At 39.0% G+C, this 72,089-nt stretch overlaps 1 protein-coding gene, 2 non-coding genes and 1 pseudogene across 4 annotated transcripts; 3 read left to right on the forward strand and 1 right to left on the reverse strand.

Annotated features, from left to right (window-relative positions):
* The first annotated feature begins 7,854 nt into the window (after positions 1 to 7,854).
* Positions 7,855 to 7,961, forward strand: LOC148877035 (small nucleolar RNA R71). The gene has a single exon (XR_016106042.1). It is a non-coding gene; the product is annotated as a small nucleolar RNA R71 (small nucleolar RNA).
* A 14,666-nt stretch (positions 7,962 to 22,627) lies between these two features.
* LOC148877036 (small nucleolar RNA R71) lies at positions 22,628 to 22,734 on the forward strand. Its single transcript, XR_016106187.1, has one exon. It is a non-coding gene; the product is annotated as a small nucleolar RNA R71 (small nucleolar RNA).
* Positions 22,735 to 28,048: 5,314 nt separating this feature from the next.
* LOC148877037 (uncharacterized) lies at positions 28,049 to 28,591 on the reverse strand. The gene has a single exon (XM_088968549.1). The coding sequence runs from the start codon at positions 28,589 to 28,591 to the stop codon at positions 28,049 to 28,051; it is 543 nt and encodes a 180-aa protein (XP_088824675.1).
* An 8,897-nt stretch (positions 28,592 to 37,488) lies between these two features.
* LOC148877038 (SCARECROW-LIKE protein 7 pseudogene) lies at positions 37,489 to 40,176 on the forward strand (annotated as a pseudogene). Its single transcript, XR_016110610.1, has one exon. The product of XR_016110610.1 is annotated as an SCARECROW-LIKE protein 7 pseudogene (transcript).
* The last annotated feature ends 31,913 nt before the right edge of the window (positions 40,177 to 72,089 follow it).

The following is a 72,089-nucleotide window of genomic DNA, read 5'->3' on the forward strand; positions in this document are numbered from 1 at the left end:
ATAACTTTTAAACCCTAGGGCATCACCTATTCTTTTAATCTTAACCATTCAACCCTAGATGTTCTAATCTACACCATCCATTTCTAGGTGCCCAAATCTCAGCCCTACATAATATTGGGCACCCTCTCCTTTTATTTTCAGCCATAGGATCACTTCAAAACAATCATATCCATCCATTAGAAACCCTAAGGCGTTCCTAACTTTGCTAAATCCTATCTGCCCCCCCCCCCCCCCATCTTTCTCCCTATTCCCAGCTGTGTCCACCCTTCTCTATAAAAAGGGTCCGAGGGACCCTGGAGAAGGGGTTGGTCAGTTCACTCAAGAAAGAAGGAAGGTTGATCTTGAGAAGTTCAAGGGTAGAGGAAGAGAAGGACGCCCAGGCAAGAGGAGGGGTTCCTACTTGTAGTTCGGCAACACCACTACTGCCACATATGGATTTGAATCTCAACCATTTTTTCTTCAATTTTGGAATTACTTTCAGTTCTTTAATTTCCAGTTTATTTTTCCTTCCTGCAAATTTTATTTTATATTAGATTTAATTTATACTTTATTTCTTTTTTGCAAATTTGAAATTCGGCTAGGTAAGACAGAAGGCCTAGCTCAAGAAGTTCGAGGGTCAAAGGAGAGATCCAAAGACTGCTATCTCTGATCGGATTACAGATTCTTTATTTCATTTCTTTCATTTATTTATTTCTGTATTTATTTATTTTTTTGCACTTTTAATTTTCAGCAATGTTCGAATTCTATTTTATTCTAGTTTAATTAATTAATTTTTGTATTTTTGCATCTCCTAATTGTGTTTTCTTTCCCGGATCTAAGTAAATAATGATTTTTCCCTCGCTTCCCTGTGGGTACGACCCTTTCTCACCCATTTACTACGTTAGTATTTGTTTGAGAGTCAGACAATTTTATAAATGTTTAAACTGATGTTACAAAGTGTTTAACGACATGCTTCCGGACACACCATAATTTCTAAAAGTTACCTCACTTGTGGCTTTTCTCTAAGACTGTTGGGAATGTTATGTGAAGGTTTTAATGGATGGACCAAAATAGGACTTCTTCTCTTCCTTCTTACCCGAATATAATGGACTGAGATAGGTTCACCTTAGAAGCATAGAGGAAGAAGATATTGAGAAAGATGGAGGTAGCTTGAGGGAGAGGTGTGGAGGAAGAAGAAGATTCAAATGAGGAGATGGGTGGAGAAGATGGCTCGTTGGTGGGAAGAGTGAATGTAGAGAAGAGTCTTTGGTTGAGAATGGATGGTGTCTCAGGCTGAGAGAGAGAGAGAGAGAGAGAGAGAGAGAGAGAGAGAGAGAGGGAGAGAGAGAGTTGGAGAGGGACCATAGCCCCTTTTTAATGAGGAAGACTTCTAATTTTGGTTAAAAAGCTACTCGTTGGAAGGTAGCTATGGTGGATTCAAAGGAGGAGGAGTGGCACCTAGAGAACCTTTGGGTTATTTAGGAAACCCCCCCCCCCCCCCCCTATTGATCTCATACGAATAGATCTTCCTTCTTTTCTTTTCTAAGAAATCTTTCTATGTCTTAATAAACAAGAAATATTCCTTCTTGGTACATGGCTTTACTTGGAAAACAAAGCTGCATGGCTTTTTTAGGAATGGAAAAGTGCTTTTCCAAAAATAGTAATGACGCCTAGATCTTGCCAAAAAGCTAGCAAGCAATCTATGGTTGGGATTGCACAAGGTTGGAAACAAGGAGATCTAATGGTTGGGGTTTCAACACATGGCAAGGGCCTCCTTGCAAATACTTTGAAACAAAATTACAAGCAGGGACTAGGCTGTAGTTGTCAAAAACCATGGACGTCCTTCATTGAATTTGAGAGTTTTTAGAGAGATCCAATGGCTAGGTGGGTGACAAGTGTCAAGGGGAGGTTCTTGTAAAAAGGAAAACAAAAGGGATTTAGTGGGGAAGGGCTAGAAAAGTAGTTTTGGAAACTTGAGAGGGGTGTAAATGAATGGACGTTTCAGATTTACCTGATAAATGAGATTGCGGAAACATCCTCGATGGAAGGGTGAAACAGTTATTTTATGGCCTATGTTTTCTAAACCACCGATTAAAAGGATGACAATGGGTTTGGTTGGGTTTAGTAGTGATGGTTGGTGGCGTTTTTCTTAGATGGAGGGTAAAATCGTCATTTTAAGGTCCAAAATTGGAAGGATCGTCGATCGGCGGGTTGAAACAAGTATAGGTGAGGTTTGATGGTGGGGAATGGTGTTTCATAGTGTAAATCTTGATTTTGGTCGGTAGCAGTCAATGTGAGTGGTTCATTCAGAATCCTTTTTGGATGAAGGGTGAAGTTGTCATTTTGGGGTTCAAAATTGGACGGATCGTCGATCGGGGGGTTGATAAGCATTTGGATGAGGTTTGGTGGTGGGGAATGGTGTTTCATAGTGTAAATCTTGATTTTGGCGGACATCGTGTGGTTAATTCGGAGTCTTTCTAGATGAAGGGTAGAATTGTCATTTTAAGGTCCAAAATCGGATGGATCGTCAATCAAGAGGTTGGAAAAGGTTTATATGAGGTTTGATGGTGGAGCATGGTGTTTCATAGTGTAGATCTTGGGTTTGGTAGATATCGGGCGATGTGAGGGGTTCAATCAGAATCTTTTTGAATGAAAGGTAAAATTGTCATTTTGGGGTTCAAAATTGGACGGATTGTCGATCGGGGGGTTGTTAAGCATTTGGGTGAGATTTGGTGGTGGGGAATGGTGTTTCATATTGTAAATCTTGATTTTAGCGGACGTCGTGTGGTTGATTCGGAGTCTTTCTAGATGAAGGGTAAAATTATCATTTTAAGGTCCAAAATTGGACGAATCATCGATCAAGGGGTTGACGAAGGTTTAGATGAGGTTTGATGGTGGGGCATGGTGTTTCATAGTGTAGATCTTGGGTTTGGTAGATATCGGGTGATATGAGTGGTTCAATTGCAATATTTTTGGATGAAGGGTAATTTTGTCATTTTGGGGTTCAAAATTGACGGATCGTCGATCGGGGGGTTGATAAAGGTTTGGATGAGGTTTGGTGGTGGGGAATGGTGTTTAATAGTGTAAATCTTGATTTAAGAGGATATCGTCTAATGTGTGGTTCATTTGGAACCTTTTTGGATGAAGGGTAAAATTGTCATTTTGAGGCCCAAAATTGGATGGATCATCAATCAGGGGGTTAATAAAGGTTTAGATGAGGTTTGATGGTGGGGAATGGTGTTTCATAGTGTAGATCTTGGTTTTGGCAGATATTGAACGATGTGAGTGGTTTAATCGAAATCTTTTTGGATGTAGGGTAAAATTATCATTTTGGGGTTCGAAATTGGATGGATCATCGATCGGAGGGTTGATAAGGGTTTGGATGAGGTTTGGTGGTGGGGAATGATGTTTTATAGTGTAAATCTTGTTTTGAGAGGATATGGTGTAATGTGAGTGCTTCATTCAAAATCTTTTTGGATGGACAACGGAATCAAAGGATTTAAGGCTGAAATTTGGCATGATTGGTTGTTTGAAGGTTTGGTTTCATGTGATGTGATCTGATCAGGTATTTGGAGTGTGAAAAGTGGGTTAGAGAGGGGTTCAAGTAAAAATTTGGTGTTGACAGTGATGACGACCTCGGCGAGGGAGCCATGGGCAAGGATGGCTAGGATGTTGCTGCCATGGAAGTCATGGACACCGACAAAGCCAAGGTGAATTCTGCTACCACTGAGGAGGATGGGGCGAGGAGCCTCGTGATGAATTATTACTCTTACCTCTTTTCTTGGATCCCTACTGTATGAATATCAATCATCGAGCCTCCGAGCTCGGCCTAGTAGACCATTTTTTTTATGTACAAATTGAGATTTTGAAGTAATGAAATACAATTGCACTTTTGACTACCTCGCATATAACAATTTTCAAAATATTCAACTCCATAAAAAATCTTCTTAAGTATAGGTTTTCCTAAGGTGCCTAACTTGTAGAATGGCTAGGCACAGTATGGGGTAACCCAGGGTAACTGTGAGCAGAGGCGAATAGGCACAATAAGGTATATAACCTTAACTGCCTATTTACCGATAAGAAAAAAAATAAGATGTACCCGAACTGCCCATATGCTTAAAAGCGATTGGGTCTTATTTCATTGTGATGTCGAGGTCCTACCAGCTCGGCACTAGGGCCCTTAGGCTTAGTATGACTCGTCGTCCACTCTTCAATATATCATTTAGCCGACGTGCGGCTTGACTAGGTCCCTAAAGAGAGTGCTCACTCATACTAAGAAAAATTTTGATGTAGCGAATGCTTGACTCGCGAGCTCATAGGTAATACTTTCTTAAGTTGTTGACATTCCAAGCATGAGGCACTTGCCTCCCTTCCAATGTCTTGAGCTCGTATATCCTTTCACTAAACACCAACCGTACTCTGTAGGAACCCTCCCAATTCGGTCCAAGCTTTCTTACACCAGGCTTAGGTACCATAACTTTCCGAAGTACTAGGTCACTAAATCGGAAGTGATGTTCCTTGACTTGGACATTGTAGTATCGAGCTACTCATTGTTGATAGGCTATAGTCTGCATAAAGACCAAGTCGAGGTTGGTTCGCAACTCGTCATCATTGGCCTCCTCGTCATACACCTCTAACCACAAGGTCAGTACTTTGATCTCAACTGGAATGACGGCCTCCGTACCATATGTCAAATTAAATGGGGTTTCTTTCATTGCAGTCTTGATGGTAGTTTTGTAGGCCCATAGGACACTGGGCAGCTTGTCGACAGACAAACCCTTAGCTCGAGAAAGCTAAGCTTAGAGTCCATGGAGGATTGACTTGTTTGTCACCATGGCCTGACCGTTCGCTTGTGGATGCACTACCGAAATGAAGTTTTGCTGGATCTAGGCCTGTAAACGGTATCCAGAAATTTGAATTCGAATTTGAGATTCAACTTAAATGAATCGAATTCGGATTATTCAAATTAAATAACTAGGTGAATTCGAATATGATTTTTGTACCAATTATTTAATCGGATCGAATTCGAATATATCGATTCAATCCGATAAAAATTCAAATTCGATAATATATTATAATATATATATATATATATATATATTATTTGAAAATTTTAGTTCGAGTTACACTCTTTTACACGATACTCAAAGTGTCCAAATTGTTCATTTATCATTATTATAAAGACAAATAAAAGTTATTTGACTGACAGATAAGACTAAATGATGGCAGTTACTTTTCAGATTTCAGCTTTTTGCAATTACTTTTTCAGATTTCAGCTTTTTGCAATTACTTTTTCAGATTTCAGCCTTTTAATTTACCAAGAGAGGCCTTTCTTCTTCCTTGTTTCTCCTCCCTCCTCTTCTCTCCTCCTGTATTCTAAAGTTTCTAACCTTTGCAAGTGCGGCACTTCATTTTAACGCTCAAGAGAATCCGTTGCTGCCTACTATTGAAGACAACTTCCGTCGATGGTGTTTTGAAGCTTCAACTTCTGTCGATGGCGTTTTAAAGTTTAAGCTTCAACTTCTATGGATGGCATATTGAAGTTTAAGATTCAACTTTTGTCGATTGGGGCCATCTTCGAATATTTCTTGTTCTCCTTTGCTCTCTCTCTCTCTCTCTCATTTCTTTGAAAGGATGAGCTGTTTTTCTTCAATTTTCTTTCTTGTTTTAGATTTTTTTTGGGTTTTTTGTATTGTTAACAAGTGAGTTTGTATTTTCGGAGGCTTTTTGTTGTTCATTGGCCATTGTTGTCTCTACGTCTTTTTTTTGGATTTTAGATCGAATTAAATCGATTAAATTGAATATTCAAAATTTTAATCAAAATCGAATTCGGTTGAGACTTTTGCATATCCGACGGATCTTAAATCGAATTTGAATCACTTGTTTTATAATTGGAATCGAATTCGAATATGGCTTGATTCGATTCGAATTCTCTTCGTTTACTGGCCTAACTGGATCCCCATCTTGGCACACCAATTTTAGAACTTAATGTCTTTGAACTACTTCTATTTGTTGGATAACAACACCTTTGGGAGTCCGAATCTACACACTATATTCTTCTAGAAAAAGTTATATACATTTTAGGCCGTGATGATCACTGTTGTCCGATTTATGCATAGTAGATGAATTCCCCAAATAAATATATTTTAAATGCGAAGAAACAGGTTTAAGTTTAAGAGTAGGAGGCTTCTCGATTGATGGCTTGGCTTTTGAAGAAGATGAAGAAATATCCAAAGGCAAATTTTTTTCTCTTTTTGTCATGAATCCTCTTTGCTTTTCTCCCAAATAGCCTATGACCTCCTTATGCTTCTCATCTAAAATTTTTTCATTCACATCAAAAGATTTAGCAATGCAATTTTCTATAGGATCATCTAACCTAAATGCATGAAATTTTCTTTCTGCCAAATCATCAATGCAATCTACCATTAAGACTTGTTTTTCATCATTGGAATGTTTTATAGCCGCAAACACATCAAAAATAACATCCTCATCATTAATTCTAAGGCTAAGTTTTCCTCGTTGGACATCAATTAAAGCTCTTCCTGTGGCAAGAAAAGGTCTCCCTAAAATTAGGGGCATATCATAATCTTCTTCCACGTCCAAAACAATAGTCAAAAGGAAAAATAAATTTATCTACTTTTACCAAAACATCTTCCACTACTCCCCTTGGATATTTGATACTTCTGTTAGCCAATTGTACAGAAACTGTGGTAGGTGTTGGCTCTCTGAATCCAAGCTTCCTGAAGACAAAAAAAGGCATTAAATTAATGCTTGCACCAAGATCACATAAAGTCTTATCGAAATTAATTTCGCCAATGGTGCACGGAATAGAGAAGCTCCCTGGATCCTTGAGTTTTGAAGGTAATTTTTTTTTTTGTAGGATTGCTGAGCATTCCTCATTAAGTTTTACTATCTCAAACTCCTCCAACTTTCTTTTGTTTGAAATTATTTCTTCAAGAATTTGGCATAACTTGGCATCTGAGAAATAGCATCAAGAAGAGGAATGTTAATATGCAACTTTTGAAACACCTCTAGAAATTTAACAAATTTCTTATCCAAGTTAGCCTTAAGAAATCTTTTAGGAAAAGGAAGAGGGAGTTTGTAGGATTTTAATTTAATAGTAGAAGAACTTCTCTTTTTCTCTATTGATGCTCGTAGTCTCCTTCTTTGGCTTTAAGGTTTCGACTTTCTTCTTCTTTTACATTCTCATCATCTTTTTCTTCCAAATTTGAAGAAATTGCTTGAGCAAGTTGTCTAATTTAAGTTTCCAACCCTTGAATTATTGCCTCCGTACTATTGATAAAATTTTCCACCATATCCTCCAAATTTGGCTTATTCTCTTATGGATTTTGTTGTTGTTGCTGCTAAAAGCTGGGAGGTGCTATTTGTTGGTTATTACTCCAAGAAAAATTTGGATGGTTTCTCCATCCTAGATTGTAAGTGTTGGAGTAGGGATTGAAATTGGACCTGTTGCCACCATAAGAAACAAAATTAGTTTGTTCAGAAGAAGAAGAAAATGGATTTCCTATTTGACAGTCTACACTAGTGTGTCCCCCTTGCCCACAAAGCTCACAAGAAGGGAAGGGAACAGAAGAAACACTCATAGATGAAACCCCTAAATTTTCTAATTTCTTATTTAACGCAGCAAGTTGAGCCGATAAAGTAGTGATAGAATCAACATTATAAATTCCAACTCCCTTTTTATTTGCTCTCCCATTGCCCAATTGGTAACTATTGGCTGCCATCTCCTCCAAAAGTTCATATGTTTCTTTGGGAGTTTATGTCATAAGAATAGCACCTGCAGCTGCATCTAACATTGAACGATTAGATTGATTAATGCCACTATAAAAAGTTTGTACTTGCATCCAAACAGGTAGACCATGGTGAGGACACTTCCTAATAAGTTCCTTAAATCTCTCCTATGACTCATATAAGGTTTCATTATCAAATTAAGAAAAAGTTGTTATGTCATTCCTTAATTTAGTCGTTTTAGTAGGTGAAAAATACTTAGATAAAAACTTTTGTGCCAAGTCATCCCATGTAGTAATCAAACCTGCAGGAAGAGAGTTAAGCCAATATTTTGCTTTATCCCTTAAGGAGAAAGGAAATAACCTAAGTTTAATGGCATCATCACTAACTTCATTATGCTTAAAAATATCACATATTTCAAGAAAATTAGCAATATGAGAGTTAGGGTCATCATTAGGGCCAGAAAATCGCAAACTCATCTAAATCATCTGAATAATTGCAGGCTTAATCTTGAAATTGTTTGCTTGCACATTCGGCCCCCTAATGCTTGATGTAGTACCATCCAGAGTAGGTATAACGTAGGAAATCAATGTCCTTGGATTATTTTGGTCTTGAGCCATCTTGTTCTTTCTCTCCCTCGTTCGCTTTTTCAAAGTCCTTTCGATTTCTTGATCAAAGGGTATTAATTCTCCACCCCTAGTGTGTGTCACGCACTAGGAACCTTCAAAGAAAAGAAAAAGAAAGAAAAAAATTAAAAATTTCCTAAAAAATTTTGTAAAGCCAAACCCAACATAAATTAAAATGGAAAATTTTAAATCCGAAAATAAAAACAAATAGATGTTCAATCTAAGGTTAATTCAGGTAGTTTTGATATGCAATAAACTAGTCCCCGGCAATGGCGCCAAAAACTTGTTATGTGATTTATGCACAGTTAATTCAGGCAAGTGAATCTTAGTCAAATGCGCATATAATGATGAGAAAAGTATCGATCCCACAGAGACTAGATCACAGTACCAAATCAATTTTAAACTAATCTAAGTTGAACTCGTGAATCAATTGAATGAATAAAAACTAAAAGAATTAATGCAAATCCAAGATCTTAACAAAAACTGAATCGATGGATGGATGCATCTAGGGTTTAGATTTCATTAGATCAAGGTTTATAATTACCTATTTAATCAAAATGAAGACCGAAATTACCCTAAGGTATATTAAAGTTATTTCCATGTGATGGTGGATTTCCCTAAATTAATTAATAAGCTTTCTCAAGTCATATTAATCATTTATTAATCAAATCCTACCATCAGATTGCTAAGTGGTTGTCAAAAGGAAAAATAAGCATTAAGCTCTTTGGAACCTTTAATCGTAGAAGGGGATTTGACTCACTAAGCTTCCATGATTCTCACAAATGAGCTAATCATCTTTCAAAATCATAGTCTAACATGCGATTTTTATTGCCTAGGGATTTAATTTATAACAATCCTTTGGTCAGTTATGCATGAATCATCAAATCATTAAATGATTGGCCAATTCTTTTAAAGATTTAAGCACAACAATAAAAATTCCTCATGCAAATAACATAGATCTCCAATTGAATTAAGCAAATAACTATATAATCTTAAGATCAAAATCCATCTAAACCCAAGTTAAGAGATATTAGCTAGACATCATTAAATTCAACATACTCAAGAAAATTAAAGGGGAAACACAGCAAGAACACATCAAAAAATGAAGAAAATAACAAGAAAATTTTAGCCTTTGGAGGTCAAAGACAAGTGCAACAACTAAGCTTTCCTCCCTCTTAGATTCGGATTCTTCCTATCCTTCTCTGGCGTGCTAAATCTGTGATGAACTTACAATTTATCTATAATTTTTGAGGACTTTAGCATGGATTTTTATGCCGGTTTTATTAATTTTTGCCTTAATTTAGCTTAATGCTAAGAATAGGTTCAGGGATAATCAATCCAAGAGAATGAAGGAAAAAGGCAAGAAAAGAAGGTTCAAAAAGACCAATTTCAGTCCAGCCCGGTCGTGGAAGCAAGAGAGAGCACTTCGGCCCAAAAAGAGCAAGTGAATTCCTTGAGAAAACCCCAGAAAATAAAGCCTAGCTATGAGGAGAATTCGGCCCAGCAAGGAAGGCCCATTTTTAGCCCAAATAACAGCCTAGAGTGTAGCCCACATGAGCTCAAAAGCAAGCTAAGTTGTAGCCCAAATAGCAGCCCAAAGGGAGCTAGGGGCGGCAACTTCTAGGAGTTTCTTGAAGAGAAGGAGGGAGCACTCTAGAAGGTTCATGAGGGGTGTAATACACCCCATTCTAGAGGCTTCAAGAAGGGGCAAGAGCCCCTTGAAAAACTATATAAGGAGGCCTCTAGGAGGGGAGAAAGTTGTTCAATTGCTTGAGAGAAAGGCTCTCCCACTCTTAGAGGTTCAGCCACCTTGAGAGAAGAGAAGAGAAGAAGGCTAGGCGCAAGGAAGAAGAAGAAGAAGGGCTGAAGGAAGTTCAAGACAAGCAAGCTAGAAGAAGAAGGTGAGTTCGAATTGAGGGATTGTGATTCAAAGATTTTTTGTAATAAATCATTTGTAGTTTCATTCTCTTTTGATTTGAATTCAGTTTCTTAGTTATATGTTCTTTCTTCTTTCTCCTTGTTTCCATTCTTCCTTGATGTATTTCAGCTTGTAAAATTTCAGTTCAGCAATCTAATTCTTTTTGATTCATTCAAATGATCATGCATTGTACTTGAAGTTTCTTGAATAAGGGTGTGATTGCAGATCAATTCGGCCAACTAACCTTCAAAACTCAGATCTGAATTCTCAGATCTGAGATTGCAAGATCTGAATTGCTTGAAAGAGAATTCAGATCTGCAAATTTCAGATTGGGCGAATTAATCTACAGCTTGGAATTCCTAGAGTGCTTGAGAGAGACTCTAGGAATTCAGATCTACTATTCAAGAACTGAATTGAGTGCAAGGTTAGAGATAACTTGCACAATTCAGTTGGTGATCAATTCAGATTTGAATTGATGCCTTAGAAGTGTTTGAAGAAATGCATGCATGGGGATTAGATTCTTGCTAGAGATAGAAGAACCGTCACTCATGCATAGGATGAACATGCGCTTGAGAGAGGCTGTTCATGACCTTGGGGTTTCACCAAACCAAGGCTCAATCATGATTCATTCGAATGATCCAAATTGATAGATTGCTGAATTCTGAGATTGACATTTACTGCTTACTCTTCTAACCTGAATTGAAGGCAATTGGACCAATGATTTAGATAGATTTTAATTTAGGATTTCTTAGCTTTCATTAGAGTTTTGATTTATTTGTTGATCAGATAAGAAATGTTCAATTTAGTATTGGTAATTGTTTCCTAAATCCTCGTGGGAACGATACTTCACTCACTACTTTATTACTTGAACGGCTAGTGCACTTGCTAGTGTCACAATGAGCCACACATCAATCTGCTTCCTCTCTTCTTCTGATGTGCTAAGACTGCTTCCTCTTTTTTTGTCTTCCAAATTCTCTCTAAAGATGTCTCCCCTTACTTTGAGTTTATGGTCCTTTTTATAGTGCAGCATCCCTCAATTTCTTCTTAATGCAGACTCCTAATTCAACACAAATTAGGTCTCTTAGTCTTTATCTCAGTTGAATTCCTATATCTTCTGCTTTGCCAACTGCCGGACCCGAAACTTGAAGCTCGAATTGCACTTGGTTGATGGCGGAATTAGGTTGAGTGATAAACACAAGAGTTGTAGCCCTATCTCTTAACTTTAATTATTCATTTGAATCACCTCAATCTGAGTTGTAGTCAAAAAGTTATGCCCAAAATACGGGAACTATATCAAAACATGAAATTTCCCGATTTCAATGGTTTCTCTCCTTCATGGCTACATCATGGAGCATCATTGCTGCATGGTCATTCCTCTATGATTATCTTGATCAATTAAATTGAACTTCTTAAAATTGCACAATTAAGCTCCAAACCATCTTGCAAGACAATTTCATCATAATTAGTGCAATACCATGCTAATTCCAAAAATATTATTACCAAAATCATCAAGTTAGAGGTATGAAAATATGTACAAATATAGGCTTATCAATCACCAATGGCTCAGACTCCACCCACTTCATGAAATAGTCAACCGCCACAACCAGGAATCTTCTTTGGCCAATTGCAGGTGGGAATGGACCGAGGATGTCTATCCCCCACTGGGCAAAGGGCCACAGGCTGGTTAGATACTTCAGGTCGTTAGTGGGTTTTTGAAGTATGTTGGCGTGCCTTTGGCAATTATTACACTTCTAGACGAGCTCGAGTGCATCCACCTTCATCATAGGCTAGTAGTATCCTTGCCTTAGCACCTTTTGGGTGAGCACTGTGCACCCAAGTGTCCTCCATAGAGACCTTCATGGATCTCGTGTAGCACCTGGCTTGCCTCCGAAGGTCACAAGTAGCGCAAGTGGGGGAGCACAAAGGATCTCCTATATAACCACTCACCAAAAAGAACATAGCGAGTTGACTGACACTCTACCCTCTTATTTGCATTTTGATATACAGGTAGGGTCTCGTTGAGCAGATAATTAGCAAGTTGACTGATCCGGCTCGGTTTTGCTATCAACACGAGAGCATCCTCTTTTGCCGCCTTCACAATCCTAGGTCGCGGAAAGTCTTCAATGTACATTGTCCTCATTGCGTTGTTGGATGTGCTGACAGTTTCGATAGTGCACTGGCCTTAGCATTTTCTACTCTTGGTACTTGTCAGATGAACCCAGAGTGGATGTCGGGTAGGAGCTCCCTCAGTTTGGCTAGAAAGGCCATCATGGCGGGTTCTCGAGCCTTGTACTCACCATCCACTTAGTTCACAACCAATTGAGAATTGTTGCATACCACGACGTGCATGGCACTGACCTCCTTTGCCAACGCCAGCCTGGCTATCAATCCCTCGTACTCTGCTTCATTGTTCGATGCTTCGAATGTTAACTGGAGAACGTAGTCCAGCTTCACCTCACTTGGTCCATTCAGTGTGAGTCTGGCTCCGCTTCCTCACTTATTTGATGAGTCGTTTACATGGAGGATCCAAGGCTTCTCATCCTAGGTTAGGGTTTCCCTAGCCAGAATCTGTGCTGCGTTGGTTGACTTCTCCGACGGGTTGGTCAGCTCAGCCACCTCAAGGGCCGGTGTGCTGAACGTACATTTGACAACGAAGTTAGCCAAGACCTGTGCTTTAATTGCTGGGCATAGCTAGAATCGGATGTCGTATTCGCTTAAATCGATGGCCCACTTCGTCAATCTCCCTGAGACCTTGGGCTTTTGAAGGAAGTGCCACAGAGGTCTATCAGTTAGGACAACAATAGTGTGGGTTTGGAAGTAGGGACATAGCTTCTGAGTTGCAATGACTAGTGTGAAGGCCAGCTTCTCGATGTTGGGGTACCTGGTCTCAGCTACCTACAAAACCTTACTGATATAGTAAATGGGCCTTTTGACCTGGTCTATTTCTCTTATTAGTACCAAGTTGACTACCTTGTCACTCACAAAGAGGTAGAGTTTTAGCTTGTCTCCAGGTTTAGGTTGGGTCAATACCGAGGGTGAATTTAAGTACTTTTTGAGCTCATCGAACATGAGTTAGCACTCCTTGGACCACTCAAAGTTCTCTTCTTTTTTACAGCCTTGAAAAAAGGTAAAAGTTGACCAACCAACTTAGACATAAATTGGTTCAGGGTGCAATTTGACCAGTTAACCTTTGCACTTATTTTATTGACTGGGGTGGTCTCATATTCAAGATAGCCTGGATCTTGTTTGGGTTGGCTTTGATGCCACGTCGGTTCACTATATAACTAGGAATTTGCCCAACTTGACCCGAAGACACACTTGTTCGGGTTGAGCTACATGTTGTATTTTCTTAAAATTTGGTAAACACAATTTAAATCATGAATAAGAGAATTTGAAAACTAGGTCTTCATGGCCATGTCATTTACATAACATTCAACTTTATTGCATATTAATGAAGTGATGAGAGATCCATCATATGGATAGCCAAACCCTATAGGAAGGTTGGGCGAAATTTCAAAAAAAATTTTTTTCTCTCTCTCTCTCCCATCTGGGAATCACATTCCCTATTTTAGAAAATTGCATTTTCAAGGATTATTCTTGAAACAAAATCGGACCAGATCTAAAACTAAAGGAAGGGAGAGGGAAATACCTGATACGGAATTAAAAGAAATTCCCAACGTAGGTGTTCATGCCCAAAGAGGATACCAAATCCGCCTCCAATGAAGATGACACAACGAATGCTGAGGCGGGATCAACAGGAACGGTTCTTTAGTAAGAACCTAGGATTCTTCACCAAGAATCGAACAGGGTGGTGTGAGCACGACTTCTGATTGTTTCTTCACCAGGAAACAATATCGAGAACACTTCTTGATCACTCCAGTAGGTGGAGATCAAACTGGGATGGCGCCAAGAACTTATGGAGAGAAAAGACTATAGAGACGAGTGTGTTCTCCTTGTGGATTTTTCCCCTATTTATAATCCATTCAGGATTAGCTTCCTAGTCAGATTAGGAATGAGGTTTCCTAATATAAATCTTGTATTTAGATCTAGACTCTCAAGTTGATAACCTATCTTATCCTACTACTAATCCCAATCAGATTATAAATCCAAAATTGGCCCAATTTAATTAAACCATTTAAGCATAGTTTGAAATGGGATTTAAGCCCATTAAGTCATATTGCTTACTTAACCTATTAAGTGCTGGCTAGTTTGGTTCTCTTTATATGGCATGGGACCCTAGCATTGATCTACACATCGGCTACATGGGTTCAACCCAGCCTTTGTAACAAGGCCTGGCTGAATTCACTGTTGGTCATGGTGAACCCCTGAGTCCATCAACATGGGCTCTTAATGGGCCTAGCATTTACACTAAATGGTCCTTGGGTCAAGCCATCTTGTGAAAACCCAAGGACTGTGGGCAGATGCAAGATTTGCCCATCAGGTATTACCCTCAATGGCCTTACACTTAACCTCTCAGCACATAATGATCAGACATTGCCCGACAAGAGAGGACCTCTCCCTCAGCTACAAGGTACAGTGTTGCACTCTCTACTCACATGGATCTCGGGAATCAAAACCTTTTGCAAACATTTTGAAACCATAATACATATATATATAAATATATTTTTGCAAAACCAAATTTCAACGTTTGAACTAAACTACCAGCAATTTAGGTTTCCATCAGAGAGAGTGCATTCCCCGATCATTAACTTTGTCTGACAAAGGGGCTGATCTTGTCACTATGATCACCCACTTAGGTGAATTCTCGGACTGCCCCATCATACCCTGGTTTTGACCCAGTAAAAGATCTCACTGATTGGCATATCAAAGACAACCCAATTCGATGCCTAGCACAGTACAATAATCAAGTCTAGGGGTCAAGTGTAACATTCCAGTTTTGCTCATCTATCTCTAAGGTCCAGGGCAATACTGGAATTTGGTCCAGTTCAGGGTTTTAAGAAAATCCACACTGCATGCACCTCAGGTCTCACCCTGGCAGCTGAGACAAACCACCCCAACCAACTTGGCATTACATCAGTGTTAGCCTTGGCAAGATAAATCTCCTCAGATTTCTCCAATTGCTGTGAAGATTCTAAACTAACATGAGTCTCATAAGTGTCCAGTTTAAGGGTATTACACAGAAACATACCATAACAACATTGATGTGTGCGCAAGCTACACAACATTTCTATTGTTTTTTATGCATGGTTTTGATGATAATTTGCATGATTTCTCACCCTAATTGAGAATGATTTCAGGAATTCAAGAGTGTGGACCAGCTTAGGGGGAAGATAGCATAAAACCATGTTGAGAGGGAAAATGTGGAAGCAATTTAGCCCATCTAGACGACAGGCCCAACTGATAGTCATAAGGAGGGCACTTTCGGCCCATAAAGAAGTAAAGCCCCATAGAGGACATGAAGAAGAGAGTCCAACCGAGACTCTCCAAGGGAGACCTTTCGGCCCACCAAGTGGGAGGCCCAAGTGCAGCCCAAGTTGCAGCCCAAGGGGTCCTAAATGCGACTACCTTTTAGAAGAGAGAGGGCTGGAGAGAAAAGTATAAAAGGAGAAGAGAAAGGGGAGAAAAGGGTTTGAACCCCCAAAAAGAGAAATGAGAGAAGAGAGGCATAAGAAAGGAGAAGATCTAGAGGAATAAGAAGGTTGCTGAATGTGAATTGGAGGAGAATCACATCCAAGAAATTGAAGATTGAAGCAGAATTTTAGGTTGTCTTCTTCTTTGGTTCTGTGCAATTGGTAACCAAATTCAGCTAGGGTTTCAGGCAATTTTGTCAATTAATTTCTCTTTCTTGCTAGAATTCGAACCATGTTGATGATGTTTTAGATCTGTAATTAGTTCTCTAGGGTTATTTGATTGATTGGATTCATTCTTGATGTCTCTTGGTTAGGGTTTTAATTGTTAGAACAGTCTTGGCCAAATTGTTCTTAATTCTTGGATTGCCTGAATTGCTTGAGAAAGAATTTAGGTAATCAGATATGCTAATCAAGAATCGAATCTAACACATCTTAGAGATAGTTTGTGTGATTCGGTTGGTGTTCATTCAAATCTGAATTGATGCCCTTTGAATTGCTTGCTCTTAATGCATTCATGGAGATTAAATTCTTGATAGAGATATAAGAATTGTCACCCATGGATAGGATGAGTTATGCTCGAGAGAGGTTGCTCATGCCATTAGGGTTTCACCAAACCATGGTTGAATCCCAACTCAATTGAATAACTTCATGAATTAATTGCTGGATTGAATCTGTCAGTGTTCTTATATAGCCTTGCTTCTCTCTACATCAAGGTGGTTTGATCCAAATTGATTAGTATAGTTTGGTAGTTAGGAATTCAGATTTTGATTAGGTTAAGAATTCGGTTTATCAGAGAACAATTGACTGATTTATACTAGTTGTTTTTTGATGAATCCTCGTGGAAATGATACTCTACTCATCACTTTATTACTTGATTGGCTAATGCACTTGCTAGTATAAGTAATACGCATCAAGCATGAATCAATTATGTACTTTATTCATTTACAATAAATGACAATAAGTACATCAATCTAATTAAAGCTAAGAGCATACATTGTCTATAAACTAAAGGCTCAAAAACTTTTTTTACAAGTTATTGGAAGGTTGCTTCAACATTTTTCAATCCAAAGGGCATGACTTTATAACAATATAGCCCTACATCAATTACAAATGAAGTTTGTTCTTGGTCAGCTAAGTCCATCTGAATTTGATTGTAGCCAAAATAGGCATCCATGAAGCTTAACAGCTGATCTGTTCGAAAGCGCATCATTAAACACCCCGGAACACCAGTTTAAACATTTATAATTTTTACCATTTCTCAAACAACTAATAACATAGTAAATGGGTGAGAACGGGTCGTATCCATAGAGAAGCAAGTGAAAAATTAATATACACTTAGATCCAGACAAGAGAATGCAATCAGGAATGACAGAAAATATGAAAATAAAATATATTTTTGTTGAAATTAAATGTTTCGAATTTAAACAAGACAATAAGTAAAAATTAGAATTTAATAAAGTATGGAAATCAATAAAGGAAATAAGAGAATTAAATAAAAAACAATCCAAAATCTGGATCCGATGGCAGTAGCTGCAAATTGGCCAAATAGCTCACAAAAACCCCTCTTGACAAGAACCAGGCGTCCATCTTTTCTACAACCCTCGAACCCCTTGAGACACCTTAGCATTGAATCGAATGAATTCAGATCTACAAAACAAAAATGAACAAGAATTAAATCTAAAAGATTGTAGAAATAAAGATAACAGAAAAAAAAAATAAAGAAAAGAAAAGAGTGGTTGATCAGATCTAGTGGTGGTAGCTACAGATTGGTTGAACGGCTTGCAGGAACCCCTCTTGATAAGAACTGGGCATCCTCCCCTTCTACAACTCATGAACTCCTCAAGAAATCTAAGCCTTGTTAACTGGGTGGATTGACCAACCTCTAGGACCCCTGGGGTCCTTTTTATAGAGAATGGTGCATATAATTGGGAATAGAGAGAAAGAAGGGGGCGGCAACTGGGTTTTAGCAAAGTTTGGGGTGCCCCTAAAGTTTCTAATGGAGGGTTAGGATGGTTTTGGGATGATCCTAAGGCTGAAAAGAAAAGAAGTGGGTGCCCAATATTATGTATGGCTGAGATTTGGGTGCCAAGAAGTGAATGGGTGAGATGGAGGCTCCTAAGGTTGAAAGGTGGAGATTGGAAGAGGTCGGAGATGCCGTAGAGTGGATGGCTGAGATTAAAAGGAGTGGGGTGGATATTAAATAGTTGGGGGTGGCTAGAGTTTTCTAAGGATGAAAAGAATAGATTAAAAGGCGCCCTAGGGTTTGCTAAGACGTGGGGAGCATGCTAATAGAGTAGGAGGTGCACCAAACTGGGTTTAGTAGCTAGAAGGCACCCTCCTGCTTTCATTTTTTCACAAAAACACCTCCTCTCTCAGCTAGACTTCACAACAGCTTCCCAAAATCTGCATTTCAGCCATGAAAACATCCCAATTTTGCACAAAATTTGCACAGGGACCCTCAGAGGTCACAATATTGAAATTAACTGAGGAAAGGGCACACTTCGACGTTTTTAAGGCTGAAAATACCCTTGAATTGATGCCCTTAAGGCATCAAAATGCAGAGCTATCACACCCCCAACTTAACCATTGCTAGTCCCTTCGCAATGCAATCTTAAAATTACACTGAGCATAGAGATCCTTGCCATCTCAAGATCATTCCTAATAGAATTAGTCAAGCATCCTGATTCCAGAATTCTCAAACTCTGTATAGATCGGTATTGAACTTAAGGGTAAAACTGTATTACTTTGAATATTATAGAAACTTGGTTTAAAAAAATCTTATATACCCTTCCATTTGTAGACTATCTTGATAATCTGAGATTTATTTTAAAATCAGACAGGTATTCTTCTTATCATTTTTAACAGTAGATTTCTACCCCTGAACTTGATATACACACTTATTTTATTTCTACCTTCCACCATTTGACGTGAATCCCGACACTTGCCTTAGATGAAGAGACCCGATTACTAAGTGTTAGGTGATTGTCTTTGGTATTCCCTTTCTCGTTTGATGCGAATCTCGACACTTGACTTAGGTAAAGAGACCCGATTACTAAGTTTAGGGTATTCATAGACTTTTTATTCCCTTTTTTTTGTAGAACTGTTCAGGGTAGTCCACTATTTCTAACAACTTGAAGAATTTGTGTCTACTTTCTCTATATTTTTCTTCTTATCTTGGCAGGGGCAAACTTGGGAGTATGTTCAGGGTAGTCCCTTTTTTTCGTCTTTTTTTTTCTTTCCTCACCCTCAACTTAAATGCCATTATCCCTAATGGCATGACTAGAATGAGGATTTGGGCCAAAGGGGAACAATGGATAGGGTTTTCCTGAGGGGTTCAATGTTTGCCACCTGGTGTCGAATCAAGAAAAGAAAAAGAACTAAAATCCTAAAAGCAGAAAATGCTAAAATTTATGTTGGGTTGCCTCCCAACCAGTGCTAAGTTTAACTTCTTTAGCCAGACACATTCACTCATTTCTTCCATCCACACTCTCAGACTCACTTTCTTCTATATACAAACAAGGCTCAGACTGGGCTAACCAAGGGGTAGATAGGTCCTCTAAAAAGCCATCCACTATATCTACCATGAAACCATCTCCCCCTAGGTTTGGATACTTGGATGCACTAAAAACATTGAACTGGACCTTCTGCTCCCCAAATAAGGTGTTCATTTCCCCCAACTTCCAGTTGATATTTGCATTGGCCATTGCTAGAAACGACCATCCTAAGATTATCAGGTTATGGTTCAGTTCTTTGGTTGGTGTCATGTCTAGAACAACAAAATCCATAGGAAAATAATAGTTCTCTATCCTAACAATGACATCCTCGATAACACCTCGAGAAGTCTTGACCGACCGATCAATGAGTTATAGAATTACTGGGGTAGGTTTCAACTTGTCGACCCTGAACCTTTTATATATAATGGACGGGAGCAGGTTTACACTAGCCCCATAATCCAATAAGGCCCGATCAAAGGTGATTCTAGAAATGATACAACTAATGAGGGAGCACCCGGGTCTTTCATCTTCCGGGGAAGTTGGTTCAGGAGGACCGCACTCACATCTGTCGAGAGCATCACTTTTTGTGGGGCTGATCATGGCTCCATCTTTTGGGTGCATAGCTCTTTCAGAAACTTGGCATAAGCTGGGGCATGCTGGATTGCATTGAGGAGAGGGATGTTAATGTGTACTTTTTTGAAGAGTTCCCTGATCTCCTTATTGCAAATCTCTTTCTTTTTCCGCAACGGCCTGGCTGTGAGTGCAATTGGAAAGGGGGCTACAGGTTGGTTCACTTTAGGCTCTTCTTCTAGGTTTTCCCTTTCTTCTTCTCCCCCCCAACTTAGGGTTTTTCCGACTCTTTTCCTTCTCCTTTACTTTTCTTCTTCTCATACGGGTCTTCCAAAATTCTCCCACTCCTTAAAGTTGTAATAACTTTAGCATTTTTGAATTGGGGATTCTTAGGAGGTGGTTGAATTTGTTGCAGAAAACCTGGTGGTTGTTGATAGCTATAAATATAACCCTAGCAAGTGCACTAGTTATCAAGTAGTATAAAAATATCGTTCCCACGAGGATTTAACAAAATAAGTATTAGAACTATAGCCTTCCCTAATTGGGGATTCTTAGGAGGTGGTTGAATTTGTTGCAAAAAACCTGGTGGTTGCTGATAGCTATAAATATAACCCTAGCAAGTGCACTAGTTATCAAGTAGTATAAAAATATCGTTTCCACGAGGATTTAACAAAATAATTATTAGAACTACAACCTTCCCTAATTATTTGGACAATCGAATTTCAGATTTGAAGATAAAAACTAATGAAAAGCAGAAAAAAGGAAAACAAGTGCAGAAGTAACCAATGCTGAAGTATGTAACGATTGATTTAATTCGCTAGGACTTTATGTGTATATACCCCTATATACCATTCAATTCACACCATGAATTATGTAGTCTGCTATATGAATTCCTCTCTCGATTCATTCACATAAACCTAATCAATTAAGAGATGGTCACTCCTAATAGCATTAGGCAAGATAATTCATAGACTATATGGAAATCACAATCTTGGATAAATCGGAATAAAAATATATTCTTTGTTATGATTAGGCTTTCTATAGTCCTAGCTACAAGTAAATTAGTTCATACTAGAGGAAATAAAATAAACAAGAGGAAAGAAAGAACTCATGGTGTCGCCCTTGAAGTTGAGATCTCCTCTTCTCCTTGCCGCCACCTTCTTGCAGACTTCTTGCTTGATAGCTGGATTGCTCCTCTGCTTCTTGATTCAATCTAGAGATTGAGCGATACCTAAAGCTGGTCCCCCCCCCCCCTTTATATAGCTTAAAGGGGAGGGGCTGGTCTCCTACTTCCTCTTGAAGTTTATCTTGCAAGAATAAAAAGTCTTAGTCTTATCCTAGTCTAATCCTACTCTTATCTCTTTATCTAATGAACTCAATCCCTTTATCTTTTTAAGATTACATCAATAATTTAGATCTAGAAGGACTCTTCTCAGTTTCTTGTTCTTGGATTCGTATTAGACCTCTTCTACGAATTGGGCTACTGTCAGGCTTTTCTGCAAGTTGGGCTTCAGCTGCGGATTGGGCCTTCTTGCAAATTTTCCCTGACTTCGGGCCCTGATTTGACTTCAATGCAAGCTGAATTCGAAAGCCTAAAATATGAAAGTTGTGGCTTTTTCTCTTTTCTTTCCATTGGGTCTTGAATCAGCCCAATTGGAGTTCGGGTATGCGAGTTAGGCCCAAATTACTGAACGATGCCGAAACTGTGAAAAATCATCCAATTTGCCTTTCTTTGCTTCTGATACCTTCTTTCATGCCCTAAACCGAAATACAACAAATATGAGTCCAATTAAGTACTAATTCAGTATGAAAGACAGAATATTTGGGGATAAAAATATGATAAATTCTACTCTCATCAGTTGCTTCCTAGGGTTTACAACCGGTTGACTCGGTAATTGCCTCACTTCTCTCCTTGCATTAGCTTCGGCTAGCTGTCCTATTTGGCTTTCTAACCTAGCAATGGATTGTTGATGATTTAGGATCAGCTGCTGAAGCTACATGAATTGATCGTCTACTGAATGGGATTGCGGAGATTGCGGGTAACCTTGATTCCTAGGATACACTTGCTGGAACTGACTTTGTATTGATGGCCTCTGAAATTGTTGGGCCATGAAGTTGGACGGATGCTGATATTGCTGGGACTGTAGATTGGGTTGATGTGTCCTCCAAGAAAAGTTAGGGTGATTTCTCCACCCAGGGTTGTAAGTATTGGAATATGGATCATTATTGGGCCTTAAGAAACTCTGGGATTCCTGAACTTGTTCTTGGATAAAGCGTGGAAACTAGGCTGCCGTAAGACAGTCATCAACCTGGTGGGTTGGACTGGCAAAATGGAACACACTTCCAGATAGGATGTAGATGGGCCCGATTGTTGGTTAAAGCTGAAAAACTGGTCAAGCTTCTGGGCTAGAAGATCTACCCTACCCAACTTTCTAGAAATGGCATTCAAGCCCATTTTTGCCTTGGGCTCTAAATTATTCATGACCTCATAGAGCCCTGCCCTCTTTGAGGGCCCCACCAACCTTTCGTAGGAATACAAGGATGCATTGTTAATGGAATTCTCACTCAGGGTTTCGAAAAGAGAATACGCTTCATCCTCGCTCTTCCTAATAAATGCCCCCCCTACAGGATGCATCTACCATTTGCATGTATTGATCTGTCAGATCTTCATAGAAAGCCTGGACAATTTGCCATTGGGATAGGCCATGGTGTGGGCATTTTCTCATTAACTCCTCCATCCTCTCCCAAGCCTCATGAATTTGTTCACCCGATGTTTGGGTGAATCCAGTGATGGCTCTTCTCATGGTATTGGTTCTACCTATAGGATAGATCTTTCTAAGGAATTCTTGTTGCATTTTTGCCCAAGTTCTAATGGGTCTTCCTATAGTCCCTAACTAGTGCTTGGCTTTATCTTTCAAGGAGAAGGGAAAGGAGTCAATCTAAGGGCATCATCATTGAAATTTTGGATCCTTATAGTGGAATAGATTTTCAAGAACTCATCTATGTGCTTGTATGGGTCCTCACTCGGGTTCCCATAGAAAGATGGGAGCATCTGGATTGTGCTTGACTTAATTTCATATTGTAAGGCTTGAGTATCGGGTAACTGAATGCAGGATAAAGGGTTGTATTGGGCTGGAGTGAAGTATTCCTTCAACTTTCTGGGTTGGGCATCATTGATTCCGGCCATTTGGTTGCGGTGTTGGTGATGGAGGTACCTCTCTATTTCAGGTATGGGTTCCACAGTTTCTTTCCTTATATCACATTCCCAACATACAACTCAAAAGTCACTTTTCTTCTTGTTTAAATTTGAATTTTAAATTTTGAGTTTAATTTCAAAATTGGGTTTCGATATTGAAATTCTAAAATTTAAACTCAAATTTTGAAACTTTTTCCACCTTTTTTATGTTTTTATTTTTTTAATTTTTTATTATTTTAATTATTTTAATTATTTATTTATTCAAAATTTAAATTTTTGAAATTTAAATTCAAATTCAGATTTTGAAATTTAAATTCCTAAAATTCAAGTTCAAATTTGATTTTATTTATTTTATTTGTTTTTTTTTAATTTGAAATTTAAATTAAATTTAGATTTAGAAATTTAAATTGCTGAAATTTAAATTCAAATTTTAATTTTAAAATTAAAAAAAAATGCAAACAAATCAACCACACGACCTAGGGGCTGACCTAGGGTTTCCTAAACTAGTGGTTTAACCAATGTGATTCCTCTTAGGTTCATTAGGAATTACAACACTTCCTTTGGTTACCCAGGTAAGAGGTGGGGATGTGGGAGGCTTCTCTTGCTTTTGCAAGGACCTAATTAAGTAACCACAAAACCCGCTTTGGCGTAGCCGTTTAACCTCTTTACTTAGACACCAATCGCCGATTATGGAAAGTAATTACAAGTTTTCCTAAAATTTAGCACACTTTTGAACCAAATGTGTGGCTTCCCTAAAGGATCTTTCTATCCAAATTTTAAATTAGGGTCTAAGGTGAACCGCACGTGAAAGGTGGTGATTTTTGGGCCAAGGAAAAGCAAAATGAACACAACAAATGCAACTAATTACAATGCATGAACAAGTATTTCTAATATGCAATTCAGCAAAATAACATAAAAGAATAAAATAAACTAAGCAAGAGAAACAATTAAAATGATAAAAAGAAAAAAGAAATCCTAGCACATTCACAACTAGCAATGATAATTTAACAATTAAATAAACCTATATGATGCATGCTCTAGAATATGAAACCCTAAATTCTAGAATGCAAAAATTAATTATTTTTATTTTTATTTTTATTTCTGAAATTCAAAATTTTAAATTTAAATTTTGAAATTTGAAATTCAAATTCAAATTCAGATTTGAATTAAAATTAAAATAAAAATTCAAATTCAAAAGTTTAAATATAAAAGATTGTAAGAATAAAAATAACAGAAGAGAAAATAAAGAAAAGAAAGGAATGGTTGATCAGATCTAGTGGCGGTAGTAGCAAATTGGTTGAATAGCTTGCAGGAACCTCTCCTAACAAGAACTGAGCGTCCTCCCCTTCTACAACCCTTACACTCCTCAAGAAACCTTAGCCTTGTTAACTTGGTGAATTGACCAACCCTTTCTCCATGGCCCCTTGGGTCCTTTTAATAGAGAAGGGTGGATATAATTAGGAATAGAGAGAAAGAGGGGGGCGGAAGCTGGGTTTTGGCAAAGTTTGGGGCGCCCCTAGGGTTTCTAATGGAGGGTTAGGATGGTTTTGGGCTGATCCTAAGGCTGAAAAGAAAAGAAGAGGGCACTCAATATTATGTATGGTTGAGATTTGGGCACCCAGAAGTGAATAGGTGAGATTGAGGCTCCTAAGGTTGAAAGTTGGAGATTAGAAGAGGTGGGAGGTGCCTTAGAGCGGATGGCTGGGCCGCTAGGGTTTGCTAAGGATGAAAAGAGTAGGTTAAAAGGCGCCCTAAGGTTTGCTAAGATGTGGGGAGCATGCTAATAGAGTAGGCGGGGTGCCAAATTGGGTTTAGCAGCTAGGAGGCACCCTCTTGCTTTCAATTTTTCACAAAAACACCCCTTCTCTCAGCTGGATTTCACACTAGCTTCCCAAAAGCTACATTTCAGCCATGAAAATTTTACAGTTTTGCACAGGGAGCCTCAGAGGTCACAATATTGAAATTAACTAGGGATAGGGCACACTTTGACTTTTCTAAGGCCGAAAATACCCCTGAATTGATGCCCTTAAGGCATCAAAATGCATAATTATCAACAGCTCATGCCCCAAGGTTGCGTCTATGAGACTGTCTATTCTGGGAAGGGGAAGTTGTCATTTGGGTAGGCTTTGTTGAGGTCGGTGTAGTCGACGCACATGTACCACTTGTCGTTGGCTTTCTTCACGAGCATAAGATTAGCTACCTAGCTCAAGTACTATACCTCTCTAACAAAGTCTGTTGCAAGGAGGTTCCCGACCTCTCTAACAAAGTCTTCTGCCAATTTTGCTTTGTCCTTTAGTGTCGCGACATAGCACTTCCTAGATTCCAGTTGGTCGCCTTATACAACCCCCACTCCATACTTTGTTAGGAACTTCATTGAGAGGTAGTAGGTTGACACCACCATGCGAAGTGCGTACAGGATGGGTCGACTTAAAATGGCATTGTAGGGGAATGGGGTGGCAACCACCAAGAAGTTATGCTCAAACTAGATAATTTGGGCTTCGTTCCTACTACTACCGGCACTTTGATGCTACCAAGGGGCTTCACCACGTCTCCGCTAAAACAAACCAAGGGCACATCCGCAGGCTTTAGGTCCTCCCGGTCCAACTCCATTTTCTCAAATGCCTCCAGGAATAGGATGTCTCTCGAACTGCCTCAGTCCACCAAAATCCACTTTACCTCGAAGTCATTGACCACCATCTTGACCACGAGGGCTGAAGGGATGAGAAATCCATCATATAGATGGCCGAACCCTATAGAAAGATTGGGCGAAATTTCAAAAATTTCTCTCTCTCCCATGTGGGAATCACATTCCCTATTTTTGAAAACTGCATTTTCAATGATCAATCTTGAACCAAAACCAGACCAGATTTGAAACCAAAAGGGAGTGGAGGGATATACCTGATACGGAGTAATAATAACCTCCAATGAAGGTGTTTACGCCCAAGGAAAAATCTAAAGACAACTTCCACCGAAGATGACACCGTGCAGGATGAAGTAGAATCAACAGGACGACTCTTCAGCAAGAATTCGATGGAGGGATAGTGAGCACGACTTCAGATTACCTTTTAAACCAAAAGGTAATATCAAGAACCCTTCTTAATCTCTCCCACAAGTGGAAATCAAACTGGTATGGCGGCAAGAGCAGGAGAGAAGGAGAGTGCAGTCAAAGTGTGTTGTCTCTCTCTGGAATTCAGCAGTCTGTTAGATGATCTAGAGGTTCGCCCTGCTCTTCTATTTATAGCCTTAAAGGGAGGTTCTCCTAATCCCATTAGGAGTTTCCTAATCCAAATCTTTTATTTGGATTTGAACTCTCTTTAAGAGATAAGGATAATCCCTTATCTTATCTACAGATAAAGATTAGCCTTCCTAATCTAATTAGGAATTTTCGGATCCAAATCTTTATTTGGATTTGGATTCTTTGAGTGGATAGGGATAATCCCTTATCCTATCTACTGATCTAAATCCCATAACTGCCCTCTTTTAATTAATCTCATTAAGCCAGTTCGAATTGGCCTTTAGGCCCATTAAGTCTATCTGCTCACTTAGCCTCCTAACTGCTGCTCAGTTGGTTATCCTTGTATGGCGTAGGACCCAAATATTGATCTACACATCAGCCACATGGGCTCAGCCCAACCTCTGTTACAAGGCCTGGCCGAATTCATTGTAGGAGACAGTGAACCCCTGAGTCCATCACCATAGGTTCTTAATGGGCCCAACATTTACACTAAATGGTCCTTGGGTCAAGCCATCTTATAAAAACCCAAGGACTGTGGGCTGATGCAAGATTAACCCATCAGGTATTACCCTCAATGGCTTTACACTTTACCTCTTAGCGCATAATGATCAAACACTACCCGACAAGAGAGGACCTATACCTCAGCTACACTCTCTACTCACATGGATCTCGGGAATTAAAACTTTTTGCAAACATTTTGAAACCATAATATATATATGTATATCTCTATATAAATATATTTTTCAAAACAAATTTCAACAGTTGAAATCGACTGCTGGCAGTTTTGGTTTCCATCAGAGAGAGTGCATCCCCCCGATCATTCACTTTGCCCGACGAAGGGGCTGATCCTGTCACTATGGTCACCCACTCAGATGAATTCTTGGACTGTCCCAACATACCTAGGTTTTGACCCCCTCTAAGGATCTCTCTGATTGGCATATAAAAAACAACCCAATCCGACACGTAGTGTAATATCATAATCGAGTCTAGGGGTCAGGTGTAACATTCCAGTTTTGCCCATCTATCTCCAAGGTCCAGGGCAATACTGGAATTCTAGTTTGGTTCAAGGTTCCAAGAAAATCCACACTACAAGTACCTTAGGTCTCACCTTGGCAGTTGAGATAGGTCACCCCAACCAACTTGGCGGCACATCAGTGTAGGCCTTGGAAGAATAAGTCTCCCCAGAATAACATGAGTCTCATATGTGTCTAGTTTAAGGGTATTACATGGAAACACACCATAATAACATAAATCAAATATGCACTTTATTCATTTACATTAAATGTCATAATGTACATCATTCTGATTGAAGCTAAGGGCATACACTGTCTAACAGCTCCCACTTGCACTTAGGTCCAACCAGTTGGTTACCTCATACAACCCCCACATCGTACTTTGTCGGGAACTTCATCGAGAGGTAGTAGGTTGACACCACCATGCGAAGTGCATACAAGATGGGTCGACTTAAGATGGCATTGTAGGGGGATGGGGTAGCAACCACCAAGAAGGTGTGCTCAAACTAGATAGTGTTGGGTTCCATTCCTGCTACTATCGGCACTTTGATCCTACCGAGGGGCTTCACCACGTCTCCTCTAAAACAAACCAAGGGCACATCTGTTGGATTTAGGTCCTCCCGATCCAACTCCATTTTCTCAAACACCTCCAGGAATAGGATGTCTGTTGAACTGCCTCAGTCCACCAAAATCCACTTTACCTCAAAGTCATTGACCACCATCTTGATCACGAGGGCATCATCTTGCAGATATTGGATCCCGTGAATGCCGTCCTCGGTGAAGTATATGACTTCCTCCACCCGAGGGCGCTTCGGCGGCTTCTCATAATCATGCTCCAACTCTCGGACTGCATTCTTACTTGTCACCGTACTACAACCCTTTACTATTGATCCACCGGTGATCATATTATTCAACCCAAGGATCGGTCTTTTTGGTGCTGGTGGATCCCGGGGTGGCTGGTCTCTGTCATTCTTTTTGCTCGTCTCTGGTGCATCTCTACGCTGCTCGGCAAGTTGGTGATCCCTATCATCGTACTTTATGAACTTCCTGAGATAACCGTGACGGATCAGCTCCTCGATCTCATTCTTCAGGTTTCCACAACTCTTTGTATCATGCCCGACGTCACGGTGGAAGTGACAATATTGGTTAGGGTTGCGGCTAGCAGGGTTTCCTCTCATCCTGGGTGGCCACTTGACATAATTGGCTTCCTTTATCTGCATTAGAATCTCACCCCATTTTACATTTAGGGTGGTGTATTTGCGGTTCTACACTGGGGGGGTTTCTAGATTTCCGACTTGATCAGGAACCCCGATGTGGTGACCGACTCTTATTGGGCGATCTGCTTTGCCTATTGCATGGTGACCTACTTCTCTTTGGAAATTTACTCTTTCGCCACTAGTGCTTATTGCTTTTTCCCTCTTCCCGACCTACTACAGCTCTAACTGGGATCCTAGAGCCTCCTCCGCCTTGATGAAATTGTCGGCCTCTATGAGGAACACCTCCATGGAAGTTGGGGGGTTCAACTCGAGTTGCCAACGCAGATCGGGGTGATGGAGTCCCTACCACAGTGAGTTGCACAACAGGAACAAGGTTCGGTACCTAGAGTCTTTCAAGGTTGAACCTTTTGATGTAGTCCTTGAGAGATTCATTTTCCTGCTAGGCCACATTCAACAGGCTTGTAACTGACTTTGGGCACTTCTTGCTTGTAGCAAAGTGCATGATGAAGAGCTCCACAAACTGGCTCCAATTCTTTATTGAACTAGGAGGCAGTCCTTAGTACCACAGTCTTGCCGTACCTCTGAAGGTTGTAGAGAAGGTCATATAGAGGCAAGTGTCATCTACTCCATGTAGTAGCATTAGGGACTAGAATCTATCGTTGTGGTTGTTGGGGTCCTTCGTTCCATCATAGATCTCAAGGGCGGGTGTTTGAAGTTCTTCAGTCATGGAGATACGAGGATCTTTGGTGACAATGGGGAAGGCTGACTCAATGGAGTCGAGGTCGCCTACACAGTAACTGAGTTGACTTCTTCCCTCTTATCCTTCTTGACCTCCATGGTAGGGGCAATGTTGCTCTTTGCTGTGGTGCGGCGTGTGCGTCTGTGGTGTTGCTTATTTGCCACCTCATTCATGTTGTTCGCCTCTGTATAGGCTGGGTCTTGACCCTAGCATTCTCCCGGATAGAGGCCGGGTCTCAGTTGTTGAGATGGTAGGATAGGTTCGGGGCCGAGTCCTTGCTCCTGACACTAGGCTGTTGGTTACTGGGATGCTGGTGATGCGGGTCATCTTGTTGATGGTCATGTTGGTCATTCTGTGGACGGTGGTGCTAATCGTTCTGGGATGGTGGTGTTGGTCGTTCTGACGATTGTTCTATTGATGGTTGTTCCATTGGTCGATCGCAAGGGCTCGGGGTGGTGACGAACACCAGGGAAGTGTTGAACCCTGAGGTGGTGTTGGGCCCCGAGGTGGTGTTAGACCTCGAGGTGGTGTTAGGCCTTGGGGTGGTGTTAGGCCGTGGGGTGCTGGTGGGTGTCGGGGTTGTTGAGGCTACTGCAATGGCATGAATGCTCTGAACCTCTCCTCCCACACGCGTATCTGAAGGTTCATGCTCCTTACATATTTGATGAACCTACAATTTATCTATATTTTATGAGGTTTTTGCATGAAATTTTATGCTGGTTTAATTAGATTTTGCCCTATTTTAGCTTGATTGCAAGAAAGATTTCAGGGGGAGCCAAATCAACAAAAAGAAGGCAAAAGCAAGAAAAGAAAGCCCAAAATTTATCAAGTTCAGCCCGGCCCAGCCATGAGAGCAAGGGAGTTTCATTCGGCCCAAGTAGTGCAAGCTAACTCTTTGGAAAACCCAAGGGAAGAAGCCTAGCAAGAAGGAAATTTCGGCCCAGCCCATTTTTAGCCCAAATAACAGCCTAGAGTGTAGCCCACATGAGCTCAAAAGCAAACTAAGTTGTAGCCCAAATAGCAGCCCAAAGGGAGCTAGGGGCGGCAACTCCTAGAAGTTTCTTGAAGAGAAGGAGGGAGCACTCTAGAAGGTTCATGAGGGGTGTAATACACCCAATTCTAGAGACTTCAAGAAGGGGCAAGAGCCCCCTTGAAAAACTATATAAAGAGGCCTCTAGGAGGGGGGAGAGGTGTTCAATTGCTTGAGAGGAAGGCTCTCCCACTCTTAGAGGTTCGGCCACCTTGAGAGAAGAGAAGAGAAGAAGGCTAGGCGCAAGGAAGAAGAAGAAGAAGGGCTGAAGGAAGTTCAAGACAAGCAAGCTAGAAGAGAAGGTGAGTTCGAATTGAGGGTTTGTGATTCAAGGATCTTTTGAAATAAATCATTTGTAGTTTCATTCTCTTTTGATTTGAATTCAGTTTCTTTGTTATATTTTCTTTCTTCTTTCTCCTTGTTTCCATTCTTCCTTGATGTATTTCAGCTTGTAAAATTTCAGTTCAGCAATCTAATTCTTTTTGATTCATTCAAATGGTCATGAATTGTACTTGAAGTTTCTTGAATAAGGGTGTTATTGTAGATTAATTCGGCCAACTAACCTTCAAAACTCAGATCTGAATTCTCAGATCTAAGATTGCAATATCTGAATTGCTTGAAAGAGAATTCAGATCTGCAATTTTCAGATTGGCCGAATGGATCTAAAGCTTGGAATTCCTAGAGTGCTTGAGAGAGACTCTAGGAATTCAGATCTACTATTCAAGAACTGAATTGAGTGCAAGGTTAGAGATAACTTGCACAATTCAGTTGGTGATCAATTCAGATTTGAATTGATGCCTTAGAAGTGTTTGAAGAAATGCATGCATGGGGATTAGATTCTTACTAGAGATAGAAGAACCGTCACTCATGCATAGAATGAACATGCGCTTGAGAGAGGCTGTTCATAACCTTGGGGTTTCACCAAACCAAGGCTCAATCATGATTTATTCGAATGATCCAAATTGATAGATTGCTGAATTCTGAGATTGACATTTACTGCTTACTCTTCTAACCTGATTTGAAGGCAATTGGGCCAATGATTTAGATAGATTTTAATTTAGGATTTTTTAGCTTTCATTAAAGTTTTGATTTATTTGTTGATCAGATAAGAAGTGCTCAAATTAGTATTGGTAATTGTTTCCTAAATCCTCGTGGGAACGATACTTCACTCACTACTTTATTACTTGAACGGCTAGTGCACTTGCTAGTGTCACAATGAGCCACACATCAACATACTACACCAGCTCATAGAACTGGAAGAGTCGAGGGCATAGTGAACTACCCAATTGTTACAAAGGGAATCTTTGGGTTCACTGTGGTCCACTCTTGCCCCCCAGTAATTGGTACTTCAACGTCCTTGTTATTAGTGTTGCTGGAAGATGCCATTGAGTGTGTGGAATTCAAAAACTAGAAGTAGGAACTTGGCCTTTTGTTGCGGTTCCCACAGACAGTGCCAATTGATGGTGCACAATTTGGTTGCTCCTAGCCGGAGGGCAGCTCGGGCGTCAATCCGCTTAGTTGGCCAATCAAACTGCAAAAATGTGAACTTAGAGGACCTGGGGTGGCTTACTCGGTGTGGGTACTTTGATGCTTAAGTTAGTAAATGTATGCAAGATGAAGGCTTGTAAGCTAGAAGGCTAGTGAGCAAATAATCATGCATACCTTATAACGTTGGGGTTAATGCCCTTATATAGGCGAGCTGTCGCAGGTATTACGAAAACCTTTGAAATCCCCGGCCCATGCTACTAGGAATCGTTCCATACTCGGAGGTGGACTTCGTGTGAGCTGATAAGGCTTATCATGTTTGCCCGATCCAGGCGGGATAAGGATAAGGCTTGTGGACGTGCAGCGTGATCCCGGAGAGGTCAGAGACAGCTTGCTAGCTTCTAGAAGTTGGCTACATGTCACCTCAGCCCATTGGGCCATCACAAGCTGCTTGGATCTTGGTCTTGGCTGTGGTGCCCAAGGTACCCGAGCTAACCTGACTTACTGAGGTGGCAGGGAATGCTGAGTTGTTATCCATGTCATCAGGTCAATCCACATGTCCGAGTGTTGACAGGTTAGGCCAAGTTACCCCTCATCAGCACCTATCCAACTCTACGGTAGAGTTAAGATTTATTGAGGTGGATGATGTGTGGCTCATTGTGACACTAGCAAGTGCACTAGCCGTTCAAGTAATAAAGTAGTGAGTGAAGTATCGTTCCCACAAGGATTTAGGAAACAATTACCAATACTAAATTGAGTACTTCTTATCTGATCAACAAATAATCAAAACTTTAATGAAAGCTAAAAAAAAAATCCTAAATTAAAATCTATCTAAATCATTGGCCCAATTGCCTTCAAATCAGGTTAGAAGAGTAAGCAGTAAATGTCAATCTCAGAATTCAGCAATCTATCAATTTGGATCATTCGAATAAATCATGATTGAGCCTTGGTTTGGTGAAACCCCAAGGTCATGAACAGCCTTTCTCAAGCGCATGTTCATCCTATGCATGAGTGACGGTTCTTCTATCTCTAGCAAGAATCTAATCCCCATGCATGCATTTCTTCAAACACTTCTAAGGCATCAATTCAAATCTGAATTGATCACCAACTGAATTGTGCAAGTTATCTCTAACCTTGCACTCAATTCAGTTCTTGAATAGTAGATCTGAATTCCTAGAGTCTCTCTCAAGCACTCTAGGAATTCCAAGCTGTAGATTAATTCGGCCAATCTGAAAATTGCAGATTTGAATTCTCTTTCAAGCAATTCAGATCTTGCAATCTCAGATCTGAGAATTCAGATCTGAGTTTTGAAGGTTAGTTGGCCGAATTAATCTACAATAACACCCTTATTCAAGAAACTTCAAGTACAATTCATGACCATTTGAATGAATCAAAAAGAATTAGATTGCTAAACTAAAATTTTACAAGCTGAAATACATCAAGGAAGAATGGAAAAAAGGAGAAAGAAAAAAGAAAATATAACAAAGAAACTGAATTCGAATCAAAAGAGAATGAAACTACAATTGATTTATTACAAAAGATCTTTGAATCACAAACCCTCAATTCGAACTCACCTTCTCTTCTAGCTTGCTTGTCTTGAACTTCCTTCAGCCCTTCTTCTTCTTCTTCCTTGCGCCTAGCCTTCTTCTCTTCTCTTCTCTCAAGGTGGCCGAACCTCTAAGAGTGGGAGAGCCTTCCTCTCAAGCAATTGAACACCTCTCCCCCCTCCTAGAGGCCTCTTTATATAGTTTTTCAAGGGGGCTCTTGCCCCTTCTTGAAGCCTCTAGAATGGGGTGTATTACACCCATTTCTTGAACTTTCTAGATCTCTCTTGAAAGCCTCCTAAGGGCTGCTATTTGGGCTGCACTTAGGCTCTCTCTTAGCACATGATAGCTATACATTGAGCTGCTCTTTTGGGCTGAGAATGGGCCTTCCTTGCTGGGCCAAATTCTACTCATAGCAAGGCTTTCTTTTCTTGGGTTTTCTCAAAAAATTCATTTGCTCTTCTTGGGCCGAAGTGCTCTCTCTTGCTTCCATGACCGGGTGGGACTGAAATTGGTCTTTTTGAACCTTCTTTTCTTGCCTTTTTCCTTCCTTTTCTTGGATTAATTATCCCTGAACTTATTCTTAGCATTAAGCTAAATTAAGGCAAAAATTAATAAAACCGGCATAAAAATCCATGCTAAAGTCCTCAAAAATTATAGATAAATTGTAAGTTCATCAGTGGACTGAACAATAAAAACCTCTTTTTTTTTTTTTAATTTCTTCTCTTTTAACAATTCGGCTATGATACCAAAAAGGCTATGTTTGGTTTGAAAGAAAAAGTAGGGAAAGAAAAGGAAATCTTTACAAATCTTGTATATGTTTTCCTGCAGTTCTCTTCCTTTTCCTACTTTTTCCTCCAAACCAAACACAGCCAAAAGGTATGATATCGAGAAAACTTATTTCCAATCAACCGGTATCATGAAATTAGTGTTGGTCTTGGTTGTTTCCAATCAACACAAGTCGACATGGGGATTCCCGGATTATAAGTTACAACAACAAGTTATTAGAATGTCGAGATTTTGTCATACTTTGACATTGCTTGCATTTTTGGTTCAGTTGGTCCATCGAAGTATCGAACCATTTAGGGGTGTTCTATAATGTTGATAAGAAATTGGTGGGTGTAGACTGGTCCACACCACACCCTATGGCAAGGACCAATCCACACCACACCACAGTCCATAGTTGTTCTGAACTATAGACAAATTGTGTGAATTGGAGCAATCCACACCCACAGTGGCGTTCTGTATAGGGATGGCAATTTTCCCCATTTCCCCGATCCCCATGGGGATCCGCCTCGAATGGGGCGGGGATAGAGATGATTTTCCCCCCGCGAGGATGGGGATAGGCAAATTTTCATCCTTGTTAGTAGGGACGGGGAGAGCACTCCCCGCCCTGCGGGGATCCCGATTATATATATATATATATATATGTACACATATATCTACATATTAATATTTTTAAAAATATGGTTGAAAATGTTTGAATATTTTCTAATGGGATTATAAATTTTAATTATTTTATTTTTATTTCTTTTAAATAAAAAAAAAAACAAAAACAAAATGGTTAATGTTATAAAAAATCACGAGGAATGGGGATCCCCGTAGGGACGGGGATGGGGATAACCTTGTCTCCGTTAGTGGGGATGGGGATGGGGAGAGGCTCCCTGTCCCCACCCGCCCTGTTGCCATTCCTAGTTTTGTAGGCATGGTGTAGACCAGTCCACACCACGCTTTTTGATTCCATGTATCTCATATACATCTATGAAGCATCTACACCAACATTTTAAAAAACGACCCAGAAATGGAACTGCTTTGGCCATTGGTTTCTAGGTCGATGGTCCGACTGTCCGGTTTGAATGAACGACCAGTTTTGACAAACAAATTAAAAAGTAAAAAATAGTTAAAAATAAAACTGTTAAAAAACCGTTGAATGGGTTGACGGGTTGACCGCTTGGGTCAACAGGTTGTTGACTTTTTCAACGGTTTTTGGTCAAAAATCGGGTTTGGGGTAAAATAGAATCGCTTGCCTATATGGTTCCTGGGCCGAGCAGTCCGATAGTCCAGGTCAATGACAGTTCGAAAACCTTGATCTAACACAATTAATCATAATTTTTGCATTTTATATGATAAATATATTGAAAAATGCATCAATGAATTAATATTAACCAATAAATATTAATTTTTTTATAAAAAATAGTAAAATAATTAAAATTTTAAAAATAATAATTTAAATATTATTTTATTGATAAAACATTAAATTTTAAAAAATATAATAAATTATTTAAAATATTTAATATTTTATTGACAAAAATATTAAAATGTGAAACAAATAATAGGGTTTTAACCTTTTAGGGAAAGTGTGAAGTAAGGGATCAAAATTCAAGTGTGAATGGTCCCTAACCATGAGATTTTGCCATGGATGAGAAATGGGGTGTGGACGGGACCGGTCTGTAGAACTGGTGTTTATCCCGTGGACGAAATGGTCCCATCCACAAGATGAACATGGTGCAAAACATAGGCCTGTTCATGGGCCGAGTAGCCCGATGGCCCAATCCAACCCCTAGACGGGCTTGTGCATGGATTTTAGCCCACGGGCTTGACCTTGGGCCCAAAAGCCCAAACCCAACTATTTTACGAGTCGGGCTCGGGATTTGTCACAAAAGCCCAGCCTGAGCCCAGCCCGACATTTGTAACTTCTTCTAAACCCTAGCTAAATAACCCTTTCCTATTCCTTCTTTTCATCTTCTATCTTCTCTCTTCACTCTCACTTTCAAGAATTGGCATGAACCCAGACAAGTAGCCACCGTTCTCAGTCTCAAAGGTGTCAGGCAAGCTCAGGAACCGGTCGTCTCTCTCTCTGGCGGTGAGTCTTCTCTCTCTTTCTCTCTTTCTCTCTCTCGCAGTTCTCATTCTCACTCAATATCGCATATTCTCAAGAACCAGCGAACTCAAGCACCGGCGAACTCAGGCACCGGCGCTAGCCGCACCACTAGTGAACTCAGTCACCCCTCTCTCCGGCAATGAGTCCTGCATTTCTCAACTTTATAAAAATCATGCATTTCAACCTCTCTTACTTTGTAGTCTATAGTCTGTATAAGTCATGCATTTCTCAACTCCGAACAAGCCTTATCAGGCTTCGGGCTTTAGGCTTTTTATGAGGGCTGGGCTCGGGCCTAAGTTGTAAGCCTGTTGGTTGGGCCAGGCTCAGGCTCAAGCCTAAAAAAATCCTATTAATGAAGAGAAAAAGCCCAGCCCAGCCTGGCCCATGAATATGTCTTGCCGAACACCGCCTTAGTCCATTCTCAGTTCGTGGGCCGGGTTCGGGCCTGTCTTTTGCCAAAATTTGAATAAATCCGGCCCAAAGTCTGAATACGACAGTGTAAATTTAGGCCCTAAGCCGGTAAGCCCGTTCTGGTCTCTAGCCACGAACGTAGATCTCATCAACCGCCTAAAAAAATAATAATAATAATAATAAAAAACGGACGCCGCCGATGGGTGAGATGGCAACTGGACCCACACGACAACCGGAGGGAGCGCCTTTTCTTTTCTTTTATGACCCTTCTTTTTCAATTTGCTGGTGGCCGTAGTACCACTCGATCTCCAAAACGAACGGTTCAAATTTTTTTCCTTTCTCGAAAAGACTACAGAGCACAACACGAAGCCATGAGATCACTAATCACGATGATGTGGGAGAAGGCCAAGAAGGGATCACGTGGACGGTCAGGTATGGGTAGCAAGCACGTCATGAATGGTGCATATTAGGCTGTGTTTGGTTCGAAAGAAAAAGATAGTACTACCTTTTCCTATTTCTTATTTCAAATCAAACACAGCTTTAAATGAGTGAGATTGTAAAAAAAGGGGGAGAATGAGAGAGAGAAGAAGAAGAAGTGGGGCCGGGGAATAAGGAAAACCAGTGCGTGGCAGAGGTAGCCAAAGTGTAGGGTTTCCTAATTTCATTTTTGTAAGTGTGAACTCAGAACCGGTGAAATGAAGGGGTAGGTGGGACCTATTGGTTTTTGGCTTCTTACTGTGGGCCCCTGATCTGCTGCTTCTGGTCTCTGAGACTGGGTTCTCTCTAACATAAATAAACCAACCTATCCCATCTCTCAAACCCAAACCACTCCTCCCATCTCTCAAAGCCAAACTATTACTATTCACACATTCACACTAGTCACTGACATTCTTTCTTTCGTTTCAAACTCGAAAATCAGTTGAAGCTACAAATTTACATAGCTCTCTCTCTCTCTCTCTCTCTCTCTCGGTCCAGCAGGCCAGGCGACGGACTTGTCGAAAACGAAAAGCGTCTCTCTGAGCGCAATCACTTTCTTTTGGGGCTTTCTTTTTCGGGGAGAAAAAGGTGAAAGATTGCTTTCTCTCTCCCCCCGACTCTATCTAAACAAAGCCCACAACTCCATCTCATTTATTTTGTTGTTCAATTCATCACTCAATCCTGCTAGACAGAAAAATAAATTCAATCACATCCACTTACCATTGATCTCATCTGTATGCGATTGAATACATAAAGAAGGCCACTCCATCGTCATTGTCTTTATCCGATAGTCTGATACACTGAGCTGTCTTTCCGGGCGACCATTTCGCCGGAGAATGGCTTACATGTGCACTGACAGTGGAAATCTAATGGCGATCGCTCAACAAGTCATCAAGCAAAAACAACAGCAGCAGCAGCAACAGCTCGTAGGCGTCGATACTTTCTCCCCCCTCAACCCATGGAGTGGGACCCATCAAACCATTAATAATCCTCCATCCTTTGGATATGGTCTCGGCGCTGGTTTCTATGACTCCTTTCCCGTCGCCGGAACTTCAGATACCGGGGACACCATGCTCCCGTTTCCACACTTGGACGATCCGCACCACTCGACCGACTTCAGGTTCTCTGATTTGGGTGGAAATACCGGTGACGAGTTCGACTCGGACGAATGGATGGACAGTTTAATGGCTGGTGGTGAGTCGACGGAGAGCTCGGAGCTTCCATCCGTCTGCGACACATGGCACGCCAACCATGACTACTCTCCCTATGGCGGCGATCCCTTCGTTGCCTGCTCCGGTCGGCTCAACGTCTCCGTTCCTTCACCGTCCGACCTCAATCGACTCGTCTTCTCAGATACCCAGAAAACTCCCAAACCACTCCAAACTCAAGCTTCGACGTGCGCCCCTTCGCCGCCAGCTCCACCACTTCCGCCGCTACCTGATGACTCCCCAACAGCGATTCATCCGCCAGCAATAAATAGGGGAAATGATGCCAGTGGTGTCTATGCTCCTTCACCTGATGAAACCGAGTCCGCGTCGCAGCTGTTGAACTCCCTCCTGGACTGTGCCCGAGTGGCCGATTCCGAGCCCGAACGCGCCGTCAAGCCACTGATCGGACTCCGGGAGTCATTTTCCGAACACGGCGATCCAACGGAAAGAGTTGCATTTTATTTCGCCGAAGCTCTTTACAATCGGATTTCTACAAAAGCTGGGAGAACCGCGTCTACCGTTGAGACTTGTCCGCAAGATTTTACACTGTCTAAAACTTTAAACGACGCTTGTCCCTATTCGAAGTTTGCCCATTTAACGGCGAACCAGGCGATACTCGAAGCGACTGAGACGGCGAGTCGGATACACATCGTGGACTTTGGAATCGTCGAAGGAGTTCAATGGGCGGCACTCTTCCAAGCTCTGGCCACTCGGTCCACCGGGAAACCTTCCAGAATCCGAATCTCTGGAATTCCCGCTCCCGCTCTTGGGAAATCACCGGGGGATTCTCTGGTGGCCACCGGTAATCGTCTACGGGAATTCGCCAAAGTTCTCGATCTAAATTTTGAGTTCGAATCTATCTTGACACCAATTGAAGAACTTGAGGAGTCGAGTTTCCGAGTTGACATGGATGAGGTTTTGGCGGTCAATTTCGTGCTTCAGCTGTATAACCTGTTGGACGAGACACCAGCTGCCGTCGAGAGGGCTCTGCGATTGGCAAAATCTCTGAAACCCAAGGTCGTGACGCTCGGGGAGTACGAAGCGGGGTTGAACCGGGTCGATTTTCTCAACCGGTTTAAGGTTGCGTTGCGGTACTACACGGCGGTTTTCGAGTCGCTTGAGCCAGGCATGGCAAGAGACTCTGCCGAGAGGCTCCTGGTCGAAAGGTTGCTACTTGGTAGGCGGATCGCTGGTGTGATTGGACCAGAAGAAGGTGAAGAAGGTTCGATCAAACGGGAAAGAATGGAGGAGAAGCGGCGATGGAAGGCTTGGATGGAAGGTTGTGGGTTCCAATCGGTGGCCCTTAGCCATTACGCCATTAGCCAGGCTAAGATCCTCCTTTGGAATTATAGTTACAGTTCTATGTATTCTCTGATGGAATCACCACCTGGGTTTCTTTCGCTTTTGTGGAATGACGTCCCCCTTCTCACTGTTTCTTCCTGGCGCTAGTGGGTTTTGTTTTGTTCCAATTTCCGCCATCGATGGTCTTATCAGGAACATTTTGCAAAAGAGAGGAGGAATGGGGTTGCCACGAATCTACAGATATTGTTTTGGAAAATCCTCACTTGGGTTTGACTGGCATGGCTTCGCCATTGGTGCTTGTTTGGTGCTTCTGATCATTCAGATGAACAATTGCTCGTTATTTTGCCATTTTGTTTCTAGCCGTTTCTTTTTGTTTGTTTACAGGTCTGATTGGATGGGTATATCTGTAAAAAAGAAAGAAGAAAAGATCTTTAGCGATCTGTATATAGTTTTGGGTCTGATACTGTGTAACTTTAACTTCTCTTCAATCTGTCCATCTCCATATGATCAATCTGAGTCGAGTAAAATTGGAATTTGATTTGGAAAACGAATCAATTCTCGTTCAGGGAATTGGCTTCGTTAGCTGCTGGATCGAATCGTGTATTTTTTGAAGCTTCCCTCCTCTCCGACGCCTTCATTTACTGGCAAGTGGCAATCTTTTTTTTCTCTTCTTTTTAATTGGCTTTTAATGGCATTCCTTTCATGCTGCAATGAAAAAAAGAAGGCCCAACTCCATTTCCTTCCGCTCCAGTTTGAAAATTTTACCGTTAAGTTATTCCGATTGCCCGGAAATACCCTCCATGTGATGTGAGGTGGACGCTCGTTTATCCGTTCTACCAATGGCCTGAGAGTAACAGCAAGCCACGTGAGAAAATTAGGGATTTCGTGTCTTTAAGGCTCCGTTTGGAATTATTCATGCTTGCTTTTGTGTTTTTAGGAACTGGAACAGGAATCGTGTTTCTGGTTCGTGAAGAATTGAGGTGTTTGGCAATCTCTTCCTTAGATTTCTATATGTAATTCAAAGAAATTTCAAATCAACTAATACATATTCATGAGGGCAGATTTGGCCCTCCGCTGACCTAATAACATTCAGACTTATCTTATTGCAGTTTGATTAGGCAACCTCACTAGTCTTATGTTCGAACTATTCTCCAGCAGAGAGCACCAATCGCGCATAATCAATTGGCGTCGTCTGTGGGAACCGCTAGATGCAGTGAAGCCGTGGCATCGACCCACCATTCAAATGCCAATAGTGACGCATGCATCAACGACGCTATCACAAGGGGGCAAAAACTAAACGACCAACCCAGGCGAGTTTCAGCAGTCTGGCCCAGATTGTCTCTCAGCCCAACTATAGAGCCTCACAATTGATCGAGCCTTCCATGGCTCTCGTGAGTGTGGGCAATGAGCTGAATGTAGAACCAGCCTCATAGGTCAAACCTTTCATGGTTCCCGCGAGTGTAGGTGACCCATAGACAGTTGATCAATCCCCTCAAGGTGAGCCCCCCATGGCTTTTAGAGTGGACAGCCAGTAGTTCTAGGAGCAGAGTAGCACATGTGTTCCACTGTTTTGTGAACGCAAACCCAAGAGAGTCAATCCTACGTGATGGCATAGATGCAACCGCATTTAAAGCTACTACTGAATGACCATCAAGTCCCCTAAGTCGACCTCAATCCCTGGTGACTTGGTTAAATTGAACTCCAAGGGGAAGCCAAAGCCACTTTCAGCATCAAGGCCCCTAAGTCAACCTCAAAACACGTCGGCAACAGGTAGTCCGCCCCATGCAGGTCGACCCCCATCTATCTAGCTCGTCATTGTTTTGATGAATGAAATTATAACTGCTTCAACGACCTGGATGAGCCAAATCGCAATACGTGCACGTCGATGAAAATCTACTGGTGCGTCTTGGTGACACTACCAAGTGCACTAGTCACTCAAATAATAGAGTGATGAATAGAGTATCGTTCCCACGAGGACTTATACAACAACTACTAGTAATATATCAGTCATCTGTTATTTGATTAACCGAAATACTAACATAATCAAAAACTGAATTTCTATCTAACAAACCAGCTCTAACAAATTTGATCAAACACCTTGCAAGCAAATTGAGAAGAGAAGCTAACTATGCACAGAATTGATTCAACAATTAGATCTCTAGGTTATTCGATTAGATTAGGGTTCGACATTGGTTTGGTGAATCCCCAAGGCAATGAACAGTCTCTCTCAAGTGCATGTTCATTCTATGCATGAGTGATGATTCTTCTATCTCTAGCAAGAATCTAATCCCCATGCATGCATTAAGATCTAGAAATTCTAGGGCATCATTTCATATTTGAATGATCACCAACCTAATTATACAAGTTATCTCTAACATTGCACTCAATTCAGTTCTTGATTAGCAGATCTGAAATCTTAGAGTCTTTTTCAAGCACTCTAGGATTTCCAAGGAACAAATCGGCCAAACTGAATTAAAGTTACATGAATTCTCTCTCAAGCAATTCAGATATTACAATTTCATGATCTAAAATTACAGATCTGAGATTACAAAATAGCAATTCAGACCTTACAAGTTCATGATCTGAAATTACATATCTGAGATTACAGAATAGCAGCTCGACTAACAGTTCTACAGTTGAATTTCTTATTAAGAAACATCAAAATTGAATCCAATCCATTTGAATAATGCTAGAGAATTAATTACAGATATGAATTTACATGAAACATCATTCAATTATAGCAAGAAATATTGAATCAATGGAGAAAATAAACATGAAAGCCCTAGCTGAATTCGATTACCACTTGTGCAGAAATCAAGGAAGAAGACAACCTAGATTTGATCTACCCCAATGGCTTCTTCTCCAATTTCGAAATCAGCTTCTTCTTCTCTTAAATATTCTTGAATCTTCTCCTCTCTTCTCCTCTTGCACTTATCTTTCTCTTCTCCCCAAAAGGAATTCACTCTAAAAGGTTTTTGACCCCCTTTCCCTTAGCTCTCTTCTTCTTTTATAGCCTTCTCTTCAACCCTTTTCTCTCATCTAGAAAGTTCTCACATCTAGAAAGTTCTGTAATGTAGTTTCAGATAATTCAGGCTTGATTTTGACCTCAATTTCCAACGCATCTTGAATCATCTCAATCAGAGTCTGGATGATGAAATTATGCCCAAATTACTACACGATGCCAAAACTGTCCATAATTACCCGATTAGCCTTGTTTGCCTCCTTTCTCTCTTCTATAAAGTTTCCTGCCTTTAGTCTCCATGGGCTGCACTTTGAGATGCTCTTGAGCTGCAAATGGGCCTCCTCCTTGTTGGGCTGAATAGGCTCTCTTGGAAGGCTACGGCTAAGCTCTCTCTTTGGGCATCTCCCAAAGATTACAACATGGGCTGCATGGGTCGAATGACCCTCCTTTGATCTTTCAGCTGGGCTTTTGTTCCAACTAGGCTGAAATGCTTCACTTTAGCTCATTTTTCTTGGTTTTATGCTCTCTTTCTCCTAAGTTGGTCTCCCTTGATCATTTCCTGAAATTAAGCTAAATTGGGGTAAAACTTTATACAAATCAGCACCAAAATCATACATAAAACATCAGAATTTATATGTAAATTATGCACACATCATCTACTAAGGGAATGCTAAACCGCTTTTAGCTAAGGCCCCCTATGCCGACTTTGGGATATATCGGCAATTCGGCATCTTGGCATCGTCTTGATAGCCAAAATTATGAATAACCGCTTTGGCAACCTGACCCAATCGAATTCTAAGGGGATGCAATGGCTCAACCTATAGGGGAAACCTTGCGAACAGGTCTAGCAAGGCTCATCTAGGTTGATTACGTGTCGCAAGTCATCTCGTCTAGGTCGTCAATGATAGCTATAAAAATAACCCTACCAAGTGCACTAGTTATCAAGTAGTATAATAATATCATTCCCAAGGGAATTTAACAAAATAAGTATTAGAATCACTATTTTCCCTAATTATTTGGACAATTGAAATTTAGGGTTGAGCAAGAACTACTGAAAACTGGAACAAAGAAAATAAAAACAATGATGATCACTAATCAAATATGCAAATGATGAAATCGCTATGACTTTAGGTCCACCTAACCAATGTAATGAATATTGATGGGTCCGATTATCCAAGACTAATTGTCATTCCCATAAGTTGAGATTTTTCTAAATTTATTTAATATTCTCTCTCAAGATATACTAAACCTACGCCCATCAGGTAGCCCATCGATCTCTCGAGTAGAGCTCTCAAGATAGGAGTGCATTAAGTCCAAGAAAACCATTAAACTAAGATGAATCATGTATATATATCTCTATATACCATTCAATTCACACTATGAATTATTCAGTCGATTATGTGAATTCCTCTCTTGATTCATTCACACAACCCAAATCAATTAAGAGGTGGCCAAGCTCTTAATTGCATTAAGCACAATAATTCATAGACTATATGAAAATCATAATCTTAAATAAATCATAAAGATAAAAATATATTCATTAACATGATTAGGCTTTCCTCAGCCCTAGCAAGAAACAAATCAGTTCATGATGGAATCATTAAAGCAAACAAAGAGGAAGAAAGAACTCTTGAATTCGCTCATGGTGCTGAGATCTCCTCTTCTTGCCACCACTTTCTTCTTGAAGTTTCTTGAATTCTTGTAACTTTCTTGAACCCTTCTTGACTGATTGCTCCTTGCTTCTTGATTCAAATTAGGAAGTGAGTGATTGAGTGATGCCAAAAGCTGGTCCTTCCCCTCCTTTATATAGCTTAAGGGGAGGGGGTGGTCTCCTACTTCCTCTTGAAGTTTATCTTACAAGAATAGAAAGTCTTATTCTAATCCTACTCTTATTTCTTCATCTAATGAATTCAATCATTTTATCTTTCTAAGATTACATCAAGAATTTAAATATGGAAGGACTCTTCTCAATTTCTTATTCTTGGATTCGTATTAGACCTCCTCTGCGAATTGGGCTGTTGCCAGGCTTTTCTACAAGTTGGGCTTCAGTTGCGGATTGGGCATTCCTATGAAATTTTTGCAACTTCGGACCCAGATTTTACTTCGATGCAGGCCGAATCTGCAAAAGCCCAAAACATGAAAGTTGTGGATTTTTCTCTTATCTTTCCAGTGGATTTTGAATCAGCCCATTCGGAGTTTGGATACGCGCATTTGGCCCATATTACTTAATGATGTTGAAATTGTGAAAAATCATCCGATTTGTCTTTCTTTGCTCCTGATGCCTCCTTTCATGCCCTGAATAGAAATATGAGTCCAATTAGGTGCTAATTTAGTATAAAAGACAGAATAATTGGGGATGAAAATATGATAAATTCTACTCTCATCAAATCCCCAACACTTAAACTCTTGCCCGTCCTTGGGCAAGACAACTCAAGCAAGAAATAAAGCAAGAAAAAACTAACTTTCCTAGCGATTTTTAAAATCAACTGTCCTTCCTATTTCTCCACATATATTCTAGGTTAACTATTGCAAACCATTAAATCAACACAACCAAGTTATACTCAACTCATCTATCAGCCAATCTAATTTTTGCTACTGCAAACCAGGTAGTAAATCAGGGAAAACCTCTCTTTTTCTTTCTTTCTTTTTTTTTTTTGAGAGTGAGTGCATTCTATGCTCCGTCTCACTTTTGGATCACTCGGCCAGTAGGTGCATTTTATGCCTTCATCATACTGTTGAATTTGCTGGATAGTAGGTGCATTTTATGCTCCATCCTACTATTGAATTGCTTGGTTGGTAGGTGCATTTTATGCTCAATCCCACCATTGAATTACTTGGTTGGTAGGTGCATTTTATGCTCCATCCTACCAAAAATATTCACCCTATTTACTTAAACCTGAATTTAGGACTAGCTTAACTGGAAATGGGTTCAGATAGGTCATGTACTTCCTAATTGTACCTCATTACAAGGTTCACAAAAATTTTCCTAGAACATTGTTTCAATTGATTTCAAAAGAGTTGAGGTTTTGATTTTTTTTTTTAAATGCAGAAAACATGACCTAAATCAAATTTTAAAACACCACCTAAATTCTAACCTAAATCCTAAATCCCCTCCCCCACACTTAAAACTTACATTGTCCCCAATGTGAGGTTAAATGCAAAGAAAGGGCAAAAAAAAAAAAAAAAACTAAACTAGAAATCTAAGAACAAAATGAAAAAGCAAACTTTCCTATCATATTTCGGATCCTCTAACTCTCGTGGTTTCAGCTTTCGGTGTGCTCCCCTTCCATCCATCATGGGTGGGTTTAAATATGGAATAGGCACCTGCAAAACAGAGGGTAACAATTTCTTATTAGAAATCATAAACATATTATAATGAACCTTACCTTGTCTTGGCTTGCACCCTTCCTGACAGCCTTCAAATTGTTCAAAACCTCAACTTCCTCATCAAGGTAGATTTCAAGACTCTTTCAGGGTAAGGGAGAGGAAGTTTAATAGCATCTAAACTTAGTTTAGGTGTACTCCCTATGATCTCCTTTTGCAGATCGGCCACATCAGCTTCCTTATCATCCTTCTGGGTCTCACCAATCGTCTTCCCGCTTCCTAAAGCTATGACATTTACTTGCTCTTTTGCATTCTTTTCTGTATTGTTGGGCAGCCGTTCCCCATTTCTTTCCGACAACATATGCACAATCTGCCCCACTTGAACTTTTAAGTTCTTAATCGATGCTTCATGGCTTTGGAACATTGCTTCAGTGGCATTAATGAACTTAGAGATCATTTCCTCCATATTGTTCTTTTTTTCTTGTGGGGGCGGCTGTGGTTGGAAACCCATGGGTGCCTTTTGCTGATTGTTACTCCATGAAAAGTTCGGGTGATTCCTCCACCCTGGGTTGTATGTATTGGAGTATGGGTTGAAGTTTGACCTACCAGCATGAGAGATAAAATTAGCATTTTCATGGGAAATAAAAGGACTATTTAATTGACAATCAGAATTAGTATGTCCTATTTGACCACATAAATCACATGAGATGCTAGATGGTGTATTCATGGCTGCAATACTAAAATTATCCAGTCTCTTATTTAGGTTGGCAATTTGTGCAGATAGGGATGCAAAGGAATCAATATGGTGTACTCACCTCTGATTGGTTCGATCATTGCTCCACTGGTAGCTGTTTGACACCATCTCCTCTATTAGGTCATAGGCTTCCTCTGGTGTTCTTCTCATGACAGTGCCACCTGCGGCTGCATCAATAATAGATTGATTAGGGGGGGGGGGGGTAATGCCATTATAAAAGGTCTTATTTTGATACCAAACTGGTATTCCATGGTGATGATATTCCCTAAGCATCTCTTTAAATAAAGAAGGGTTCTTTCTATTTCAGGATCGAATCTTGCTAGTCCTTCTCTTCTAGTGTGTGTCATGCACTAATAAATCTGAACTAGCAAGAATTCGAACAAATAAACAAAAATAAAAATAATAACAGAAATAAAAAGAAAATAAAAACAGAAATAAAAGGTCCAAATTAATCAAGGTTAACAAATTCTAATATTATTTTAGGATTAAATCCCCAGCAACGGCGCCAAAAACTCGATAGCTATAAATATATAACCCTAGCAAGTGCACTAGTTATCAAGTAGTATAATAATATCATTCCCATGGGGATTTAACAAAATAAGTATTAGAATCACTGTTTTCCCTAATTATTTGGACAATCAAAATTTAGGATTGAGTGAGAACTACTAAAAACTGGAACAAAGAAAATAAAAACAATGATGATCACTAATCGAATATGCAAATGATGAAATCGCTAGGACTTTAGGTCCACCTAACCAATGTAATGAATATTGATGGGTCCAATTATCCAAGACTAATTGTCATTCCCATAAGCTGAGATTTTCCCAAATTTATTTAATATTCTCTCTCGAGATATACTAAACCTACGCCCATCAGGTAGCCCTTCGATCTCTCGAGTAGAGCTCTCAAGATAGGAGTGCATTAAGTCCAAAAAACCATTAAATTCAGATGAATCATGTATATATATATATATACCATTCAATTCACACTATGAACTATTCAGTCGATTATGTGAATTCCTCTCTCGATTCATTCACATAACCCAAATCAATTAAGAGGTGGCCAAGCTCTTAATTGCATTAAGCACAATAATTCATAGACTATATGAAAATCACAATCTTGAATAAATCATAAAGATAAAAATATATTCATTAACATGATTAGGCTTTCCTCAGCCCTAGCAAGAAACAAATCAGTTCATGATGGAATCATTAAAGCAAACAAAGGGGAAGAAAGAACTCTTGAATTCGCCCATGGTGCTAAGATCTCCTCTTCTTGCCGCCACCTTCTTCTTGAAGTTTCTTGAATTCTTGTAACTTTCTTGAACCCTTCTTGACTGATTGCTCATTGCTTCTTGATTCAAATCAGGAAGTGAATGATTGAGTGATGCCAAAAGCTGGTCCTTCCCCTCCTTTATATAGCTTAAGGGGAGGGGGTGGTCTCCTACTTCCTCTTGAAGTTTATCTTACAAGAATAGAAAGTCTTATTCTAATCCTACTCTTATCTCTTTATCTAATGAACTCAATCATTTCATCTTTCTAAGATTACATCAAGAATTTAGATCTGGAAGGACTCTTCTCAGTTTCTTGTTCTTGGATTCGTATTAGACCTCCTCTGCGAATTGGGCTACTGCCAGGCTTTTCTCCAAGTTGGGCTTCAACTGCGGATTGGGTCTTCGTATGAAATTTCCGTGACTTCGGACCCAGATTTGACTTCAATGCAGGCCGAATCTGTGAAGGCCCAAAATATGAAAGTTGTGGATTTTTCTCTTATCTTTTCAATGGATCTTGAATCAGCCCATTCGGAGTTCGGATACTTGCGTTAGGCCCAGAGTACTGAACGATGTCGAAACTGTGAAAAATCATCCGATTTGTCTTTCTTTTCTCCTGATGCCTTCTTTCATGCCCTGAACAGAAATATGAGTCCAATTAGGTGCTAATTCAGTATAAAAGACAGAATAATTGGGGATAAAAATATGATAAATTCTACTCTCATCAGTCAAAGCGCTTAGTCGGATCCTTGAAATTTTAACAAGCCAGTTTGCTCTCAACACCTCGGCCTACAAACACTTCATCACCTCGACAGTGCTGACCTGCGAGGGCGTTTCTATAGTTTGTTGGCCATCAACTCCTACGGGAACCATGGAAAGCTCAACCAGACAATCTTACTAGCCTGACGTCCATACTATCTTCCGGTAAGAAGCACCAGATCGCACATCATCATATATCTTATAATATCTATTTTTTTATTTGTTTTGTATTCTCCTCTTCTGTTCAATTTCATGGGCTTGTTAGATTCCTCTCACTAGAGGTTTTTAGAGATCCTTCACATCCATTCTACCTATGTTTATCATCAAACTGATTGATCTCAGTTACAAGATAGTATAAAACAAAAAACCATGGAGGAAATATATCAACAAAAGGAACAGGTGGCAAGTATTGTAAATGAAGACAAAAAAAACAAAATCAATAAAATAAGAATTAACAGTTCTATTCTTGGGTTCACCAAAATCGATAAAATGAACTAACATATCTAATCAATATATATATATAACCTAAAAGCAAAAGGATTTATGGCCACCTGCTATGCGTTTACCAAATAGAATCTTTCTTCTATATAATAACACATGCATCTATATACATATAAGATAATGTAAATATTTATATATATATATATATAGCAAAAGGATTTTATGGCCAACTGCTATGCGTTTACTAAATAGAATATTTCTTTTATATAATCTAATACATGCATCTATATACATATAGATAATCTAAATAGTTTTTTTTTTTGTATTAACAATCTAAATATATTGATGTCTTCAACCATTGGGCAACAGGTCTTTAACCATTGGACAACGGGTCTTTAACCATGTGAGGTTTAAAAACCCATCAACTAATCCCACTACGAACGGTTTTTACTTGAATTTTGTGCACATATTTTGCTTTAACTTTAAACATTTAGGTTTTACTTAAAAAAAAAAAAAAACATTTAGGTTTATAAACTTAAGTGTGCATAGTCCTTTCTTTAAGTTTTCCCTTTTTTGTATGTATAGTGCCCTACTGCCCTTTCAACCATCGGTAAAAGCATCATAATTGTTCGCAGGAGCCTAAGCCAATGTTTTAAAAACTGACCCTGAATCGAAATCATTTTGGCCACCAGTTTTTGGATAGTGGTTTGACTATCCAGTTCAAATAGATGGCCCGTTCAAAATAAAAAAATATAATTAAAATAAAAAACAACCAAAATTGTTGTCTAAGTCGATGGTTCGACTACCCGAATCAATGGATTGCTAACCAAGTTGATGGTTTTTGGCCAAATAATGAGTTAAGGGTGAAATAGAACCGGTTGCCTAAGTGGTGTTCCTGGGCTGAACGGTCCAATCATTCGGGTCAACAACGGTTCGAAAACACCGGCATAAAATTTACTCAGATATCCCTAGCATCAAGACTCAAAACACTATAGCAACTGATAACTCTGCATTTTGATGCCTTATGGGCATCAATTCAAGGGTATTTTCACCCTTAGAGTAGTCAAATTGTGTCATTTTCCTAGTTAATTTCAATGTTGTGACCTCTGAGGGTCTTTGTGCAAATTCTATTCAAAACTAGGACGTTTTCATGGCTGAAAGTGCAGATTTTGGGAACCTGGTGTGAAGTCTAATTGAGAGAGGGAGTGTTTTTGTGAAAAAATGAAATCAGGAGGGCGCCTCCTAGTTGCTAAACCCCATTTGACACCCCTCCTACCGTATTAGCATGCTCCCCATGCCATAGCAAACCCTAGGGCGCCTTTTAACCCATTCTTTTCACTTTTAGCAAACCCTAGCCACCTCTAGGTGTTTAATCTCCACCCACCACTTCTTTTAATCTCAACCACTCATTCTAGGGCACTCTTTCTTGCAGCTTTTAAACCCTAGGGCACCACCTAACTACTAATCCTCACCATTCAGCCCCTCACCACTAGATCTCAGCCCTCCACACCATCTTATACCTCAATCATCCACTCTAGGGCGCCACCCACCTCTTTTAATCTCCACCTTTCAACCCTAGGCACCTCAATCTCCATTCATTTTCGGGCGCCCAAATCTCAGCCCTACATAATATTGGGCGCCCTCTCCTTCTATTCTCAGCCTTGGGATCACCCCAAAACCATCCTAACCCTCCATTAGAAACCCTTGGGCGCCCATAATTTTGCTAAAACCCAGTTGTCGCCCCCCACTTTCTCTCTAATCCCAATTGTATCCACCATTCTCTATAAAAAGGACCCAAGAGCTCTTGAGAAAGTGTTGGATTCTTCTCCCAGGTAAGATGAATGTTGATCTTGAGAAGTTCAAGGGTAGAGGAAGAGGAGGACACACAAGCAAGAGGAAGGGTTCCTACTTGCAGTTCGCCAACACCACTACTTCCACCTCTGGAATCGGATCCCAACCAATCTCTTTAGTTTTATATTTAATTTATGTTCTTTTAATTCCAGTTTCACTATTTCCTTTCTACAATTTATTTTCATTATGTTTGATCTTCATTTACTTTTCTGCAAATCTGGAATTCAGCCAAGTAAGACAGAACGCCTAGCTCGAGAAGTTCGAAGGTTGAAGGAGAAATCCTCGACCCTTGTATTCATTTTTATGCACTAGTTATTCTCAGTACTGTTCGGATTTAATTTGAATGAATTCCATTTTTAATTAATTAATTTTATATTTCTGCAACTCCCCCTTGTGTTCTTTTTCCCGGATCTAATTATGTAATTATTTTTCCCTTGCTTCCCTGTGGATACGACCCATTCTCACCAATTTACTACATTAGTAGTTGTTTGATAAATAGTAAAAAATTATAAATATTTAAACTGGTGTCCTGGAGTGTTTAACGATGCGCTTCCGGACACACCAAGTTTTTGGCGTCGTTGCCGGGGAAGCACGGAGAAAAAATTTTATTTACTATTTCTGGATCTGTTTCATTATTTTTTTCATTTTCGTTTTATTACTTGATCCGTTATCTCAATTTAATTCTTGTTTCTCTTAGATTCTGCAAGACGGAATAGTGAAAGGTGGGGTACCGGAGCATTGCATGACTGTGGGAGAGAAGAGAAGAGAAGAGAAATTGGATTGCGTTTCAGGTGCAACCGTACCATTTTATTTTTTATTTTTTTATTTTTATTTTCAAACTTTTTTTGGTTGAATAGTGATTTTCGAATTTTTAATTAATTTTTTAGATCCGATTTATTTGTTTTAGTATTATTTCTCTTCCATTTTGTTTCTAGATCTATTTTTCTTTCTTTATTTTAATTTCTTGTTCGAATTTGTGTCTTATTAGGTTTGTGTTTTTCTTTTATTTCAAAAAAAAAGAAAAGAAAATTCGTTTATTTTATTTTATTTATTGCCGCATAATTTTCTCTTGTTTATTTTATTTTCGGTTTAAGTTTTAGAATAGCAATTTTCTTGTTAGAATTTATTTTGGAAGTTGTTAATCTTTTTAGAAAAATTAATTCTTTTATTTTTTGTTTGTCATAATTACTTTTTACCTTATTTAATTCTCTTTTTTTAGTTATTTAATTGAATAATTAATCATAAATAGGAAATTGTTAAAATTTTTGAATTTGAATTTAAATTTAAATTTTAATTCGAATCTGAATTTGATTTCAATTTCAATTTTTGAAATTTAAATTTAAAATTTTGAGATTCAAAAAAAATATAAAAAAAATAATTAATATTTTTAAAGTTTTGCATTTGCATTCCAACATCTAGGGTTTGATATGCTACAGTATGCATCATATAAGTTTATTTAATTGTTGAAATTATCTTGTTACTTGTGAATGTGTTAGGTTTTCTTTCTTTTCATTTTAATTGGTTCTTTTGCTTAGTTTATTTTATTCTTTTATGTTAAATTGCTGAATTGCATTTTAGAAATAATTGTTTATGCATTGTAATTAGTTGCGATCATTTTGTTTGATTGTTTTTGTTATGTTAATCCATTTAAGGGCATCCATCTTAAATAAGATAAAGTGGGGATTTCATCACCCTTCCTTGGCCCCAAAATCACCACCCTTCTCGCACGGTTCACCCTAACCCTAATTTAAAATTTGGATAGCAAGATCCTTTATGGAAGCCTCACATTTGGTTCAAAGGTTTGTTGAATTTTAGGGAAACTTGTGATTACATTTCATAACCGGTAGTTGGTGTCTAAGGAAAGAGGTTAAATGGCTACGCCTAAGTGGGTTTTGCGGTTACTTAATTAGGTCCTTGCGAGAGCAAGGGAAGCCTCCCACATCCCCACCTCTTACTTGGCTAACCAAAGGAAGTGGTGTAATTCCAAGTGAACTTAAAAGGATTCACATTGGTTGAATCACCAGTTTAGGAAACCCTAGGTCAGCCCATAGGCCGTGTGTGTGAATTGCTTGCATTTTTTTAATTTTAAAAATTCAAATTTGAATTTAAATTTCAAATTAAAAAAAAGAGAAAAAAATTTTAAATTCAAACTTGAATTTAAATTTTAGGATTTAAGTTTTAAAATCTAAATTTGAATTTAAATTTCAAATTTCAAATAAAAAAACATAAAAAGAAATAAAAAATTAAAAAAATTAAATTTGAGTTTAAATTGCAAAATTTAAATTTCAAATTTCAAAAAAAAAAAAGAAGAGAAAGGGAGTTAAAACAAAATAAAAGAAAATGAATTCAATGGCTGTAGTTTGTGGAATGAAAAACTACTTCCAACTTGAGCCACAAATTGATTGGAACCACGTGTCTCGACAACTGGACAAAATTAATGGTATGGCCCAAAGACTTGACGAAGTCCTTACACGTCATCAACAAAGTGGCCCATACCCAACCTTGTCATCCTATCCATCATGTTCCATCTATGCAAGCCTGGCCCATCATGTTAGCTAGTGCCCTACAGTGGGCCCATGTCAACTAGTCATTCCAAACCAAGTACATGCGGCCAACAGATTTTTCCAACCCAATGCTAACCCATTCTTTAGTCCATATAACCTTGGGTGGGAAAATCAGCCGAACTTCAATTGTACGGCCCAAGCCCAAGAAGTTGCTAATAGAGCATGCTCATGCCAAGCAGAAGCACCGAACGAACCAAAAGGCGGGCTTGCAAACGTCGTAGAGGCCTGTTGAGACCGTGCCCATGAGCAGTGAGCGGGCATCTTCCCCCGCCAAGGGGATAGCTCCACAATAGGTCCCTATTAAGGGGGCAGCTCCACAAGTCCTTGCCAAGGAGACAACTCTGCATGTCCCTGCCAAGGGGACAACTTCACAGATCCCTACCAAGGGGAAGGGGGTTGAGGCCGCGAAGAAGCCCGCTAAGGGGGCCAAGGTGGGTAAGAAGCGGCCTGTCGAAGAGGCCCTGAGAGAATAGTTGCCGAAGAAGGTGGCCCACAACAAGCGTCCTACCGGGAACACCACGACGAAGGGGCCTCCCACTAAGGAGCACCACACGGGGCCCTAATCTGCCCCACATATGCACAAGAGCTCGCCAAGGGGGCCGAGCACTCTTCCAAGGTCTTCTACCCCTGGTGGTTGGTTCATGAGGGGGACTCTATCACTGAGGAAGGGGTCAGACAGGCCCTGGTGAGTGGGGTGATTCTCTTGAGAGATTGCTTATGAATGATGCAGAGCTCACCACGAGCTGTCTATGACAAGGGGCTGCACCACTTGGCCGAAGTAAGTTTTTTGTGTTCATCACTATGTTCTTTTGTTCTTTCTTTGTTGTGGCTTTCACTGATGGTTCTCGTTGCAGGTCTGTCTCAACTTCGTTGGTCTGGGGGACTGGATGAGCCTCGGCTTGGCCCACTTGGACAAGCTCGAGAAGGAGAAGGAGAAGCTCCAAAAGGTTGTTGCTGAGGCCGAGGACAAGTATGCCAAGTTCAAAAAGGGCCACAAGGACGACTAGATGCTTCAGCTAAAGGTCAAGGAGAAGCTAAAGGAGACAGAGAAGCACCTTTCCAAGGAGCAAGAAGAGAGGGTTCACCTCAAGAGCATCATAAATTTGATTTTTTTAATTTATTTTTTAATAATGCCACTATACTTTATTACATTTAAACTTAAATCCTTTGAACAAACAAACCAATCCGAAAATAGACCCATACTGATACAACCCGAGTTGGCAGGTTTTCACTAATAGTCAATCAGTTTCGGGTGACAAACTCCAACCTAACCAGGTCGATTTGGTTGGTGAAACAACCTATAACTGAACTAAACCAATCCTAAAACACTCCAAATTTCAACTAAATTAATAGTCTAATCTTTAATAAATAACAATAGTTTAATCTCCAATAATTATTGAAAATTTATAGCAAAGATACACAATTATTGAAAATAAATTTATAATGAAAATACAATAGATGTCAAATAAAAATACAATACATACTAAAAATATATTTAATTAGTCAATAAATAGTGTAGTCTCAAATAATAGTTTAATCTCTAATAAATATTAATTAATAAATTATAAAAATACAAAATTACTAAAAATAAATTTATAAAAAATACAATAAATATGATCAATTAAATTTCAAAAGTTAACTAATAGTTGTTTAATCTCCAAAAATTATTGACATTGTACTATTAAATAACAAAAAAATAGATTTATAAATAATTAATGAAAATATATTTGTGAAGAATACAATAAATAATTACTAAAAATAATATAAATTTTTTTAGTATATATATAAATATATAATGAATATACATTGTTGTTGTTAAATTATTACTAATAAATATTATTTTGAAAGTTATTTTCTATAACTATTAATTGATATAAGTGAGATTAGTTATTTACAATATTATTTAGTTATTTAAATAATATTGTTATTTAAAATTTTAAGATATTAATTATTTATTGAATTTAATAATCCTTAAAATTATAAATTAGTATTATTACTACATAATTTGTCATTAATTTTGTAAAATATTAAATTTGTTATTAATGTGAATATTATGAAATCTATTATAATTATTTTTCTACTTTTAAGATTTTTTTTTAAATTTATTACATAATTTCATTATTTTAAGTATTTAAAATTAAGTCTTGTTAAATATTTAAATAATATGTAAAATATTTAAAGTTATTTACTATTTGAACTTTATTTATTTTAATGTTATTACGTAATATTATTTATCTATTTTTAATGTTTTGTTATTTAAGATATTTAGTTATTGAAATATTTAAATAATGTTTTATTTTTATTGTTAAGTTTTTATTATTTGAATAACATTTAAATTGAATAATTTGCAAAATTATTAGTTATATTGTTACTACAAAATTTCATGATGAATTTTGTAAAAATATATAATTATTAATAATATGAATGTTATTAAATATATTAGAATTTTTTTTTGTTTTGAATAAATTTTTTAAAATTAGTATATAATTTCGTTATAATATTTAAATAATTCTGAATTTTTTTAATTGGAACTTTCTTTAGATAGATGCAGATAAAAAGTGGGGAAGAAGATATAGGACTTTGAGATAGTTAAGAAGGGAATCACTCGACTAAATTAGAGACATTTTAAGAGATAAATAGGAGTTAGAGATAATTTAGGAGATAAATAGGAATTTGAGACAATTTAGGAGAAAGTGGGGGAATGTGGTGCCATTTGGCTAAACATTAGAAAAGAAAATCCCTCTTTCTTTACAGTTGTTAGAAATAGTTAAGCCCATGTTATTTCCTTATTGGTTTAATGGGTAATTATGTGGAAATAAAAAATAAATAAAAATAAAACATAACAAGAAATTAGGAAGGGGGTTTGGAGCAAGGAGAGGCATGGTGGCGTGGACTGAGCTTTCTCCACTACCCCAATGGAGAACTCTCAGCCCCTCTCATTTTAGCCTTCCTTGTTCCCTCATTAAGCCACCTCATCACTCTCTTCTCCCTCTCTCATAACGGCACCTCATCATGCATGTTCCACTCCTTTTTCCTCTATGTTTATCCTTTTGGATATCCAACTATTCCTAAAGTATCTCTCCACCAAAATCTAATCTAATCTAACCAAGTGGCACCACTATCCCCCATTTTCTCTTAAATTATCTATAATTCCTATTTACCTTCTAAATTATCTCCAATTTAGTAGAGATTCTCTCCTAAATCATCACAACTTCCTATTTATCCTCTCCTCCACTTATCATCTATATCTATCAAAAAAAAGTATAAAATAAAAAATTTAAGAATTATTTAAATAATATAATAAAATTATGTAATAACTTTAAAATATTTATTAAAAATAAAAGATATCATTGATTTAATAATATTCATATTATTAATAATTTTATACTTTTATGAAATTCATAACAAAATTGTGTACTAACAATATAAATTATAATTTTTGAATTATTTGATTTAAATATTATTCAAATAATAAGCATTTAAAATAAAAAATATTATTTAAAAATTTCAATAACTAAATATTATAAATAACAAAATATTATATAGAAAAATATTTAATATTATCTAATAACTTTAAAATAAGTAAAATTTAAATAACGTAATAACATAATAACTTTTAAATATTTAAAATAAAAAAATTATGTAATAAACTTAAAATTTTTATTAAAAGTAGAAAATCTTTACAATAGATTTCATAATATTTGAATTAATAATAATTTTATATTTTACAAAATTAATAACAAATTATATAATAATAGTATAACTTATAATTCTATGGATTAAGAAATTCAATAAATAAGTAATATTGAAATAACTAAATAGTGATATTATTTAAACAGATGAATAATATTGTAGATATCTAATTTTAAATATTTTAGAAATTAAAAAATTAATAACTAAATCATATTTTAAATATTATTTAAAAACAAATAAATTAAATAAGAATATAAATATATAAATAATTTAAAATTTTTAAATTAGAGGTATTGAAGCTTTCAAATAACCAAAATAGGCAATAAATTTCAAAAAAAAAGGTACAATAATTGCAATTATTAATGTACTAATAATAAAAACATTATTTAACTTATATCAATTAATAATTCTAGAAAGTAACTTTCAGAAAATTGATATTTATTAATAATAATTTTAAAATCTTATTCTATATTTATTTTATATTTTTATATACTAAAATTTATATTTATTGTATTTGTAGTAATTACTTATTGTATTTTTGTGATAATTATGTTTTCGATATTTATGTATAAATCTATTTTTATTTTTTCATTTAATGGAAAATTTTCGGCCATTCTATCTATATATATTGATGCAGAAACATGCAACATCATGGCCTAACCTTTCTTCCTTACCCCAATTGAGAAGTCTCAAACACTCTTCATTTTAGACTTTCTTGCTCCCTCATGAAGCCACCTCATCAATCCCTTCTCCCTCTCTCATAATGAATTATTTAATTAATTTATTTAATTATCAGTCTTAATTAACATTATTTTATGATATTTCTTGAATTATTTAATTAATTTAATTAATTAATAATATTAGCAATACAGTATTTAACAGTATTTATTAATTAATTGTGATATTTATTTAATTAAATATCATGATTAATAAAAAAATATTATTACAAAAATACATATATTATTATTAAATAATAAAATAAATACTATAATTAATAAAAATATTATTAACTAATGAATTACTAATTAATTACATCCAAATTCCATTAATTAGTTACTAGTATTTTCATAAATATTGTCTATTAATTGAATAAATCTCATAATTAGTAACAAAAATATCGTTAAAAATACCATAATTATGGTATTTTATTTAATTTAAGTATTTTGGTAATTTTGGTAAGCTCAAGGGGTATTTTAATCAATATGGGTCTAAGAAGGCCAAAACAAATTTCTAATCAAATGGTCGGTATTTTGGGTTAAAAAATGAAGGGCGAAGATGGATTTTAGTACACATAGTGATTTTATGTGTACAAGTTAATGAGATTGAGCAAAATAGAATCTTCTTATATGGAGGGTAAACAAGGGTATTTTTAGCTGAAATTTTACAGAGTGGGGTTTTTAGGCATTTTGAATCGATTGGTGGGGTTAGATTGGCCTAAATTGGCTCAAATTAGGCAGATCTAGAGGGGTAGTGATTCGATTAATTTATTGACATTGAAACAAAATCTTCGTGTTATAGGGAAAATGAGGGAGTTTTTGTTGAAATTTGGCAAGGTGGTGTTTTTGAGCATTATGGGCTGATTGGTAGGGTCAGATTGGCATAATTCTACCGAGATTAGGCATATTCTAAAAGGACTTTGATCTAGTTAATGAGAAACTTTGAAATGGAATCTTGGTGTAATTGAGGGGCAAACAAGGGTATTTTGGGTTGAATTTTTGGGGGTAAGGTTTCTAGGGTGTCTAGGATCTTATGGAAACATCTAATTTATTTTGAAGGGCCAAAATCATGGAAATTTGGATCAAATGTGAGCATTCACAATGGAATATTTGTTTCAATGATTGGGCAAATGGGGGAATTTCAGGTTGAAAATTTAAGGGTAGATGTTTATGGTGTGTCTAGGCTTCAATTGTATGATCTAATTGATTTAGAGGTGTCAGGATCAAGGAGATTTGGGTTGTGGGTGCTTCAAGCTAACGGAGGGGAATCTTGGTTTGATAAAAGAATAAACGGAGGGGAATCTTGAATTGAAATTTCAGGAGCAGATATTTTAGGAGGTCCTAGGTCTGATGATGGTGTTCGGGGATTTTTAGGTACTTTGTGAGGATTAGAGCAATCTGATTGGGTGTTCGGGGTAAATTGGGGTTTCAACGGCAAATCAAGCAAAAATCAGGTGTTGACAATGGGGTTTCTAGAGGTATTGGTCTCTTCGATCATTTGGTGGGGTTTGATTGGTCCATAAATGGTATAATCAAGGGCATTTAAGAAATGAGTAACTTGGCCAATAAAAAAGCCCAAATTAAAATCTTAGTGTGATGAAGGGTTAAATGGGGGATATATGTGATGAAATTTTGTGGTAAGGTGTTTATAAGTATCTAGGGCTCTTTAAAAGCCATTAACTCTAATTTACAATTCAGTTAAAAATCCCATGCATTGCACGGGTACGACTAGTACTATATTATCAAGTGTCCTCTAGTACTCCTCCCATTCCCCCTTATCTGTTCTCTCCTTAAACCTCTTTCCTTTCTCCCTTATCCATTTCCAGTTCTCTCTCTCTCTCTCTCTCTATCTCTCTCTCTCTCTCTCTCTTTGACAACTAACTTGACCTATTAATCAAGGCATCATGATTTTATGTTCATATTGAGAGAAAATCATGCAGAGAGAGATAAGCTTAGAATCAACAACGATTTTAAAATATCTCTTCTTACTATTCTCTCCTAAAATCTCTAATAATTCCAAGATAATTGCTCTTAACTAACCGTCTTTCCCCACGTTCTCCTCTCTCCTCCCTCATCTCTCTCTCTATGACACAGTTTCCAACAACCTAAATAATCTCCTCTCCTAAAATTTCTCCTAAGTTGCCTCCCCAACCTAAATTTTATAATGTCTAGACCAAGCTACTATCCCCCAGTTATTCCTAAATTATCTCCAATTCCTATTTATCCTCTCCCCACTTTTTATCTATATCTATTTAAAGAAAGATTGAAATAAAAAGTTAAATAATTATTTAAATATTACAAAAAATTATAAAATAATTTTTCAAATGTTTATGAAAACACAAAAAATAATTATAACAGATTTAATAATATTCATATTATTAAAAATTTTATATTTTTTAAAATTCATCATGAAATTATGTACTAACGATATAAAAAATAATTTAACAGATTAGTCAAATTAAATCTTACTCAAATAATCATATAACAAAATATTTAATATTATGTAATAACTTAAAAAATAAATAAAATCCAAATAACAAAAATAAATAAATGTTTTATATATTATTTAAATATCTAAATAACTAAATATTTTAAATAATGAAATATTTAACATAACTAAAACTTAAATAGTTAAAATAACGAAATTATGTAATAAATTTAAAAAATTTCCTAAAAGCAGAAAGGGGTTTCAAAATATTCAAATTTATTATAATTTAATAGTTTGCAAAATTAATAAAGAAATTATATAATAATAGTATCAATTATAATCATACAAGTTATTAAATTAAATAAATAATTAATATTTTAAAAAAATAAATAATGATATTATTAAAATAACTAAAAAATATTGTAAACAACTAATTTCACTTAAATAAATTAATAATTCTAGAAAATAACTTTCAAAATGTTAATATTTATAAATAATAATTTTAAAATATTAACCTATATTTATTATATATTTAGATATACTAAAATTAATGTTTATTTTATTTTTTGTAATTAATTATTGTAATTTTGAGATAAATACATTTTCAAAAGTTATGTATAAATACATTTTTTTATTTAATAGAAAATTTTCAATAATTATTGTAGATTAATCTACTCTTATTTCACATTTTAAATTTAATTATTGTACTTATTGTATTTTTGTTATAAATTTATTTTTAATAATTATGTATTTTTGTAATAACTTATTGATTAATGTTTATTAGAGATTAAACAATTATTTGAGATTACACTATTTTTTGACTAATTTAATATATTTTCAGTATTGATTGTATTTTTTATATATTTCCAGTATTTATCATTAATTGTAGTGTAAAAAATATTGTAGTTATTTATTGTATTTTCATTATAAGTTTATTTTCACTATAAATTTTCAATAATTATTGGAGTTAAACTATTGTTATTTACTAGAAATTAGACTATTAATTTAGCAAAAAATTAGGAGTATTCACAATTCAATTCGGTTTAGTTGCAAGCTTTTTTGGCCAACCAAATCATCCTAGTCAGGTTGCAGAGTAGGTCACCCAAAACCAACTAACCATTAGTGAAAACTAGCCAACTCGAGTTGTATCGATCTTTGGTTTAGTCAGTCTGTTCAAAAAATTTAAACTTAAAAATAAATTTAAATTTAAAAAATTACATTGTTATTTAAAAAATAAATTTAAATTTAAATTTATGATATAAAATATTTTACCTAGACTAAGAAAAATGGAAATTTTCCCACTTCCCTTGCTAAAATTATATTTAGAGTATAAAAAATTAATGTATATCCTTAGTTGGATCGGTTCGTTTCGTTAGGTTTACAAATGGCCAAACCGAAATTGACCTAACCTGATTGGGTTGGGAAATCGCTAAACTAGCTTGGTTGGAAATACTAGAAAACTGACCAACTCGGGTCGAGTTGGGTCAAGTTGGTCAGTTTCATTTGTTTGGTGAACAACCCTAGCAGAAACTAATTGTTGTTATTTTTGTATTGTAAAAATTTGATAAAAGTAGTGTATAAAATATAAATAGTTATTAATTATTTTAAAAAATAAAATATAATTAAACAATTGTATACTCTTATGTGCTTTTATTGTTTACCTTTTGCTTAAAAAAGCCAATGCATTGCATAGGTCCTCGCTAGTGTATCAAATATCAATTAATAGAAAATTGGTAAATTAATTTTGCATATTCAAATGAAGTAATGTTTTATTATCTTACAATTACTAAAATTGTAATCAAGTAACCATTATTTATTGAAATCAATAAAAAATCAATTTTAATGTCAACTTAAATCATATACTTCTTGGTGTGTACAAAATTACATGTTCATGAATAATAAAGAACTCTTTTTTTCTACAACACTATGCCGATGCACGAACCGAGGATGGCAATCAGATAGTCCTTGCTGGCAGGTCGGGGCCAAGCTTCAAGGACGAGGCTGTGCTTCAAGACCTGTGATCAAGGAAGAAGTCAGAGGCCTGAGGAATTACCCCTAGGTAAGTATTCTGACGTTCAAGTCAGTAGGAGGTGGTGGATGGCCGGGCCGAGCTATATAGATGTTGGTCTGGGCTAATTAGTAGTGTGGGTGTTAGAAGTCTAGAGAGTCCCTTACCTCAAGCATGGAGTACCTTTTTATAGCTAGAGGGTTTGTATCCTGATCGGAGTAGGTTTCCAAGGAAATCATGGCAGAGTTCCTCGCCGAGGTTACAGGGGGTAGAGTCCTACTCCTTGGCGGAGTTATCTTCCCATCCCTATCCGCTAGGTGGGCTTATTTGTGAGGGGCGTAGCTAAGGTGGTCTACAAGATCATGGCAATGCCATAGCCCGACCAAACTGTGCCAACGTGGCCAAGCTATGACAAATGGCCAGGGGCCTCTAGGCCAGCTCAGCCATGTCCCCAACATCACTCCCCCAATTCTGAAGCCAAGGGATGAGGTTCCCCAGGTTCGTTGCCCGACTGAGGAACTTCTGAGCATGCGTATCATTTTCGTCGTGTTGGTAGTTGCCAAGGAGTCCTCCGATTGTCGGCTAAGAACTTAAATGAGAACCAAAATTTTAGTTCCCAAACCACTCCCCTAGTTCTGCCATCGAGGAGGGGGAGTGGTTTGGGATCTGTGTGGCCTTAAGCTGCCTAGCTGAGGATTTGAGTGGCCTAGCCGAGGATCTATGTCAAAGGCTAGACTGGTACTGCGGGTCTTCGCATCGATGGTAGGACCAGTACTGTAGTTGAACTGGCGCAATTAATGGGCGCAACCATTGCATATCTAGGGTGCCACTTTGGTTTTTGAGGCTTCCTGTCGTATGTTATTGGTTGCGTTGATTGGCCTTCTGAGGATTTGTCAGAGATGCTTCATCTGCACCATTGATCTCTCCTCGATCTATGCCCTTGATGGTTATAAAAGGAAAGAGGGGGCCCCCCCTATCCTCAGTATTGCTTGCAAGAGTGTTTGGCATTCACTGCTCGACAAATTCATTGGTCACACAGTTCGGAAGACAACTCGGTAGACAGCTAGGCAAAAAGCTTGGTAGATAGCTCAATAGCTTTTTCTCTTAAGCTCCGCAAATTGTTTGGTATGTCCTCTTCATCTCGTTGGTCCTCTTCCTCATTCGGGTCCTCCAGCAGTTCTGGTTCCAGCTCTTCTCGTGGCTCGACCTACGAGCCTGAGTTTAGAGATTTCGTGGCTACCAAAGTTAAGGAAGCCGAGGCTGGTCCCTCCGAGATGGAGGCAGAGCTTCCTCTTTGGGCAAGTCACCGGTTCGGTACCATGCCCAGCGTCTTGGCGCCCGGGGATATGGCTCGGATCTAAGCTATGTATGCCATTCCTGCGGAAGACCAAATGAGGTGTTCCGCAACTTGGCGAGATGGCCACTGATGCTCAGCCCGGTGAGTTGTGTGTTTATGAGCACAACTTGGAAGCTGGGCTGAGGTTCCCGTTGAGCAAGGGGTTCATCGAGGTGCTAAACTGGTATAGGGTGTTGTCAGTGCAACTGATGCTGAACTCCATTAGGTATTTGCTCGGCCTTATGTCCTACTATGCCATTCGTGATATCGAACTAACCCTAGGGATGGTGAGCTTTATGCTCCAACTGAAACACCACCAGCAGGTGTACTATTACTTCTTCACCCGGCAGAATATTCGATCATTGGTCGGGGCCCCTTCTTCTGTGAAGCACTGGAAGGAGTCATTCTTCTTTGTGCGTATCCCTGGGGTCACCCTTTTCCTACCGAGCTACGAGGGCCGAGGACGACTTTGCCGCAGCCCCAATGGTCAGCGCTTACTTGGAAGGAGAGGTCGGCCCTAAGCATGACCCATGAAATCGATGTTATCGTGTTCACATGCTCGGAGATGCTGATGCTCGCCGCACTGATGGAAAGGGTGGCCGATTAGTTTCCTTTACCTTTGTTTGTCGAGTTAAATTTACCTTGCCTGTTTTGTACTTACCTTGGGTATCCAGTGTTGCAGGTGTGAGTATGGCCAGCGAGGAAGAGATTGTTCACCGGATGAAGGCGCTTTGACAAAGGTAGGAACGAGCCGATGTGCAACCAGAGGCTCGTCTCGAGGCAGAAGAGCGGGCACGATCCAAGGATAGGGCGGCTCATCAGCGAAGAAGAGTCCGGCAGCAGGAGGTCAAGGAAGATGACGTTGTCGTGGTTGACCCCGAAGGGGTCCGTCATCCCGTAGGTGCATCAGAAACTGGGGCAGGCAGTAGCTTGGGTCTGCACGTGCTGATGTGGTCAGTTCACATAGATGATAATCTGGAGATGCCTGGGGCTCCCGAGCAGTTACTGTGGTAATCATGACAATGTCAATAGCTCAGGAATCGGTCGAGGTCGGTAGCGGAGCCTTGGAGTGTGTGCTGCTGCGGTGTGCTACCCAGGTAAATCATCTTCTTCTTATTCCTTGTGTTTTGCTCTCCTTTTCGGTATACTTATCATGTTCGTCTACAGAGTGCTTGTGCGGCAGTCACGCTAGTTGATCATCTATGAGACCATCGATCATCGTACAAGCAGGAACACTCTGAGTATCTATGGTAGAAGGCCCAATTGGCCGAGCTTCAGGATGCTAGGGAGCAGTTGGCCGCGCTGAAGAGGGAGGTGACCGAGCTAAATGTGCAGCTGACTAAGCAAGCTAGTCTTGTCAGGGAGCTGAAGCAAGAGATCGTCGAGCTTAAGAATGAGCGAGACAGGTTGAGGCAGGAGGTTGCTAAGGAATCCGTCAATGAGTACAAGGCATCGGAGGAGATACAACTACATATGAATGAGTACGCCAAGGCTTCCTTCGCAACTAGGTTCAGTCTTTTCTAACAAAGGATCCTTCGCCGCCACCCAGAGTTGGCCGTTGAGTCGCAAGGCTAGGATGCATTTGATCCAAATTCTTCGCAAGGGCTCACCAAGGGAGCTAAAGATTAGGTCGAAGTCATTGTCGATACTATTGACTCTTCCACCGAGGATTGATCGGCTACCTCCTATGTTTATTATTTTCTGTGTTTTTTATTTGGGCTCGGTATGTCGAGCGCCTTAAACGATGTAATGAGCAATTTAGTTGAATGTTAATGTTTCTTTATATGTTCACGTGTTGCTACACTTGTGCTTCTTTTTCCAGACAAAGCCCATCTAACCGGGTTGTTGTGTGTGTCGGGCTGGGCTATGCTTCTATCTTGTGTGATTCTATTGGTCGGAGTGTGGCCGGCCGTGCTATCACGTGGGTCAGGGTCGGTTGTGCCTTGGGCAGCCTCTTTGTATTTCGCGATTTTAGTTTGTCAGCCGAGGTATAGTCGATCGAGGTATGGTTGGCCGAGGCAAAGCCGGTCGGGCTATTCCTCAACATCTCCAATCTTGCACCGGTCGGGCTATGCCTCGGCGTCCCTAGTCCAGTGTTGACCGAGGTGTCATTGTCTGAGATCTTTTGGTTCTCGAGCTCTCAACCATCGGTCGCTCAGTTTCTAGTCTCGGGAGCCTTTGGGGCCCTTCTAAGGCTAGTCGTTTCCCATCTAGCTTAGTCGTTAAGTCGGTGGTTGTGCGAAATTCCTCGACTGCCCTCAAGCCTTGGCAGGTGGGGGCATTCTTCCTCCATGTTTAGGCTCAGTCGTTGGCAACTGAGTCGGGTAGCTTGCTCGGCAATGTGTTGTCGAGCTAGGCATAATGGGCTCAGCCATTTGGGGATCGGCGGAGTTAGCTCGGTGGGCAGTGCGGCTTAGCATGTACGTATGTTGTGTGTGCAGTGGGCGTGGGTGCACCTTTGGGTCGAAGAAGTAGCTTAAAGGGAGACTTTTATTGCTTGTAGGTTTACTGGTAGTACATCCTAAGGTTTTTTGAGTTCGAACTCCTCGGTATTGGTCTGCCTTCGAGGTCTTCAAGTCTATAAGTACTTGGTCCGAGGACTCTGGTGACCCTGTACGGCCCTTCTCAGTTCGGTCCAAGCTTTCCTTCTCCTGGTGTGTGGACTATGACTCTATGCAACACGAAGTTGCCTGCATTGAATTCGCGTCTTCTTACCTTAGAATCGTAATGTCATGCCATCTTCTATTGTTGTGCAACCATCTTCACATGTGCTTGATCTCGAGCTTCTTCTACTAGGTCCAACTTCATGCGTAGATCTTCGTCATTCTGCTCCTCATCGAAGAGTTCGGTTTGAAGGGTTGGGGAACTTATTTCCATGGGGATCTTGGCTTTGGCCCCGTAGGTCAGACTGAAAGGGGTCTCTCTAGTGGTAATTCGCGGGGTCGTCCTATAGGCCTAGAGAATGCTCGACAGCTCCTCAACCCACCTTCCCTTGGCCTGATCTAGATGTGTTTTCTGGCTGTGTAGCAGGATGCAGTTGGTTACCTCAGTCTACCCATTGCTCTGAGGTCAGTGTACTGTGATAGTTTGGTGACCAATCCTTAGGTCAACATAGAGGGCCTCGAACTTCTTGTTGGTGAACCGTGTTCCATTGTTTTTGATGAGCACGCACGGGATACCAAAGCGATAGATGATTCACTTCCAAAGGAAGTTTCGGGCATTGTGGGCGGTGATGCTTGCCAAAGCTTCGACTTCTACCCAGTTCGTGAAGAAGTCCACTGCTACGAGAAGGAACTTCTTCTATGCAATCATGGTGGGGAAGGGGCCGAGGATGTCTATTCCCCATTGGGCAAATGGCCATGGGCTGGCAATTGGCTTTAGAGGGGCCGCAAGTTGGTAATGGAGATTAGAGTGACGTTGGCAACTATCACACTTTTGGACTAATTAGGCGGCATCCTGCTTCATCGTCAGCCAAAAATACCCCTATCGGAGCACCTTATGGGCTAGTGTGCACACGCTGAGGTGATCTCTGCAAATGCCCTCATGTATTTCCCTAAGGACGTAGTCTACTTTGGCTGGGAGGAGGCACTTTAAGTATAGAAGCGTGTGGGAACGGCAATAGAGTTGACCCTGTATTCTACAATACCTGGCTACTCTGTGATGGAGTCTTTTCACTTCTTCTCGATCCTCCGGGGAAGTGCCCTCTCGAAGATACTCGATTATGGGGTCCATCCAAGATGAGCCATGTTGCACTAGAAGGATGAGGATGGCTGATGGTGCGATGCTCAGCTGGGCCACCATGTCTAACCGAACAGTTGAGTCAAAGTTGGTCTGCGGCGAGCTAACGAGCTTTGAAAGGGCGTCGGCTCGGGCATTCTCGGCTCGAGGGATCCACTGGATGTCAAAATGCTTGAGCTGCTGAAGAGCTCCTGCACCTTCTGCAGGTAGCTCGCCATAGATGGAGTTCGAGCCTTAAACTAGCCGTGGATTTGGTTGACCGTGAACTGAGTTTCACTAAAGGCCTCGATTTGTCATGCCCTGAGGTCCAAAGCAAGGCAGAGCCTAGCAATCAAGGCCTCAAATTCGGCCTCATTGTTGGATGCTTTGAACTCAAACCTGAGAGCATGTTCTAATACTACATCATCCAGGCCAAGGAGGATAAGGTCGGAGCCACTGCCCTACTGGTTTGATGAGCAATCTACATGGAGGGTCAACGCTGGGGGTAGTGGGGCCGGTTCCTCAATGGTAAATGTACATTTTGCGATGAAGTCTGCCACGGCCTGGGCTTTGATTGCTGGCCAGGGTGTTCACTCGATATCGAATTCACTCAGCTCCACGATCCACTTGACTAGGCGGCCCGAAACTTCCAATCTTTGTAGCACTTTCTTAAGGGGCTAGCTGGTGAGTACTCGAACATTGTGGGCCTGGAAGCAGGGTCTGAGTTTTTTGTCTACGATAATGAGGGCCAGAGCCAACTTTTCGAGATTGGAGTACCGGGTCTCTGCGCTGCTGAGGACCTTGATGGTGTAGTAGATCGGCCTCTATACCTGGTTCTCTTCTTTGACCAGTACTGAGATGACGACCTCATCCTCAGCCAAAAGGTAGAGAAATAGCTCATCCCTCGGGCTTAGCTTAGTTAGGAGATGATAGTTATAAATATATAACCCTAGCAAGTGCACTAGTTATCAAGTAGTATAAAAATATCGTTCCCACGGGGATTTGACAAAATAAGTATTAGAACCGCAACCTTCTCTAATTATTTGGACAATCGAAATTCAGATTTGAGAGAGCAAGGACTACTGAAAATAAAAACTAGAAAAAGAAAATAAAAGCAAGGGTGATCACTAACTGAATATGCAATGGATGAAATCGCTAAGACTTTTAGGTCCACCCAACCAATGTAATGAATATTGATGGGTTCGATTAACTAAGATTATTTGTCATTCCCATAAGTTGAGGTCTTCCCAAATTTATTTAAATTCCCTCTCGAGATATACTAAACCTACGCCCATCAGGTAACCCTTCGATCTCTCGAGTAGATTTCTCAAGATGAAAGTGCATTAACCAAGAAAAACCATTAAATTCAGATGAATCATGTATATATATATATACCATTCAATTCACACTATGAATTATTCAGTCAATTATGTGAATTCCTCTCTTGATTCATTCACATAACTCAAATCAATTAAGAGGTGGCCAAGCTCTTAATTGCATTAAGCACAATAATTCATAGACTATATGAAAATCAAAATCTTGGATAAATCATAAAGATAAAAATATATTCATTAACATGATTATGCTTTCCTCAGCCCTAGCAAGAAACAAATCAGTTCATGATAGAAGAATTAAAGCAAACAAAGGGAAAGAAAGAACTCTTGGATTCGCCCATGGTGCTGAGATCTCCTCTTTGCCGCCACCTTCTTCTTGAAGTTTCTTGAATTCTTGATCATTTCTTGACTGATTGCTCCTTGCTTCTTGATTCAATCCCCAAGAGTGAGTGATTGTGTGATGCCTAAAGCTGGTATGCCCCCTCCTTTATATAGCTTAAAGGGGAGGGGGAGGTCTCCTACTTCCTCTTGCAGTTGATCTTTACTAGAATAGAAAGTCCTATCCTAATTCTAATCTTATCTTTTTATCTAATGAACTCAATCCTCTTATCTCTCTAAGATTACATCAAGAATTTAGATCTGGAAAGACTCTTCTCAGTTTCTTGTTCTTGGATTCGTATTAGACCTCCTCTGCGAATAGGGCTTCAGCCAGGCTTTTCTGCAAGTTGGGCTTCAGCTACTGATTGGGCCTTCCTATGAATTTTCCACGACTTCAGGCCTGGATTTGACTTCGATGCATGCCAAATCTGCGAAATCCCAAAACATGAAAGTTGTGACTTTTTCTCTTATCTTTCTAGTAGATCTTGAATCAGCCCATTTGGAGTTCAGATACAAGAGTTAAGTCCATATTACTGAATGATGTCGAAATTGTGAAAAATCATCCGATTTGTCTTTCTTTGCTCCTGATGCCTTCTTTCATGCCCTGAACCAGAATACAAGAAATATGAGTCTAATTAAGTGGGGGTGGTGAGCTCAGGCACTACTTCATTTCATGGAAAGACTACTCACACTTTTTTGTCTAGTGGAAGTCCTTTGGTCGATTGAAGGCTTTGAAAAAGGAGAGGCACCGGTCCATGGACTTGGACATAAACCTACCAAGGGCGGCTATTCTCCTGGAAAGTCATTGCACTTCTTTGTGGGTTCAGGGGGATGGCATGTCAAGGATGGCTTTTATCTTCTCCAGATTTGCTTCGATTCCTCTCGGTGTTACCATAAACCCCAGAAACTTGTTGGAACCAACCCCGAAGGTGCACTTGGTTGGGTTTAACCTCATCTTGTACTTTCTAAGTGTGTCAAAGACTTCGTGGAGGTTGGCTAGGTGGTGTCTAGCCTTTTTTCTCTTCACGAGCATGTCGTCGACATATGCCTCCACATTCCTACCAAGCTATTCTTTGAATACCTCATTCACCAGTCGCTAATAGGTGGCACCAGCGTTTTTTAGGCAAAGGGCATTACCTTGTAGCAGTACAGGCCACGGTCAATGATAAAGGTCATTTGCTCTTGGTCATCCAGGTCCATCCGGATCTGGTTATAGCCTGAGAAGGCGTCCATGAAGCTTAGGAGCTCATGTCCTACTATTACATCGATGAGCTGGTCGATCATCGGCAGGGGAAAGTTGTCTTTGGGACAAGCCTTATTCAGATTGGTGAAGTCGATGCAAATTCTCCACTTTCCGTTGGCCTTCTTCACCATCACTACGTTGACCAGCCAATCGGGGTATTTGACTTCCCTAATGAAGCCGGTGTCGAGCAACTTCTATACTTCATCAGCGATTACTTGCCACTACTCTGTGGCAAAGTTTCTCTTCTTCTACTTCACAAGTCAGTAATGGGGGTCAACATTCAGCCGATGTGTGATAACTTCGGGATCGATCCCAAGCATGTCCTTTGTCGACCAAGCAAATATATTGGCATTATTCCTCAATAATCGAACAAGTTCCTCTCAGAGGTGGTCGCCAAGTAGAGAGCCAACTTGGACCGTCTTTTCGGGATCTTCCTCAAATAGGGGGACCTAGATGAGGTCTTCCATGGGTCGGCCGCGCTATGCCTTTACTTCGTCACGCAGGTCATATGCTTCCGACATCAATGTCTCGGTCGTTAGACGTGGTCCTTGGCAGGATAACTGATAGCAATGTCGCGCTATTTTTCTGGTCTCTGTGCGCCACCCCTATGCAATACTTGGTTGGAAATTTCATGGCAAGACTACGGCCTGCAGGGTGTTGAGGGTCGGTCTGTCGAGGATCATGTTGTAAGAGAGGGGCAATGCACCACGGTGAAGTCTACCATGGTCTTCGCAATCACACCACCATCTCCGATCAAGAGGGGAAGAGCTATCCTCCCAATAGGCTGGAGGGGCTCTCCCAAAAATCCCATCAAGGGAGTGCTAACTAGTGTAAGTCGTTCTCTGTCAATGCCGAGCTTTTCGAATGCATCTTCAAACAATACGTTGGCAGAACTCCCTGTGTCGACTAGGATCCACCGCAGCTCAAAGTTGGCTACTTCGGTTGCGATGAACAAGGCATCGTCGTGTGGTGTCTGGACCCCTCAGAGGTTGTCATCAATGAAGGAGATAGATGTGTCGCGCCTCCTCCCGTGACCTCGGTCGTCGATCTCTCATAGAAACAAAAAATATATAGCATATATATCAGATTAAATATACCATAAAAATTAATAAATTATTAAAAGAAAAATTAAATATACCAATTTAAATAAAGAAACAAAAAATAAAAGATTTTTTTTAATTATTTTCATTATATATACATGTTTTTTATAAAAATAAATAATATTTATAAATAAATAAATAACATATATGTGTGTGTTATATATTTATATAAATGAATATATAGCATATATATCGAATCAAATAGGGGTGATCTGGTTTCTAATAGAATCCTATTATCCGATCCAATTTGAAGATTCAAATCGGGTGATCCGAATTTGACCAAATAGGATCGGATTGGATCATGATCCAATCCATTTGCACCCCTATTATAGACCATTTTAAGACTGCTCAGTTTGTTCCAATGGATAGGAACTACCCACAAATCTCTCTCAACACTTGAGATTAGTCTCCACTAGGATAAGACACTTGGCCTTGCTTGTTCAGGCATTCTCTCAACCAATAACTTCTCTAGTGGACTAAGTTTAAAAGGAGATAAGTCAAAATATATTTTATTATATAATAAAATAATAAATGATGATGATGATG

Source organism: Nelumbo lutea, chromosome 1 (genome assembly GCF_056320005.1).
Source record: "Nelumbo lutea isolate HS-2025 chromosome 1, American lotus-T2T, whole genome shotgun sequence".
In the NCBI taxonomy this organism is placed as follows: Eukaryota; Viridiplantae; Streptophyta; class Magnoliopsida; order Proteales; family Nelumbonaceae; genus Nelumbo; species Nelumbo lutea.

Excerpts from the sequence above, each read along its gene's own strand:
- LOC148877037 (XM_088968549.1), bottom strand. The coding sequence starts at position 28,591 with ATGCAGATAAAGGAAGCCAATTATGTCAAGTGGCCACCCAGGATGAGA.